This window comes from Drosophila persimilis, unplaced genomic scaffold (assembly GCF_003286085.1).
Source record: "Drosophila persimilis strain 14011-0111.01,24,50 unplaced genomic scaffold, DperRS2 tig00001145-arrow-arrow-pilon, whole genome shotgun sequence".
Taxonomy (NCBI): Eukaryota; Metazoa; Arthropoda; class Insecta; order Diptera; family Drosophilidae; genus Drosophila; species Drosophila persimilis.
This window is the reverse complement of record NW_020825426.1, coordinates 126,089-198,177: the sequence shown is the minus strand read 5'-3', so window position 1 is coordinate 198,177 and position 72,089 is coordinate 126,089. Positions and strand designations below refer to the sequence as shown.

General features: G+C 45.7%; 1 protein-coding gene and 2 long non-coding RNA genes across 4 annotated transcripts; 1 reads left to right on the top strand and 2 right to left on the bottom strand.

Moving 5' to 3' along the window:
• Positions 1-27,680: 27,680 nt before the first annotated feature.
• On the bottom strand, positions 27,681-31,222 carry LOC113566873. Its single transcript, XR_003409259.1, has 3 exons — positions 31,055-31,222; positions 28,092-28,401; positions 27,681-28,025 (listed from the first exon to the last, which is right to left on the bottom strand). It is a non-coding gene; the product is annotated as an uncharacterized LOC113566873 (long non-coding RNA).
• Positions 31,223-31,930: 708 nt separating this feature from the next.
• On the bottom strand, positions 31,931-33,269 carry LOC113566870. 2 transcript variants are annotated; one of them, XR_003409256.1, is made up of 4 exons: positions 33,255-33,269; positions 33,068-33,151; positions 32,378-32,978; positions 31,931-32,321 (listed from the first exon to the last, which is right to left on the bottom strand). It is a non-coding gene; the product is annotated as an uncharacterized LOC113566870 (long non-coding RNA). The 2 variants fall into 2 exon arrangements; XR_003409255.1 differs by lacking the exon at positions 33,255-33,269 and having other exon boundaries at positions 33,068-33,247.
• Positions 33,270-60,460: 27,191 nt separating this feature from the next.
• On the top strand, positions 60,461-70,984 carry LOC6601790 (frequenin-1). Its single transcript, XM_002026806.2, has 7 exons — positions 60,461-60,653; positions 69,269-69,293; positions 69,397-69,445; positions 69,806-69,895; positions 70,203-70,281; positions 70,384-70,472; positions 70,553-70,984. The coding sequence occupies exons 1-7, from the start codon at positions 60,590-60,592 to the stop codon at positions 70,718-70,720; spliced, it is 564 nt and encodes a 187-aa protein (XP_002026842.1). The 5' UTR covers positions 60,461-60,589; the 3' UTR covers positions 70,721-70,984.
• Positions 70,985-72,089: the final 1,105 nt, after the last annotated feature.

The window sequence follows — 72,089 nt, the reverse complement described above, 5'->3', positions numbered from 1 at the left end:
GGATGCTGACGATGTAGCCAACGACTGACATGGATGTGGACGCCGACTGCAGCGAGGGAGAGACGGTAGCCGAGGAACCTGTTCCCACAAGCAGGCCCTCCACTCCTCACTCCACCCCCCCGCCTGCCCCCACCACTGCACACGCACCCGATGCTGCTGCTACTGCTGACGCCAGAACTGTGCGGCCAGCCCCCATATTCATCCCCAACGTCCCATGAGATCGTTCCCCTGCTCCAATGCATTGACAATGCCATTGGCGCAGGCACATACGACACTAAGACTGCCAACAACGGATCACTCAAAGTCATGTGCCACACAATAGATGGCTATAGGACCCTAATACGGCTCCTATCTGAGGGTGAAGGTGTGGAGTACCACACATATCGACTGCGAAGCGAGAGGGGTATGCGTGTCGTCATACGTCACCTGCATCGGTCCACACCCACAGACTGGGTGCGCGAACAGCTCGACAAACTTGGCTACAAGGTGAGGCATATTGCCAATATACCGAAGCGATTCACGAAGGAGCCATTGGACCTGTTCGAAGTCGAGCTTGAGCCTCATGAGACAAACAATCGCATATATGAGCTAACGGCAATTTGCAGCCAACGTATCAAGGTTGAAAAGCCCATACGCGCGCCAGGCGTTCCCCAGTGCCACAAGTGCCAAATGTTTGGGCACTCGAAGAACTACTGCAGCCGTGCAGTTGTGTGTTTGAAGTGTGGGGAGAAGCATGACCCCAAGGACTGCCCCAAGAAGCGGGAGGACGTGCCGAAGTGTGCAAACTGCAACGGTCCCCATGTTGCCAGCTACCGTGGATGCATCAAGTACAAGGAGTACTGTAATACAGAAGGAGAAATGGGTAGAACAGACCAACAGGATGCTGAGCAAACTATCAATGCCTACCTTACCCGCCACTCAGGGTTTGCGTCGTCCCCGCCAGCCACCCGTCACCAACCAGCAGGGCTTTCCAGCACTGCAGCAGCCAGCGCCGCCGGCGATCGCGCTCAGGCGCAAGAGCTCCCTGCTCCTCCAGCTCAGACGAGCACCTATGCCGATGCACTCCGCACAAGGCAGCCAGCGAGTCATCCCCAGCCCCTTCAGGGAGGCAAGTATGGCAGACTACTCCAACCACAGCGACCGCAGCTGGACTCCAGCCCACGGTGAGCAACCAGAACGACCGTCCTAGCGATGAGCTCAGCCAGAAAGCTGGACTATCTCATCACCCTGCTGACTCAGGAGCGGATCCAGCATGCGGCCGCCGCTGCTGAAGCCACCCAGAAACTGGAAGAGAAAATGGATGTTCTAATTGCCCAAATGACCAGGCTGACAGATTGTCTATACGCTGGCATTCAGGCGAGTTCCCATGCCGGGAATGCATAGTGCTGGTACAGCTAGGCCGACGAAAGCGCACACAGACAGAAGCAAACAAGCAAAAGCTCTGGCTGCCCCGGACCAGTGGGCAGAGGAGAAACAAAACAAGACGAAAAAATGAACAAGAAGACAATAATTAGAATAAATAACATATATATATATAATCGCCCTTTCTGCCAATGTAAGGCAACCAAAATGTATCTCCTTATTTGATAGTCTACATTTAAATCTAATCTAAGTCAAGAGCATTATGCTTTAGCTCTACTCACTCCCCCCTCCCCCCTCTGGCAAACGGACTGTTTACCAAAGTGGAGAGAAGTTCCCAGAAGATGATTGCGCCGGAAGAACTGCCGGCAGAAGTGAATTCGTGCTGTAAAAAGCATTGTATTTGCTGCCTACGACTGCTCTCAGCAGTTCGTAGACAGCTATTTACATATATTTTTAAGCTACAGCCCCAACAAATTGTACTAAAAATGCTCCATAGTATAGGTACAATAAAGTCCCCATAGCGCAACGTAACTCTGGCTCCCCTAACCTGCTGGATCAGGCCAAGGCGTGAGCTGGGTTACGTTGCGTTATGTTAATTGCGTATTGCCGCCGTGCATACGACAAACAAAAAATGCCCTGAGCAAGTTTGAACATCAAAAAAAAAAAAAAACCAAAAAACGTTCCGCTAAAATTAATAATTAAAATATCAAAAATCGCCAAAAAATCCCCAGAATTTATTGCACATGTATAAATATACATTGTGCAATATTCTGCAAATACATTCCGGGCAACGCGAAGTGTTGTGCCGTGTAGAAATTGTTCAATACCGAACATAACCCAAGTGCCGATAGTGAAAAAACGTGGGGTAGGCTGCAGCCGCTGCTGTCCCCCCCCCCCCCCCCTCCAACGTTTTCACACGTGTATAAATTTGTGCTAATAAAGCCACAAAGTATAAACAATGGTGCGTAAGCCGTGTCCCAAGTCGAAAAAGAAGACCAATTCGGCCTCATGTGCTCCCTTTTCGGACAGCGAAGATGACCTCCATCCCTCCCCGCAACTATTGCGCCCCCTCTCCTGTCGTTCGACCTCATTGGCGGACCTGACAAGCGACATGCCATCAACTTCAGCTGCCGCTGCAGCCAAGATGATGCAGGCCCCGTCCTCTGCACTGTCAACCAAGCCATCGCTATCCCCCCTCGCTACCATGGTAACCAGAGCCTCTGCTGCAGCTGCCCGTGCTGCTATTCCTGCTGCTGCCAAAGCCACCGCCCCTACTCGCGTAGCTGCCGCCGCAGCCAATCGCCCTCCAGCTGCAACAGCTCCCACTACCGATAGCGCTGCTCGTGTAGCCGCCCACGCCGCTCAACGACCCCCAGTTTCTGCTGGTGCCCTTGCAGCACCTGTGCAGAGCCAGCCGACCCTGCACGAGATCCTCAAGGAGCAGCGGAAGAAACTGGAAATGGAGAGGAAAGCTACTGCCAAGCTGATGGCAGAGTTTGAGGCCCGGCATAAAAAGCGGACGACCACCTTGGGCTCGTCGATCATAAAGGCGACGGCCAAGAAGAGCAAGCGGACAGCAATCCCCAAGGAGAAGCCCGTCTCAAGCCAGAGGAGTATAACGAACTATTTCGAAATACTCTCGGATGCTGACGATGTAGCCAACGATGACATGGATGTGGACGCTGACTGCAGCGAGGGAGAGACGGTAGCCGAGGAACCTGTTCCCACAAGCAGGCCCTCCACTCCTCACTCCACCCCCCCGCCTGCCCCTACCACTGCACACGCACCCGATGCTGCTGCTACTGCTGACGCCAGAACTGTGCGGCCAGCCCCCATATTCATCCCCAACGTCCCAGAGATCGTTCCCCTGCTCCAATGCATTGACAATGCCATTGGCGCAGGCACATACGACACTAAGACTGCCAACAACGGATCACTCAAAGTCATGTGCCACACAATAGATGGCTATAGGACCCTAATACGGCTCCTATCTGAGGGTGAAGGTGTGGAGTACCACACATATCGACTGCGAAGCGAGAGGGGTATGCGTGTCGTCATACGTCACCTGCATCGGTCCACACCCACAGACTGGGTGCGCGAACAGCTCGACAAACTTGGCTACAAGGTGAGGCATATTGCCAATATACCGAAGCGATTCACGAAGGAGCCATTGGACCTGTTCGAAGTCGAGCTTGAGCCTCATGAGACAAACAATCGCATATATGAGCTAACGGCAATTTGCAGCCAACGTATCAAGGTTGAAAAGCCCATACGCGCGCCAGGCGTTCCCCAGTGCCACAAGTGCCAAATGTTTGGGCACTCGAAGAACTACTGCAGCCGTGCAGTTGTGTGTTTGAAGTGTGGGGAGAAGCATGACCCCAAGGACTGCCCCAAGAAGCGGGAGGACGTGCCGAAGTGTGCAAACTGCAACGGTCCCCATGTTGCCAGCTACCGTGGATGCATCAAGTACAAGGAGTACTGCAACAGAAGGAGAAATGGGTTAGAACAGACCAACAGGATGTTGAGCAAACTATCAATGCCTACCTTACCCGCCACTCAGGGTTTGCGTCGTCCCCGCCAGCCACCCGTCACCAACCAGCAGGGCTTTCCAGCACTGCAGCAGCCGCGCCGCCGGCGATCGCGCTCAGGCGCAAGAGCTCCTGCTCCTCCAGCTCAGACGAGCACCTATGCCGATGCACTCCGCACAAGGCAGCCAGCGAGTCATCCCCAGCCCCTTTCAGGGAGGCAAGTATGGCAGACTACTCCAACCACAGCGACCGCAGCTGGACTCCAGCCCACGGTGAGCAACCAGAACGACCGTCCTAGCGATGAGCTCAGCCAGAAACTGGACTATCTCATCACCCTGCTGACTCAGGAGCGGATCCAGCATGCGGCCGCCGCTGCTGAAGCCACCCAGAAACTGGAAGAGAAAGTTGATGTTCTAATTGCCCAAATGACCAGGTTGACAGATTGTCTGTACGCTGGCATACAGGCGAGTTCCCATGCCGGGAATGTGTAGTGCTGGTACAGCCAAGCCAACGAAAGCGCACACAAAAGGAAGCAAACAAGCAAAAGCTCTGGCTGCCCCGGACCAGTGGGCAGAGGAGAAACAAAACAAGACAAATGAAAGGAACAAGAAGACAATAATTAGAATAAATAACATATATATATAATCGCCCTTCCCGCCAACGTAAGGCAACCAATATGTTCCCCTTAATTATAGTCTAAATTTAAATCTAAACTAAGTCTAGAGTATTATGCTTTAGCTCTACCCACTCCCCCTCCCCCCCTCTGGCAAACGGACTGTTTACCAAGGCGGAGAGATATTCACACAAGATGATTGCGCCGGCAGCACTGCCGGCAGAAGAGATTTCGTGCTGTTCAAAGCATAGTATTTGCTGCCTACGACTGCTCTCAGCAGTTCGTAGACAGCTATTTACATATATTTTTAAGCTACAGCCCCAACAAATTGTACTAAAAATGCTCCATAGTATAGGTACAATAAAGTCCCCATAGCGCAACGTAACTCTGGCTCCCCTAACCTGCTGGATCAGGCCAAGGCGTGAGCTGGGTTACGTTGCGTTATGTTAATTGCGTATTGCCGCCGTGCATACGACAAACAAAAAAAAACCAAAAAACGTTCCGCTAAAATTAATAATTAAAATATCAAAAATCGCCAAAAAATCCCCAGAATTTATTGCACATGTATAAATATACATTGTGCAATATTCTGCAAATACATTCCGGGCAACGCGAAGTGTTGTGCCGTGTAGAAATTGTTCAATACCGAACATAACCCAAGTGCCGATAGTGAAAAAACGTGGGGTAGGCTGCAGCCGCTGCTGTCCCCCCCCCCCCCCCCTCCAACGTTTTCACACGTGTATAAATTTGTGCTAATAAAGCCACAAAGTATAAACAATGGTGCGTAAGCCGTGTCCCAAGTCGAAAAAGAAGACCAATTCGGCCTCATGTGCTCCCTTTTCGGACAGCGAAGATGACCTCCATCCCTCCCCGCAACTATTGCGCCCCCTCTCCTGTCGTTCGACCTCATTGGCGGACCTGACAAGCGACATGCCATCAACTTCAGCTGCCGCTGCAGCCAAGATGATGCAGGCCCCGTCCTCTGCACTGTCAACCAAGCCATCGCTATCCCCCCTCGCTACCATGGTAACCAGAGCCTCTGCTGCAGCTGCCCGTGCTGCTATTCCTGCTGCTGCCAAAGCCACCGCCCCTACTCGCGTAGCTGCCGCCGCAGCCAATCGCCCTCCAGCTGCAACAGCTCCCACTACCGATAGCGCTGCTCGTGTAGCCGCCCACGCCGCTCAACGACCCCCAGTTTCTGCTGGTGCCCTTGCAGCACCTGTGCAGAGCCAGCCGACCCTGCACGAGATCCTCAAGGAGCAGCGGAAGAAACTGGAAATGGAGAGGAAAGCTACTGCCAAGCTGATGGCAGAGTTTGAGGCCCGGCATAAAAAGCGGACGACCACCTTGGGCTCGTCGATCATAAAGGCGACGGCCAAGAAGAGCAAGCGGACAGCAATCCCCAAGGAGAAGCCCGTCTCAAGCCAGAGGAGTATAACGAACTATTTCGAAATACTCTCGGATGCTGACGATGTAGCCAACGATGACATGGATGTGGACGCTGACTGCAGCGAGGGAGAGACGGTAGCCGAGGAACCTGTTCCCACAAGCAGGCCCTCCACTCCTCACTCCACCCCCCCGCCTGCCCCTACCACTGCACACGCACCCGATGCTGCTGCTACTGCTGACGCCAGAACTGTGCGGCCAGCCCCCATATTCATCCCCAACGTCCCAGAGATCGTTCCCCTGCTCCAATGCATTGACAATGCCATTGGCGCAGGCACATACGACACTAAGACTGCCAACAACGGATCACTCAAAGTCATGTGCCACACAATAGATGGCTATAGGACCCTAATACGGCTCCTATCTGAGGGTGAAGGTGTGGAGTACCACACATATCGACTGCGAAGCGAGAGGGGTATGCGTGTCGTCATACGTCACCTGCATCGGTCCACACCCACAGACTGGGTGCGCGAACAGCTCGACAAACTTGGCTACAAGGTGAGGCATATTGCCAATATACCGAAGCGATTCACGAAGGAGCCATTGGACCTGTTCGAAGTCGAGCTTGAGCCTCATGAGACAAACAATCGCATATATGAGCTAACGGCAATTTGCAGCCAACGTATCAAGGTTGAAAAGCCCATACGCGCGCCAGGCGTTCCCCAGTGCCACAAGTGCCAAATGTTTGGGCACTCGAAGAACTACTGCAGCCGTGCAGTTGTGTGTTTGAAGTGTGGGGAGAAGCATGACCCCAAGGACTGCCCCAAGAAGCGGGAGGACGTGCCGAAGTGTGCAAACTGCAACGGTCCCCATGTTGCCAGCTACCGTGGATGCATCAAGTACAAGGAGTACTGCAACAGAAGGAGAAATGGGTTAGAACAGACCAACAGGATGTTGAGCAAACTATCAATGCCTACCTTACCCGCCACTCAGGGTTTGCGTCGTCCCCGCCAGCCACCCGTCACCAACCAGCAGGGCTTTCCAGCACTGCAGCAGCCGCGCCGCCGGCGATCGCGCTCAGGCGCAAGAGCTCCTGCTCCTCCAGCTCAGACGAGCACCTATGCCGATGCACTCCGCACAAGGCAGCCAGCGAGTCATCCCCAGCCCCTTTCAGGGAGGCAAGTATGGCAGACTACTCCAACCACAGCGACCGCAGCTGGACTCCAGCCCACGGTGAGCAACCAGAACGACCGTCCTAGCGATGAGCTCAGCCAGAAACTGGACTATCTCATCACCCTGCTGACTCAGGAGCGGATCCAGCATGCGGCCGCCGCTGCTGAAGCCACCCAGAAACTGGAAGAGAAAGTTGATGTTCTAATTGCCCAAATGACCAGGTTGACAGATTGTCTGTACGCTGGCATACAGGCGAGTTCCCATGCCGGGAATGTGTAGTGCTGGTACAGCCAAGCCAACGAAAGCGCACACAAAAGGAAGCAAACAAGCAAAAGCTCTGGCTGCCCCGGACCAGTGGGCAGAGGAGAAACAAAACAAGACAAATGAAAGGAACAAGAAGACAATAATTAGAATAAATAACATATATATATAATCGCCCTTCCCGCCAACGTAAGGCAACCAATATGTTCCCCTTAATTATAGTCTAAATTTAAATCTAAACTAAGTCTAGAGTATTATGCTTTAGCTCTACCCACTCCCCCTCCCCCCCTCTGGCAAACGGACTGTTTACCAAGGCGGAGAGATATTCACACAAGATGATTGCGCCGGCAGCACTGCCGGCAGAAGAGATTTCGTGCTGTTCAAAGCATAGTATTTGCTGCCTACGACTGCTCTCAGCAGTTCGTAGACAGCTATTTACATATATTTTTAAGCTACAGCCCCAACAAATTGTACTAAAAATGCTCCATAGTATAGGTACAATAAAGTCCCCATAGCGCAACGTAACTCTGGCTCCCCTAACCTGCTGGATCAGGCCAAGGCGTGAGCTGGGTTACGTTGCGTTATGTTAATTGCGTATTGCCGCCGTGCATACGACAAACAAAAAAAAATTGCGTCAGGTCACACTAAGTGCCCTGAGCAAGTTTGAACATCAAAAAAAAAAAAAAAAACCAAAAAACGTTCCGCTAAAATTAATAATTAAAATATCAAAAATCGCCAAAAAATCCCCAGAATTTATTGCACATGTATAAATATACATTGTGCAATATTCTGCAAATACATTCCGGGCAACGCGAAGTGTTGTGCCGTGTAGAAATTGTTCAATACCGAACATAACCCAAGTGCCGATAGTGAAAAAACGTGGGGTAGGCTGCAGCCGCTGCTGTCCCCCCCCCCCCCCCCCCTCCAACGTTTTCACACGTGTATAAATTTGTGCTAATAAAGCCACAAAGTATAAACAATGGTGCGTAAGCCGTGTCCCAAGTCGAAAAAGAAGACCAATTCGGCCTCATGTGCTCCCTTTTCGGACAGCGAAGATGACCTCCATCCCTCCCCGCAACTATTGCGCCCCCTCTCCTGTCGTTCGACCTCATTGGCGGACCTGACAAGCGACATGCCATCAACTTCAGCTGCCGCTGCAGCCAAGATGATGCAGGCCCCGTCCTCTGCACTGTCAACCAAGCCATCGCTATCCCCCCTCGCTACCATGGTAACCAGAGCCTCTGCTGCAGCTGCCCGTGCTGCTATTCCTGCTGCTGCCAAAGCCACCGCCCCTACTCGCGTAGCTGCCGCCGCAGCCAATCGCCCTCCAGCTGCAACAGCTCCCACTACCGATAGCGCTGCTCGTGTAGCCGCCCACGCCGCTCAACGACCCCCAGTTTCTGCTGGTGCCCTTGCAGCACCTGTGCAGAGCCAGCCGACCCTGCACGAGATCCTCAAGGAGCAGCGGAAGAAACTGGAAATGGAGAGGAAAGCTACTGCCAAGCTGATGGCAGAGTTTGAGGCCCGGCATAAAAAGCGGACGACCACCTTGGGCTCGTCGATCATAAAGGCGACGGCCAAGAAGAGCAAGCGGACAGCAATCCCCAAGGAGAAGCCCGTCTCAAGCCAGAGGAGTATAACGAACTATTTCGAAATACTCTCGGATGCTGACGATGTAGCCAACGATGACATGGATGTGGACGCTGACTGCAGCGAGGGAGAGACGGTAGCCGAGGAACCTGTTCCCACAAGCAGGCCCTCCACTCCTCACTCCACCCCCCCGCCTGCCCCTACCACTGCACACGCACCCGATGCTGCTGCTACTGCTGACGCCAGAACTGTGCGGCCAGCCCCCATATTCATCCCCAACGTCCCAGAGATCGTTCCCCTGCTCCAATGCATTGACAATGCCATTGGCGCAGGCACATACGACACTAAGACTGCCAACAACGGATCACTCAAAGTCATGTGCCACACAATAGATGGCTATAGGACCCTAATACGGCTCCTATCTGAGGGTGAAGGTGTGGAGTACCACACATATCGACTGCGAAGCGAGAGGGGTATGCGTGTCGTCATACGTCACCTGCATCGGTCCACACCCACAGACTGGGTGCGCGAACAGCTCGACAAACTTGGCTACAAGGTGAGGCATATTGCCAATATACCGAAGCGATTCACGAAGGAGCCATTGGACCTGTTCGAAGTCGAGCTTGAGCCTCATGAGACAAACAATCGCATATATGAGCTAACGGCAATTTGCAGCCAACGTATCAAGGTTGAAAAGCCCATACGCGCGCCAGGCGTTCCCCAGTGCCACAAGTGCCAAATGTTTGGGCACTCGAAGAACTACTGCAGCCGTGCAGTTGTGTGTTTGAAGTGTGGGGAGAAGCATGACCCCAAGGACTGCCCCAAGAAGCGGGAGGACGTGCCGAAGTGTGCAAACTGCAACGGTCCCCATGTTGCCAGCTACCGTGGATGCATCAAGTACAAGGAGTACTGCAACAGAAGGAGAAATGGGTTAGAACAGACCAACAGGATGTTGAGCAAACTATCAATGCCTACCTTACCCGCCACTCAGGGTTTGCGTCGTCCCCGCCAGCCACCCGTCACCAACCAGCAGGGCTTTCCAGCACTGCAGCAGCCGCGCCGCCGGCGATCGCGCTCAGGCGCAAGAGCTCCTGCTCCTCCAGCTCAGACGAGCACCTATGCCGATGCACTCCGCACAAGGCAGCCAGCGAGTCATCCCCAGCCCCTTTCAGGGAGGCAAGTATGGCAGACTACTCCAACCACAGCGACCGCAGCTGGACTCCAGCCCACGGTGAGCAACCAGAACGACCGTCCTAGCGATGAGCTCAGCCAGAAACTGGACTATCTCATCACCCTGCTGACTCAGGAGCGGATCCAGCATGCGGCCGCCGCTGCTGAAGCCACCCAGAAACTGGAAGAGAAAGTTGATGTTCTAATTGCCCAAATGACCAGGTTGACAGATTGTCTGTACGCTGGCATACAGGCGAGTTCCCATGCCGGGAATGTGTAGTGCTGGTACAGCCAAGCCAACGAAAGCGCACACAAAAGGAAGCAAACAAGCAAAAGCTCTGGCTGCCCCGGACCAGTGGGCAGAGGAGAAACAAAACAAGACAAATGAAAGGAACAAGAAGACAATAATTAGAATAAATAACATATATATATAATCGCCCTTCCCGCCAACGTAAGGCAACCAATATGTTCCCCTTAATTATAGTCTAAATTTAAATCTAAACTAAGTCTAGAGTATTATGCTTTAGCTCTACCCACTCCCCCTCCCCCCCTCTGGCAAACGGACTGTTTACCAAGGCGGAGAGATATTCACACAAGATGATTGCGCCGGCAGCACTGCCGGCAGAAGAGATTTCGTGCTGTTCAAAGCATAGTATTTGCTGCCTACGACTGCTCTCAGCAGTTCGTAGACAGCTATTTACATATATTTTTAAGCTACAGCCCCAACAAATTGTACTAAAAATGCTCCATAGTATAGGTACAATAAAGTCCCCATAGCGCAACGTAACTCTGGCTCCCCTAACCTGCTGGATCAGGCCAAGGCGTGAGCTGGGTTACGTTGCGTTATGTTAATTGCGTATTGCCGCCGTGCATACGACAAACAAAAAAAAAAAAAAAAAAATAAGTGCCCTGAGCAAGTTTGAACATCAAAAAAAAAAAAAAAAACCAAAAAACGTTCCGCTAAAATTAATAATTAAAATATCAAAAATCGCCAAAAAATCCCCAGAATTTATTGCACATGTATAAATATACATTGTGCAATATTCTGCAAATACATTCCGGGCAACGCGAAGTGTTGTGCCGTGTAGAAATTGTTCAATACCGAACATAACCCAAGTGCCGATAGTGAAAAAACGTGGGGTAGGCTGCAGCCGCTGCTGTCCCCCCCCCCCCCCCCCCCCCCTCCAACGTTTTCACACGTGTATAAATTTGTGCTAATAAAGCCACAAAGTATAAACAATGGTGCGTAAGCCGTGTCCCAAGTCGAAAAAGAAGACCAATTCGGCCTCATGTGCTCCCTTTTCGGACAGCGAAGATGACCTCCATCCCTCCCCGCAACTATTGCGCCCCCTCTCCTGTCGTTCGACCTCATTGGCGGACCTGACAAGCGACATGCCATCAACTTCAGCTGCCGCTGCAGCCAAGATGATGCAGGCCCCGTCCTCTGCACTGTCAACCAAGCCATCGCTATCCCCCCTCGCTACCATGGTAACCAGAGCCTCTGCTGCAGCTGCCCGTGCTGCTATTCCTGCTGCTGCCAAAGCCACCGCCCCTACTCGCGTAGCTGCCGCCGCAGCCAATCGCCCTCCAGCTGCAACAGCTCCCACTACCGATAGCGCTGCTCGTGTAGCCGCCCACGCCGCTCAACGACCCCCAGTTTCTGCTGGTGCCCTTGCAGCACCTGTGCAGAGCCAGCCGACCCTGCACGAGATCCTCAAGGAGCAGCGGAAGAAACTGGAAATGGAGAGGAAAGCTACTGCCAAGCTGATGGCAGAGTTTGAGGCCCGGCATAAAAAGCGGACGACCACCTTGGGCTCGTCGATCATAAAGGCGACGGCCAAGAAGAGCAAGCGGACAGCAATCCCCAAGGAGAAGCCCGTCTCAAGCCAGAGGAGTATAACGAACTATTTCGAAATACTCTCGGATGCTGACGATGTAGCCAACGATGACATGGATGTGGACGCTGACTGCAGCGAGGGAGAGACGGTAGCCGAGGAACCTGTTCCCACAAGCAGGCCCTCCACTCCTCACTCCACCCCCCCGCCTGCCCCTACCACTGCACACGCACCCGATGCTGCTGCTACTGCTGACGCCAGAACTGTGCGGCCAGCCCCCATATTCATCCCCAACGTCCCAGAGATCGTTCCCCTGCTCCAATGCATTGACAATGCCATTGGCGCAGGCACATACGACACTAAGACTGCCAACAACGGATCACTCAAAGTCATGTGCCACACAATAGATGGCTATAGGACCCTAATACGGCTCCTATCTGAGGGTGAAGGTGTGGAGTACCACACATATCGACTGCGAAGCGAGAGGGGTATGCGTGTCGTCATACGTCACCTGCATCGGTCCACACCCACAGACTGGGTGCGCGAACAGCTCGACAAACTTGGCTACAAGGTGAGGCATATTGCCAATATACCGAAGCGATTCACGAAGGAGCCATTGGACCTGTTCGAAGTCGAGCTTGAGCCTCATGAGACAAACAATCGCATATATGAGCTAACGGCAATTTGCAGCCAACGTATCAAGGTTGAAAAGCCCATACGCGCGCCAGGCGTTCCCCAGTGCCACAAGTGCCAAATGTTTGGGCACTCGAAGAACTACTGCAGCCGTGCAGTTGTGTGTTTGAAGTGTGGGGAGAAGCATGACCCCAAGGACTGCCCCAAGAAGCGGGAGGACGTGCCGAAGTGTGCAAACTGCAACGGTCCCCATGTTGCCAGCTACCGTGGATGCATCAAGTACAAGGAGTACTGCAACAGAAGGAGAAATGGGTTAGAACAGACCAACAGGATGTTGAGCAAACTATCAATGCCTACCTTACCCGCCACTCAGGGTTTGCGTCGTCCCCGCCAGCCACCCGTCACCAACCAGCAGGGCTTTCCAGCACTGCAGCAGCCGCGCCGCCGGCGATCGCGCTCAGGCGCAAGAGCTCCTGCTCCTCCAGCTCAGACGAGCACCTATGCCGATGCACTCCGCACAAGGCAGCCAGCGAGTCATCCCCAGCCCCTTTCAGGGAGGCAAGTATGGCAGACTACTCCAACCACAGCGACCGCAGCTGGACTCCAGCCCACGGTGAGCAACCAGAACGACCGTCCTAGCGATGAGCTCAGCCAGAAACTGGACTATCTCATCACCCTGCTGACTCAGGAGCGGATCCAGCATGCGGCCGCCGCTGCTGAAGCCACCCAGAAACTGGAAGAGAAAGTTGATGTTCTAATTGCCCAAATGACCAGGTTGACAGATTGTCTGTACGCTGGCATACAGGCGAGTTCCCATGCCGGGAATGTGTAGTGCTGGTACAGCCAAGCCAACGAAAGCGCACACAAAAGGAAGCAAACAAGCAAAAGCTCTGGCTGCCCCGGACCAGTGGGCAGAGGAGAAACAAAACAAGACAAATGAAAGGAACAAGAAGACAATAATTAGAATAAATAACATATATATATAATCGCCCTTCCCGCCAACGTAAGGCAACCAATATGTTCCCCTTAATTATAGTCTAAATTTAAATCTAAACTAAGTCTAGAGTATTATGCTTTAGCTCTACCCACTCCCCCTCCCCCCCTCTGGCAAACGGACTGTTTACCAAGGCGGAGAGATATTCACACAAGATGATTGCGCCGGCAGCACTGCCGGCAGAAGAGATTTCGTGCTGTTCAAAGCATAGTATTTGCTGCCTACGACTGCTCTCAGCAGTTCGTAGACAGCTATTTACATATATTTTTAAGCTACAGCCCCAACAAATTGTACTAAAAATGCTCCATAGTATAGGTACAATAAAGTCCCCATAGCGCAACGTAACTCTGGCTCCCCTAACCTGCTGGATCAGGCCAAGGCGTGAGCTGGGTTACGTTGCGTTATGTTAATTGCGTATTGCCGCCGTGCATACGACAAACAAAAAAAAAAAAAAAGAGGGCCTAAAAATACAGGCACTGGATAGGGCCTCCCGGGATGCAATAGTGGAGATCCTGGGAGATGAGGAGGAGGGCCTCTATACTCATCAGAGTAAGGACGATAGAGGGCTCCGAATCGTCGTCCGGGGTCTCCACTGCACTACCCCGACGGCCTGGCTGAACAAAGCTATGCTTGAGGCGGGATTCACTGTGACCTTCAGTAGAGTCCTGCCCAGCAGATACGAGAAACAGACGAATTATAATCTGTTTGGGGCGGAGATTGCCCCTCAAGCAGATCGAGGGGAGCTGGCTCTTAAGCGGCTGGACAGCCACCTGGTGTCGGTGGAGAGGCTGGCCAAGACGAAGGTCCCGGTCCAGTGCCACCGATGTCAGCCAATTCATGCCCCTGCACCTTCTCACACCCCTGCCACGCCCACTGTACCCATGGTTGGGAAGGCCAATCGGCTGGGTCTTGTGGATGAGGTTCTTCACGAACCTGAAGTCGTGGCGGACGGCTCTGGTGCGGCCACCCGGGATGCGTTGTCATTGGTAATGCCAACGGTATGTGTTGTTGGCCGAGCGGCTGCTGGTCCGGCCACCCAGGCGAGGATGTGGGATTGTTGGCGACCATAGCATGTTTATCACTGTTTCTCAGAATCTGCTGATAGGCTTCGTTGCCTTTCTTGTTTTTCTTTAGAGAGGTTTTGGGTTACTGCGTCCGACTTTTGTCTAGTGCGTTCCTCCTCTTGGAGACGCAGGAGTGTTGGGAGGGATTGGCTTTCCGTTTGTGTAGTTTGATATGGTTGCAGATTTGGTGTCTTCTTATGCGGGATTATGTGTTGTCTTTGCTGCTGGGTATATCTTACTCTCGTTAGCTGGATTTTGGTGCCGTGCATCGTTTGGTGGAATGCCCTACGAAAACGCCAGCGCGCACCGCCGACGCCATCAAACACCAACACAAACCACCGCAAATCCCCACAAAAAGGCGCCAAGCCCAAAAGGGAACGCCGAAACAACGCCACTCTCTCACGTCAAAACGGGTGAGGGAGAAGGCGGAGGAGAGCGATCAAGCCAACGCCCAGGGGCGGGATGCCATGGAAGCCGACACAAGTCAACCAACAGCCAGAAACAATCCCACACACACACACACACAAACGCGACTTCGTCTGTGTAAAGTGCGGTGGTTGGTCCACTGCACCCAGCTAAATGCGAAAGTTGCGGCGGTTTAACAATTTCTGTCAACGCGGCTTCGTCTGTTTAAAGTGCGGTGGTTGGTCCACTGCACCCAGCCAACTACAAGCCCTAAGCTGATGCTGATATGAGGATCAGATGGAGCCCGCTCCGAGGACAGGAACGGACTGAGGATCGCAAGCCATTGTAAATGTTAATGTTAAGTCTAGTGTTACCTTAACTTTCCTTACTCAAAATACTTGCATGAAAAAATACCGAATACCTACAACTAGTGTTGGCTTCCAATTGCTAAGCTAAAAACATTGCAACTACATGTAAAATATGTTATGTATTATTTGAATTTACTACATATACAAATAAGTAGATGGCGTATAGGAGCGGTGGCGCTAGAGTTGCTCATGCATCTGCCTGGCCTCTGGATGTTGCCGGCTTTCACACGTTTTTCCCCAGCAACACCAATACCACCCTCAACCACCCCCCCCCCCACATGCCCCTCCCTGTCTACAGCCAATGGTGCTGCCCCCCCAGCGTACTGCACACATACCACCAGTAGTGCTACCAGCGATTCCGGCGATCATGCCGGTCCTGGAGAAGCAGCAAAGGGATCCAAGGGTGGGAAGGTTCAGCACCAGGGTAGTAGGCAGGGAGGGCCTAAAAATACAGGCACTGGATAGGGCCTCCCGGGATGCAATAGTGGAGATCCTGGGAGATGAGGAGGAGGGCCTCTATACTCATCAGAGTAAGGACGATAGAGGGCTCCGAATCGTCGTCCGGGGTCTCCACTGCACTACCCCGACGGCCTGGCTGAACAAAGCTATGCTTGAGGCGGGATTCACTGTGACCTTCAGTAGAGTCCTGCCCAGCAGATACGAGAAACAGACGAATTATAATCTGTTTGGGGCGGAGATTGCCCCTCAAGCAGATCGAGGGGAGCTGGCTCTTAAGCGGCTGGACAGCCACCTGGTGTCGGTGGAGAGGCTGGCCAAGACGAAGGTCCCGGTCCAGTGCCACCGATGTCAGCCAATTCATGCCCCTGCACCTTCTCACACCCCTGCCACGCCCACTGTACCCATGGTTGGGAAGGCCAATCGGCTGGGTCTTGTGGATGAGGTTCTTCACGAACCTGAAGTCGTGGCGGACGGCTCTGGTGCGGCCACCCGGGATGCGTTGTCATTGGTAATGCCAACGGTATGTGTTGTTGGCCGAGCGGCTGCTGGTCCGGCCACCCAGGCGAGGATGTGGGATTGTTGGCGACCATAGCATGTTTATCACTGTTTCTCAGAATCTGCTGATAGGCTTCGTTGCCTTTCTTGTTTTTCTTTAGAGAGGTTTTGGGTTACTGCGTCCGACTTTTGTCTAGTGCGTTCCTCCTCTTGGAGACGCAGGAGTGTTGGGAGGGATTGGCTTTCCGTTTGTGTAGTTTGATATGGTTGCAGATTTGGTGTCTTCTTATGCGGGATTATGTGTTGTCTTTGCTGCTGGGTATATCTTACTCTCGTTAGCTGGATTTTGGTGCCGTGCATCGTTTGGTGGAATGCCCTACGAAAACGCCAGCGCGCACCGCCGACGCCATCAAACACCAACACAAACCACCGCAAATCCCCACAAAAAGGCGCCAAGCCCAAAAGGGAACGCCGAAACAACGCCACTCTCTCACGTCAAAACGGGTGAGGGAGAAGGCGGAGGAGAGCGATCAAGCCAACGCCCAGGGGCGGGATGCCATGGAAGCCGACACAAGTCAACCAACAGCCAGAAACAATCCCACACACACACACACACAAACGCGACTTCGTCTGTGTAAAGTGCGGTGGTTGGTCCACTGCACCCAGCTAAATGCGAAAGTTGCGGCGGTTTAACAATTTCTGTCAACGCGGCTTCGTCTGTTTAAAGTGCGGTGGTTGGTCCACTGCACCCAGCCAACTACAAGCCCTAAGCTGATGCTGATATGAGGATCAGATGGAGCCCGCTCCGAGGACAGGAACGGACTGAGGATCGCAAGCCATTGTAAATGTTAATGTTAAGTCTAGTGTTACCTTAACTTTCCTTACTCAAAATACTTGCATGAAAAAATACCGAATACCTACAACTAGTGTTGGCTTCCAATTGCTAAGCTAAAAACATTGCAACTACATGTAAAATATGTTATGTATTATTTGAATTTACTACATATACAAATAAGTAGATGGCGTATAGGAGCGGTGGCGCTAGAGTTGCTCATGCATCTGCCTGGCCTCTGGATGTTGCCGGCTTTCACACGTTTTTCCCCAGCAACACCAATACCACCCTCAACCACCCCCCCCCCCACATGCCCCTCCCTGTCTACAGCCAATGGTGCTGCCCCCCCAGCGTACTGCACACATACCACCAGTAGTGCTACCAGCGATTCCGGCGATCATGCCGGTCCTGGAGAAGCAGCAAAGGGATCCAAGGGTGGGAAGGTTCAGCACCAGGGTAGTAGGCAGGGAGGGCCTAAAAATACAGGCACTGGATAGGGCCTCCCGGGATGCAATAGTGGAGATCCTGGGAGATGAGGAGGAGGGCCTCTATACTCATCAGAGTAAGGACGATAGAGGGCTCCGAATCGTCGTCCGGGGTCTCCACTGCACTACCCCGACGGCCTGGCTGAACAAAGCTATGCTTGAGGCGGGATTCACTGTGACCTTCAGTAGAGTCCTGCCCAGCAGATACGAGAAACAGACGAATTATAATCTGTTTGGGGCGGAGATTGCCCCTCAAGCAGATCGAGGGGAGCTGGCTCTTAAGCGGCTGGACAGCCACCTGGTGTCGGTGGAGAGGCTGGCCAAGACGAAGGTCCCGGTCCAGTGCCACCGATGTCAGCCAATTCATGCCCCTGCACCTTCTCACACCCCTGCCACGCCCACTGTACCCATGGTTGGGAAGGCCAATCGGCTGGGTCTTGTGGATGAGGTTCTTCACGAACCTGAAGTCGTGGCGGACGGCTCTGGTGCGGCCACCCGGGATGCGTTGTCATTGGTAATGCCAACGGTATGTGTTGTTGGCCGAGCGGCTGCTGGTCCGGCCACCCAGGCGAGGATGTGGGATTGTTGGCGACCATAGCATGTTTATCACTGTTTCTCAGAATCTGCTGATAGGCTTCGTTGCCTTTCTTGTTTTTCTTTAGAGAGGTTTTGGGTTACTGCGTCCGACTTTTGTCTAGTGCGTTCCTCCTCTTGGAGACGCAGGAGTGTTGGGAGGGATTGGCTTTCCGTTTGTGTAGTTTGATATGGTTGCAGATTTGGTGTCTTCTTATGCGGGATTATGTGTTGTCTTTGCTGCTGGGTATATCTTACTCTCGTTAGCTGGATTTTGGTGCCGTGCATCGTTTGGTGGAATGCCCTACGAAAACGCCAGCGCGCACCGCCGACGCCATCAAACACCAACACAAACCACCGCAAATCCCCACAAAAAGGCGCCAAGCCCAAAAGGGAACGCCGAAACAACGCCACTCTCTCACGTCAAAACGGGTGAGGGAGAAGGCGGAGGAGAGCGATCAAGCCAACGCCCAGGGGCGGGATGCCATGGAAGCCGACACAAGTCAACCAACAGCCAGAAACAATCCCACACACACACACACACAAACGCGACTTCGTCTGTGTAAAGTGCGGTGGTTGGTCCACTGCACCCAGCTAAATGCGAAAGTTGCGGCGGTTTAACAATTTCTGTCAACGCGGCTTCGTCTGTTTAAAGTGCGGTGGTTGGTCCACTGCACCCAGCCAACTACAAGCCCTAAGCTGATGCTGATATGAGGATCAGATGGAGCCCGCTCCGAGGACAGGAACGGACTGAGGATCGCAAGCCATTGTAAATGTTAATGTTAAGTCTAGTGTTACCTTAACTTTCCTTACTCAAAATACTTGCATGAAAAAATACCGAATACCTACAACTAGTGTTGGCTTCCAATTGCTAAGCTAAAAACATTGCAACTACATGTAAAATATGTTATGTATTATTTGAATTTACTACATATACAAATAAGTAGATGGCGTATAGGAGCGGTGGCGCTAGAGTTGCTCATGCATCTGCCTGGCCTCTGGATGTTGCCGGCTTTCACACGTTTTTCCCCAGCAACACCAATACCACCCTCAACCACCCCCCCCCCCACATGCCCCTCCCTGTCTACAGCCAATGGTGCTGCCCCCCCAGCGTACTGCACACATACCACCAGTAGTGCTACCAGCGATTCCGGCGATCATGCCGGTCCTGGAGAAGCAGCAAAGGGATCCAAGGGTGGGAAGGTTCAGCACCAGGGTAGTAGGCAGGGAGGGCCTAAAAATACAGGCACTGGATAGGGCCTCCCGGGATGCAATAGTGGAGATCCTGGGAGATGAGGAGGAGGGCCTCTATACTCATCAGAGTAAGGACGATAGAGGGCTCCGAATCGTCGTCCGGGGTCTCCACTGCACTACCCCGACGGCCTGGCTGAACAAAGCTATGCTTGAGGCGGGATTCACTGTGACCTTCAGTAGAGTCCTGCCCAGCAGATACGAGAAACAGACGAATTATAATCTGTTTGGGGCGGAGATTGCCCCTCAAGCAGATCGAGGGGAGCTGGCTCTTAAGCGGCTGGACAGCCACCTGGTGTCGGTGGAGAGGCTGGCCAAGACGAAGGTCCCGGTCCAGTGCCACCGATGTCAGCCAATTCATGCCCCTGCACCTTCTCACACCCCTGCCACGCCCACTGTACCCATGGTTGGGAAGGCCAATCGGCTGGGTCTTGTGGATGAGGTTCTTCACGAACCTGAAGTCGTGGCGGACGGCTCTGGTGCGGCCACCCGGGATGCGTTGTCATTGGTAATGCCAACGGTATGTGTTGTTGGCCGAGCGGCTGCTGGTCCGGCCACCCAGGCGAGGATGTGGGATTGTTGGCGACCATAGCATGTTTATCACTGTTTCTCAGAATCTGCTGATAGGCTTCGTTGCCTTTCTTGTTTTTCTTTAGAGAGGTTTTGGGTTACTGCGTCCGACTTTTGTCTAGTGCGTTCCTCCTCTTGGAGACGCAGGAGTGTTGGGAGGGATTGGCTTTCCGTTTGTGTAGTTTGATATGGTTGCAGATTTGGTGTCTTCTTATGCGGGATTATGTGTTGTCTTTGCTGCTGGGTATATCTTACTCTCGTTAGCTGGATTTTGGTGCCGTGCATCGTTTGGTGGAATGCCCTACGAAAACGCCAGCGCGCACCGCCGACGCCATCAAACACCAACACAAACCACCGCAAATCCCCACAAAAAGGCGCCAAGCCCAAAAGGGAACGCCGAAACAACGCCACTCTCTCACGTCAAAACGGGTGAGGGAGAAGGCGGAGGAGAGCGATCAAGCCAACGCCCAGGGGCGGGATGCCATGGAAGCCGACACAAGTCAACCAACAGCCAGAAACAATCCCACACACACACACACACAAACGCGACTTCGTCTGTGTAAAGTGCGGTGGTTGGTCCACTGCACCCAGCTAAATGCGAAAGTTGCGGCGGTTTAACAATTTCTGTCAACGCGGCTTCGTCTGTTTAAAGTGCGGTGGTTGGTCCACTGCACCCAGCCAACTACAAGCCCTAAGCTGATGCTGATATGAGGATCAGATGGAGCCCGCTCCGAGGACAGGAACGGACTGAGGATCGCAAGCCATTGTAAATGTTAATGTTAAGTCTAGTGTTACCTTAACTTTCCTTACTCAAAATACTTGCATGAAAAAATACCGAATACCTACAACTAGTGTTGGCTTCCAATTGCTAAGCTAAAAACATTGCAACTACATGTAAAATATGTTATGTATTATTTGAATTTACTACATATACAAATAAGTAGATGGCGTATAGGAGCGGTGGCGCTAGAGTTGCTCATGCATCTGCCTGGCCTCTGGATGTTGCCGGCTTTCACACGTTTTTCCCCAGCAACACCAATACCACCCTCAACCACCCCCCCCCCCACATGCCCCTCCCTGTCTACAGCCAATGGTGCTGCCCCCCCAGCGTACTGCACACATACCACCAGTAGTGCTACCAGCGATTCCGGCGATCATGCCGGTCCTGGAGAAGCAGCAAAGGGATCCAAGGGTGGGAAGGTTCAGCACCAGGGTAGTAGGCAGGGAGGGCCTAAAAATACAGGCACTGGATAGGGCCTCCCGGGATGCAATAGTGGAGATCCTGGGAGATGAGGAGGAGGGCCTCTATACTCATCAGAGTAAGGACGATAGAGGGCTCCGAATCGTCGTCCGGGGTCTCCACTGCACTACCCCGACGGCCTGGCTGAACAAAGCTATGCTTGAGGCGGGATTCACTGTGACCTTCAGTAGAGTCCTGCCCAGCAGATACGAGAAACAGACGAATTATAATCTGTTTGGGGCGGAGATTGCCCCTCAAGCAGATCGAGGGGAGCTGGCTCTTAAGCGGCTGGACAGCCACCTGGTGTCGGTGGAGAGGCTGGCCAAGACGAAGGTCCCGGTCCAGTGCCACCGATGTCAGCCAATTCATGCCCCTGCACCTTCTCACACCCCTGCCACGCCCACTGTACCCATGGTTGGGAAGGCCAATCGGCTGGGTCTTGTGGATGAGGTTCTTCACGAACCTGAAGTCGTGGCGGACGGCTCTGGTGCGGCCACCCGGGATGCGTTGTCATTGGTAATGCCAACGGTATGTGTTGTTGGCCGAGCGGCTGCTGGTCCGGCCACCCAGGCGAGGATGTGGGATTGTTGGCGACCATAGCATGTTTATCACTGTTTCTCAGAATCTGCTGATAGGCTTCGTTGCCTTTCTTGTTTTTCTTTAGAGAGGTTTTGGGTTACTGCGTCCGACTTTTGTCTAGTGCGTTCCTCCTCTTGGAGACGCAGGAGTGTTGGGAGGGATTGGCTTTCCGTTTGTGTAGTTTGATATGGTTGCAGATTTGGTGTCTTCTTATGCGGGATTATGTGTTGTCTTTGCTGCTGGGTATATCTTACTCTCGTTAGCTGGATTTTGGTGCCGTGCATCGTTTGGTGGAATGCCCTACGAAAACGCCAGCGCGCACCGCCGACGCCATCAAACACCAACACAAACCACCGCAAATCCCCACAAAAAGGCGCCAAGCCCAAAAGGGAACGCCGAAACAACGCCACTCTCTCACGTCAAAACGGGTGAGGGAGAAGGCGGAGGAGAGCGATCAAGCCAACGCCCAGGGGCGGGATGCCATGGAAGCCGACACAAGTCAACCAACAGCCAGAAACAATCCCACACACACACACACACAAACGCGACTTCGTCTGTGTAAAGTGCGGTGGTTGGTCCACTGCACCCAGCTAAATGCGAAAGTTGCGGCGGTTTAACAATTTCTGTCAACGCGGCTTCGTCTGTTTAAAGTGCGGTGGTTGGTCCACTGCACCCAGCCAACTACAAGCCCTAAGCTGATGCTGATATGAGGATCAGATGGAGCCCGCTCCGAGGACAGGAACGGACTGAGGATCGCAAGCCATTGTAAATGTTAATGTTAAGTCTAGTGTTACCTTAACTTTCCTTACTCAAAATACTTGCATGAAAAAATACCGAATACCTACAACTAGTGTTGGCTTCCAATTGCTAAGCTAAAAACATTGCAACTACATGTAAAATATGTTATGTATTATTTGAATTTACTACATATACAAATAAGTAGATGGCGTATAGGAGCGGTGGCGCTAGAGTTGCTCATGCATCTGCCTGGCCTCTGGATGTTGCCGGCTTTCACACGTTTTTCCCCAGCAACACCAATACCACCCTCAACCACCCCCCCCCCACATGCCCCTCCCTGTCTACAGCCAATGGTGCTGCCCCCCCAGCGTACTGCACACATACCACCAGTAGTGCTACCAGCGATTCCGGCGATCATGCCGGTCCTGGAGAAGCAGCAAAGGGATCCAAGGGTGGGAAGGTTCAGCACCAGGGTAGTAGGCAGGGAGGGCCTAAAAATACAGGCACTGGATAGGGCCTCCCGGGATGCAATAGTGGAGATCCTGGGAGATGAGGAGGAGGGCCTCTATACTCATCAGAGTAAGGACGATAGAGGGCTCCGAATCGTCGTCCGGGGTCTCCACTGCACTACCCCGACGGCCTGGCTGAACAAAGCTATGCTTGAGGCGGGATTCACTGTGACCTTCAGTAGAGTCCTGCCCAGCAGATACGAGAAACAGACGAATTATAATCTGTTTGGGGCGGAGATTGCCCCTCAAGCAGATCGAGGGGAGCTGGCTCTTAAGCGGCTGGACAGCCACCTGGTGTCGGTGGAGAGGCTGGCCAAGACGAAGGTCCCGGTCCAGTGCCACCGATGTCAGCCAATTCATGCCCCTGCCCCTTCTCACACCCCTACCACGCCCACTGTACCCATGGTTGGGAAGGCCAATCGGCTGGGTCTTGTGGATGAGGTTCTTCACGAACCTGAAGTCGTGGCGGACGGCTCTGGTGCGGCCACCCGGGATGCGTTGTCATTGGTAATGCCAACGGTATGTGTTGTTGGCCGAGCGGCTGCTGGTCCGGCCACCCAGGCGAGGATGTGGGATTGTTGGCGACCATAGCATGTTTATCACTGTTTCTCAGAATCTGCTGATAGGCTTCGTTGCCTTTCTTGTTTTTCTTTAGAGAGGTTTTGGGTTACTGCGTCCGACTTTTGTCTAGTGCGTTCCTCCTCTTGGAGACGCAGGAGTGTTGGGAGGGATTGGCTTTCCGTTTGTGTAGTTTGATATGGTTGCAGATTTGGTGTCTTCTTATGCGGGATTATGTGTTGTCTTTGCTGCTGGGTATATCTTACTCTCGTTAGCTGGATTTTGGTGCCGTGCATCGTTTGGTGGAATGCCCTACGAAAACGCCAGCGCGCACCGCCGACGCCATCAAACACCAACACAAACCACCGCAAATCCCCACAAAAAGGCGCCAAGCCCAAAAGGGAACGCCGAAACAACGCCACTCTCTCACGTCAAAACGGGTGAGGGAGAAGGCGGAGGAGAGCGATCAAGCCAACGCCCAGGGGCGGGATGCCATGGAAGCCGACACAAGTCAACCAACAGCCAGAAACAATCCCACACACACACACACACAAACGCGACTTCGTCTGTGTAAAGTGCGGTGGTTGGTCCACTGCACCCAGCTAAATGCGAAAGTTGCGGCGGTTTAACAATTTCTGTCAACGCGGCTTCGTCTGTTTAAAGTGCGGTGGTTGGTCCACTGCACCCAGCCAACTACAAGCCCTAAGCTGATGCTGATATGAGGATCAGATGGAGCCCGCTCCGAGGACAGGAACGGACTGAGGATCGCAAGCCATTGTAAATGTTAATGTTAAGTCTAGTGTTACCTTAACTTTCTTCACTCAATATACTTGCATGAAAAAATACCGAATACCTACAACTAGTGTTACCTTCCCATTGCTCAGCTAAAAACATTGCAACTACATGTAAAATGTAAAATAAGGCATGTACTATTTGAATTTATTACATATACAAATAAGTAGATGGCGTATAGGAGCGGTGGCGCTCAAGTTCCATTTTAAAAGAAAACACATGTTAATGTTAAGTCTAGTGTTACCTTAACATTCTTCAGTCAAAACATACCGAATACATACCATTGCTGTAACTAGTGTTACCTTCCCATTGCTCAGCTAAAAACATTGAAACTACATGTCAAATGTAAAAAAGGCAGTTGGCGCCAAGAAATTTTGTAAAATATGCTAATTTAAGAGTATAAGCAAATAAAACGGTTCTCTCTTCCTGTCAGCCTCCCTGCCCCCTGCTAATGCATGTTGCGATGGGAATTGTTTCGACATGGAGAGATACTACCAATTTAGTTCGCAAGACGAAAACAACAGAAAAACTCACATCCTCCAGACCCATACGCATCCCGGGTGGCCGGACCAGCAGCCACTCGGTTGATCGAGCCAATCCACAGGCAACGCATCCTCGGTGGCCGGACCAGCAGCCACTTGGCCGAGCGGGCTAACCTGAGCTTAATCTTAAAATAAAATTAAAATAAAGCAAAAAAAAAAAAAAATGTTATTTAATTGTAATAAATACCACATTGTTATCGATATTTATGTAATCTTATGTTGCCAAAACTTGTAATGTTGTCAGATATAATGTTATATGTTGCTAGATAGTAATAAGAACATTAATAAAGATTGCGTCAGGTCACACTCTGAGCAAGTTTAAACATCAAAATAAAGTGCGGTGGTTTCGTCCGCCGCTCCCAGCTAAATGCGAAAGTTGCGGCGGTTTAACAACTTCTGTCAAAGCGGCTTCGTTTGTGTAAAGTGCGGTGGTTCGTCCACTGCACCCAGCTAAATGCGAAAGTTGCGGCGGTTCGCACCCAGCCAACTACAAACCCTACGCTGATGCTGATATGAGGATCAGATGGAGCCCGCTCCGAAGACAGGAACGGACTGAGAAGACGCAATTCATTGTAGAAGAACACACATGTTAATGTAAAGTCTAGTGTTACCTTAACTTTCCCTACTCAAAATACTTGCATGAAAAAATACCGAATACCTACAACTAGTGTTACCTTCCCATTGTTCAGCTAAAAACATTGCAACTACATGTAAAATGTAAAATATGGCATGTATTATTTGAATTTATAACATATACAAATAAGTAGATGGCGTATAGGAGCGGTGGCGCTGGAGTTCCGTTGTAAAAGAAAACGCATGTTAATGTTAAGTCTAGTGTTACCTTAACTTTCCCTACTCAAAATACTTGCATGAAAAAATACCGAATACCTACAACTAGTGTTACCTTCCCATTGTTCAGCTAAAAACATTGCAACTACATGTAAAATGTAAAATATGGCATGTATTATTTGAATTTATTACATATACAAATAAGTAGATGGCGTATAGGAGCGGTAGCGCTGGAGTTCCATTGTAAAAGAAAACACATGTTAATGTTAAGTCTAGTGTTACCTTAACTTTCTTCACTAAAAATACTTAAATGAAAAAAATACCGAATACCTACAACTAGTGTTACCTTCCCATTGCTCAGCTAAAAAAATTGTAGCTACATGTAAAATGTAAAAAAAGCAGTTGGCGCCAAGAAATTTTGTAAAATATGCAAATTTAAGAGTATATATAAAAATAAAACGGTTCTTTCTTCTTGACGGCCTCCCTCCCCCCTGCAAATGCATGGTGTGACGGTAACTGGTCTGCTTCAAGAAGTTAGTCTGCCAATATTGTTCCCACGACAAACACTCATCCAAAAAATAAATTACAACAAAGGAGATATAAAAAAAAATAAATATCCAGCCGGTTTCTGCACATTATTTTATATATCCTCTACAGAGGAAGGGCATTTGCATCGTCGCTCATATGAGGGCGACGCCATCCGGGTCCGGACAGTATAAGGACGAGACGATGCCACGTTCGCATTGCCGGTGCTGCCGCGCCAGAGCTCGGCTCCCACCGGATGTGCCACCTGTCCCCTGTATAGGAGCGGGACATGATGCATTGGGTGGTTTGCCCGACGAGTGTCAACTGCCCGGTCATGACTCTAATAATTGGTGTCCTCATGTGTGGTGAGCTGCATCTGCCGGGCGGTTGGATGTGGCCGGCTCCCAAAAACCTGTCCAAGCCAACATCTGGAGTTATCTGCCAGTTATCTGGAGCTGCCGTTGCTTGCCCATGTGCCGGTGCCAATCCACAAACAACGCATCCCGGGTGGCCGGACCAGCAGCCACTCGGTTGAGCGAGCCAATCCGAATTTAATTTGAAAGTTAAGTAAAGCAAAAAAAAAAGTGTTAAATTGTATACATAAATACCACATTAGAAATTGATAACTTTGTTAGATTTCAATGTTGCAAAAACTCGTCATATGTCAGTCCTAATGTTAAATGTTTCTAGTTTAAGGTAATAAGAACATTAATAAAGCATTTATTCAATGCAATTTATTCAAAATTATGAGCGCCAGCATTTCTGCTGCGCAACTTCTGTCTCCTCCTTCTCTTACAGATCTTGAATTACCCGCTAGTGAACTCCCTGTGAGAGTGAGAGAGAAGCCAACAACAACTGGAAGGTGGTGGATTTCTACCATTTCCACCGCTGAGACAAACGAAGCGGACTGTTGCTCACATACAAACACACATCCACTCAAACGCTCAACTCAATGCGAACTGCCCCGGACCAGGGGGCGGAGCAGTAATGAAATGAAGACAGAAACAAAACAAACAATAGCTCTGGCTGCCCCGGACCAGTGGGCAGAAGAGAAACGAAAACAAAACAAAAACAAATAAGAAGACAAGAAATAGAATAGAAAACATACTTATGTATATAATCTCCCTTTTCTGCCAATGTAAGGCAACCAAAAATGTTCCCCTTAGTTGATAATTATTTATAGTCAAGAGTATTTTATGCTTTAGCTCTACCCACTCCCTCTCCCCCCTCTGGCTAACGGACTGCAGCCAAAGTGGAGAGATTTCCCCAGAATGATGCTTGCGCCGGCAGCACTGCCGGCAGTGGAGAATTCGTGCTGTCCAAAAGCATCGTATTTTATATTTATATTATATTATATTATAGAATATTTATGATATACTACAGCCCTAATAATTTGTACTAAAAATGCTAGAATAGTATAGGTAGAATAAAGTCCCCATGGCGTAACGTAACACTGGCTCCCCTAACCTGCTGGAACAGGCCAAGGCTCGAGCTGGGTTACGTTGCGCTATGCTAATTACGTATTGCCGCCGTTGCATACGAAAAGACAAAAAGAACTACTGCAGCCGTGCAGTTATATGCCTGAAATGTGGGGAGAAGCATGACCCCAAGGACTGCCCCAAGAAGCGGGAGGATGTGCCGAAATGCGCCAATTGTAATGGTCCTTATGTTTCTAGCTACCGTGGTTGTATCAAATATAAAGATTACTGCAATAAAAGGAAAAATGGATTAGAACAGACCAACAGGATGTTGAGTAAACTTTCGATGCCTACCTTACCCGCCGCTCAGGGTTTGCGGCGAGCGCGCTCAGACGCAAGAGCTCCTGCTCCGCCAGCTGAGATGAGCAGTTATGCTGAGACACTTCGCACAAGGGAGCCAGCAAGCCTTTCCCAGCCGCTTCCAGGGAGGCAAGTATGGCAGTCAATGCTACCCACAGCGACCACAACCGGATTCCAGCGCACGGTGAGTAATCAGATCGTCCGTCCTAGCGATGAACTCAGCCAGAAACTGGACAACCTCATCACATTGCTGACACAGGAGCGGATCCAGCATGCGGCCGCCGCTGCTGAATCTACTTAGAAACTGGAAGGGAAAATAGATGTATTAATTGCACAAATGACAAAGCTAACAGATTGTTTATATGCTAGCATGCAGGCGAATTATTATACTCAGAGACCTTCAGCGTTAATGGATACTGCACCTACAGTGCTAATCACCCATCTGGGACTGGTCGTGGGGGATCCCTACTCCTAATCAGAGGTGTAATCCTTCATATTGCCCTGCCTAAGCAGCTGCAACATCCTGGCCACTGGATCTCCTACTTACTACCTCTACAATACTCGGCATACACCATTGGCAATTGACTTCGCGGTCTACAAGGGCATGAGGGACGAAGTGTTGCGTATCTCCCATCTAAATGACCTCTCTTCCGATCATCTCCCAATGGCGATTGAGCTGAGCATGTCTCCAGCGGAGACGGTGACTAAGAGACGCCTCTTGCCCCCAGGGGCTAGCGTTTCGAGGTTCCAATCATGGCTTGACTCGCACATCCATCTGAACACTGAGCTCAGGTCAGCAGAGGATGTTGATGATGCAGCTAATATACTCGAGAGGAACGTGATAGCGGCAGCCGAACATGCCACAAGCAGTCTGAGGAGGCCCGTCCGACCTAGAGTTCAGGCTGAGTACCAGGTCAGCAATCGCATACGGCTGATGATTGCCACCAAGAGGCGCCTGAGGAACCTGTTGAAACAGAACTATGACCCGGCAACGCGACAGCTGCACAACATGCTTGCCAATAGGATACACAAGGAGCTAGAAGCGGGCAAAGCCAGACGCGCTGACGACCGATCCTACCGATCGCTATAGCATGCAGAAGCTATGGAGACTGACTAATGGTTTGAAGCGGCAGCCAGCAGCCAATTTGCCTGTGAGGAAGTTCTGTACCGATGGAGAGGATAATGCTGACGATCCCTGGTGCAAGAGCACCAAAGAGAAGGCAGAGTCTATTGCTTTGCATCTCGAGCAGAGATTTAAGCCTGTTTTAACCAGCGCGGCAGCTGACAGACGAATTATCGAAGATTCCCTGGAAGAGTTTGGATCCCCTGAGCTGGCATCTTATCGACTCATTAAATTGTTTGAGCGACTCATTCTGACCAGGATGATGGAAGCTGATGGTTTTGTTGAGTCTATTCCAAACCATCAGTTTGGCTACAGACATGTGCACGCGGCTGAACACCAATTGGGGAGAGTTACAAAGTTCATCCTGTCCACCTATGAGAGTAACCTGTACTGCTCTGCCATCTATATGGACATTCAGGAGGCTTTCGATCGAGGCTGGCATGCGGGCCTGAAACATAAGATGAATCAGTTGTTACCGGCAGCGATATATAAAGTCATGTCCCACTACTTGGATGATCGGTCTTTCTACGTTGAATGCACAGGCGGCGTCAAATCTAGAAACAAAATGATTGCAGCAGGCGTTCCACAGGGCAGCGTACTTGAACCAGTACTATATAATCTGTACACGTATGACATGCCGCTTCCACGCGACAGTGGTATGCTCTTGGCCACTTATGCTGACGACACAGCAATCCTGGCCACTGGCATGAACCAAAAAGCTCAACCGATTCCTACTGAGCATCTCCAACTGGGCAAAGCAATGGGGCATTACCATCAATGCCTCAAAAACTGTACATATAGTGCATACATTGCGCTCGATCCAACAGCCAGTGGCTGATTTGCAGCCGCACATTGCTGACCAGCGGATTAGTAGCATCGCTGTGCATTCGTATTTGGGGGTCAAGCTGGACGCTAAGCTCCAGTTTCACCTACACATCACCAACGTCATCACAAAAGTCAGGGCAAGGGTCCAAAAACTGCACTGGCTCCTAAACTCAAACAGCAAACTGAATCTCGATACCAAGGTCATGTTGTACAAGCAAATGATTGCACCTATCTGGTAGTTCACATTGGCTGTATGGGGTCCATTAGCCAGCAGCGCGGAATTTGTACGGATTCAGGTTGAGCAAAACAAGACTCTTCGCCTGATCTGCAATGCACCATGGTATGTGAGGAACGACACCATTCACAGGAACCTGGAAGTGGACACTGTTGAGGCAGTCTATGAGAAGGCATGCAAAAGGTACACGGAACAAATGAGATCCCACCACAACATTGAGGCAGCCAAAGTGGTCAATGACCCCTACGTACCGCATAGAGTTGCAAGACCTCGGTATTCCGAGTTTCTTGGCAAGCACCTACCCAAGGCACTCGCGAAGCACGAATGGGAACGTATCGTGATGATCCCAAATCAGCGCCCGTACACGGAAGAGGACCAAATAAGCCACGATAGGAACCTTGATGACATGCGGAGGATGCTCATCAGGATGAACCGCCCAGTGTCGCCACTACCAGAGTATAATTACTACACAGAGGTCATACTCCCTAGAAGAAGGTTACTGGAGCCTGCTCCCATAGCCACGGTAGATTTGACGGTCAGCAGCAGAAGACTGCGATTAGAGCGATTGGGCCTGGCAGTTGGTGCAGCTTTGAACGACCTATCCACTGAACAGACGCCTGACACACATTCGCGGCAGAGCGAGAACGGCCAAGTCAATGGAAGCGCGCACATACACACTAGCACAAATGCCCATGGAAGCCAGCCACCGCCAGCAACAGGAACAAGAAGCACAGAAAATAACAACCAAAATGCTCAGCAGCAGTGAAGACTTACCGCCAACACATTCCCGTTCAGCCCCTAAGAGGGCAACAACCATGGCTGCCGCATTTGGACAAACAAAAACACAAACGCACGAAAGAAATCACACAAATATATGCGAGCGCGACGAATGCCACGGACAAAGCAGACACCGAAATGGCCGTTACGGAATGATCAATCTGATTAATATCTTCCTAAACCGATCAACTAACGAGATAGGAATGGACAACTGCAACTTATTAAAAAGAGTAGAAGACTCACGCGAACGACTGCTAAAAACGCGTCCGAACAAGGCGCTGCTGCACAAAATTATGAGCGTTAGCATTTCTGCTGCGCAATTTCTGTCTCCTCCTTCTCTTATAGATCTCGAATTGCCCGCTAGTGAACTCCCTGTGAGAGTAAGAGAGAAGCCAACAACAACTGGAAGGTGGTGGATTTCTACCATTTCCACTGCTGAGACAACGGACTGTTGCGCACATACAAACACACATCCACTCAAACGCTCAACTCAATGCTAGCTGCCCCGGACCAGGGGGCGGAACAGTAATGAAAGAAGAAATGAAGACAGAAACAAAACAACAATAGCTCTGGCTGCCCCGGACCAGTGGGCAGAAGAGAAACGAAAACAAACAAAAACAAATAGAAGACAAGATATAGAATAGATAACATACATATATAATCTCCCTTTTCTGCCAATGTAAGGCAACCATAATGTCGATAATTTAAATTTAAACTTAATTTATAGTCAAGAGTATTTTATGCTTTAGCTCTACCCACTCCCTCTCCCCCCTCTGGCAAACGGACTGTTGCCAAAGTGGAGAGATTTCCCCAAAATTGATGATTGCGCCGGCAGCACTGCCGGCAGAGGAGAATTCGTGCTGTAAAAAAGCATTGTATTTGCTGCCTACGGCTGCTAACAGCAGCTCGTAGACAGCTATTTACATATATTTATATAAGCTACAACCCCAATAATTTTTACCTAAAATGCTAGATTCTGTACAATAAAGTCCCCATAGCGTAACGTAACACTGGCTCCCCTAACCTGCTGGATCAGGCCAAGGCTCGAGCTGGGTTACGTTGCGTTATGCTAGTTACGTATCGCCGCCGTTGCATACGACAGACAATGTAATTCCTATGGCTGCCTGCAGCGAGCGGCCTCCCACGCCATCTTCTATAAGGGCCTCGTCTACTGCCGGGATTGACCTGCGTATCCGGAATGACTTTCTGGCAACTTCTCCGAATCCACTCCGCAGCCTGCAGCAGCCTATCGCTACTCCAAAACCTGAAAGAAGACGAAAAATCATCAATGCCAATCTGGATGGCAATAACTCTGCTTACTTCTATCTACAGGCAAACAGCACAGATACTGACGGCCTCCTGGTGAATCCACGGCGAAAGCGGAGGCGAGTAGTCCATCCGGTGGCCAGCTATCCTGCTGCGAATCCTCTGGCTGGGCGCAGCGAGCCGGCTGTAATGCTCCCTCCTGCACGGGCCTCGTCCATTGCCGATGCACATTTCCGCCCCTGGAATCGCCTTTTGACTGGCTCGCCAAATCCGCACCGCAGTATATCCAGCATCCAACGAAGGCCTGTCCGACAGTTACAACAGCCACTGGTGAATCTTCTTCTCATTGGCCTAATGCTGGATTCATGGCAGTTGCAGCAGTCTAATGACGTCACGTGGCATTTACTCAGACCGCTCCCAGGTCACCTTCTGAAATTTTACCGCCGTCCAGTGCGCCAATGGTGGAAAGGCGCACACCGAAAGACACGCCCTCTGGAAGCATATAGGCGAAGCAATTTGTAACAATCAAATACTTACTCACTTACGGTGCGGCTTTATACTTCCCCTGAGACTGCAGCAGCCTGATGAAGTCACCGCTTAAGCCAACTTCTACAGACTCAATTCCATCCAGTGAGCTGATGATAGAGGTTCATACCTATATATACGTCCGCAGTAATTAAATGGGCAAAGAAATTATAATTAATATAGCTTCAATTTGTTAAATTTATAATTTTTATTACTTACAATGCAGTTTCCAAATGTAAACAAGCGCACGTCGTTGCCAGAAAATGTTGATTTCTTGTAATGTAAAGTGCCTTATCCATTTCTCTGTAACATTATGTAAAATGTCCCAACCATGTTTAATTAGTGGTTCAGCTGTTAAAAATATTTGTAAATGCGTTCAAATGTAAAAACTTCGAAACAAATAAACTTAGCTGAGGGTCACTGTGGCCAATCAGTCTTTTTGTGCTCGCGCCGTCGACACACAACCCGAAATATCTCCCATTCCCCAATACCTGACAATTGGCAACGCCATTAATGACCCAAAAAATACCACACCAATTAGGAAAATACCCGAGCCGATAACACACAAAAGCCAATTCAAATTCAAATTGCATTTATCAATGCCAATGTGTTATTGGCCGCCAACTTCGGCAATTTATGCCCAGCCAATTTCACACCCACCCACTTCAAATGCCACTAAATGCCAAATGAGGCTGAGCAGGAATAAAATGAACACTGCCAACCTTCGCCACTCTGCCAAACGCCCCAATAAAGCCATTTCAACCGCCCACAAGATGCTATGGGGTCGACTCTTCGGAGCGTCTCGCGCCCGGATCGTAAGATCCGGAAGTATAAAGTATCCGGGCGGTTATACGGGAGCAGGCAAACTTTCCCTTTCCCATCCCATCCCCCGACAACAGAGCAGCCAATACACACGGAACAGAGAACATGAGACATCAGCCATTGACAAGCAACAACACACAAAGCCACTAAAACAAACAGCCAATGCAATTTTTTATTGCCTACTTGTCGGTGCTGCTGCCCTCGGACCACTTTCATCTCACTCAATATTGGGGTGAGTGAAAGTGGAACCGGGGGTGAGAGCACCGGTAAATGACGATCGGCGATCGGGTCTCTCGAGTGGAGAGTGTGGGAGTTGGCGGACATGTGAGAGTTCCACCATGAACCTCGTCCAGGCCACTCTCATCTCGTCCGCCCGCTCGAGAGGTTGCGATTGTCGGACGTTTTTGTAATAACCGTGTCGTGTCGTTCTCGTGTCGCCATTTCCGTTTTTGCTGTTGTGCAACAATTAACAATAATTTTTAAACACAAACCTACGAGAGTCCCTCAAGTAGAGCCATCTCAATCTGCAATGGATCTTTCAACTGATGATGAACTGTGCGGAGTTCCAACACGAGTGCGAGTGCCAACAGCGATCATACCAAATGGTGCCGGCCCCTCACGTGTTACTCCCACAGCACAAGCTGCTATCACTGTATCACCTGCTATTGAATCGCGACCCGCCAAACCACCGCCAATAGTCCTTCCTAAAGTAAGCAACATTGCTGCCACTTTAAAGGAAATTTCTCAGCTAATTCCCGTGGAGAAATTTTACACGAAGACAACTCCTGCAGGCGGACTCCGCATCATGTGCATTGAACCACTTCAGGAACGGTGAATGCACCACCACATCCTATACGTATCAACTCCAAACGGAAAGAGGATATAGAATCATAATCAGAGATCTCCACCATACCACGGATAAAGATTACATCATTGAAATGCTGGCTAGCTATGGACATGAGGCCACATTCGTTCGCTGCATGACTCGTCGCGGAACCCAAGAACCCTTCAACATGTTCAATGTGCAATTGAAGCCTAACAACGCTGAAGTACTCGCCATAACGATCTTGGGTGGGCAAAGAGTTAAAATTGAAGTCCAACAAAGCTCTGGCCCTGTTGTCCAATGTCATCGGTGCAAAAAAATTGGCCACACACACAACTATTGCCGAAGTGACTTCGTCTGCGTAAAATGTGCTGGACAGCCTCAACAACATGCCAAAAAATCTTGCAGCAGCCGGCTAAATGTGCAAACTGCAGCGGCCCTCACCCAGCCAGCTATAGAGGCTGCATCTCCTTTAAAAATGCAGATATGCACAAAAAGCCGAGTGAATTGGCCCAAGCCAATATGCTGCTGCAGAATCTTGGTATGCCGGCCATTCCCATGCCTAAGAATCGAAGCCAAGGCCGACGTCGCCAATCAAGCAAACCTCGCAATCCACGACTGAACGCTCTAAGCTCCAGTATGCACCAAGAAGCACCCTCCACTTCAAACCAGGCCCTGAGCTACGCTGCAGTCGCCAAAGTGAACCCTTTAGCCCAAAAACAACAACAACCACTACAGCAAGAACGAAGATCAAGATCGAAGACGAAGCCAAAGCCTAACGCACGCTTGCAGAATCAACTCATTAAGCATCTCAGCCGAATTCGATCCAAGAGCTCAAATCAATCTTTAAACACAAATCACCCACAAATCAGCAATAACAACAACAACAATTTCATTGATCTCAACAGCCTTAATGTGAAGTTAGACAAGCTTATATCTCTCTTACTAGTGCAGTCAGAACGGAACAACCAGACAACAATTAACAAGACTCAGCCCATTCAGAGCCTTGAAAATAGGATGTCTTTACTTGAGAAGACTCTTGACCGAATCTTATTTCGACTCTCTCCACTTGCAAAAGACAATGAATCCTCAAATGCCTAATAATTCCATGATAACCAAAATCGCCTTCTGGAACGCTGCTGGGCTCTAAAACAAACTACCTGAACTCAATGCTTATTTGACAGACAACAATATAGACATCCTACTATTTCCTGAATCCCAACTAAAAGACGACTCTGATCTCGTCATAGATGGTTATCATGTTTACATGGCAAACCACCCGTCTAACCGGAGCAGAGGAGGAGCGGCGATTATCATAAAATGCAACATCCCACACATTTCCCTCCCACCAACAAGAGAAGACTCCATCCAGATGTGCACCGTAGCTGCAACAATGAAAAACCACCTAATAATTAGAATCGATACACATTGATTGATACACAATTCAAACAGGTTTGAATTGTAATTTAAAACAATGTAAATAATCTACATAAAACACAAATTAATATTAAGTTTAGTATTACCTTAACTATATAAAACACTGTTAAATTCTAAACAGCCATTATTGTAACCAATGTTACCATGTCATTTTTCAGCCATGTCTGTTACTACACATATGTAGTTAAACAGTAGGCGCCACAATTTTTGTAAGAGGTATTATTTTAAAAGTACAAGCACACTAAAGCAACTTTCTCAGTTTTGTTCGATCATTCGAGCACATCACAAAAAAATTTCCCAACCATGTTAAGTAGTGGTTCCGCTGTTAAAAGAACAGCTTTTAAAAATATTTGTAAAGGCGTTTAAATGTAAAATTGCGAAAACAAATAAACTTAGCTGAGGGTCACTTGCGGTGGCCAATCAGTCCTATTGTGCTCGCGCCGTCGACACACAACCCGAAGCTTTAGCTCTACCCACTCCCTCTCCCCCCTCTGGCTAACGGACTGCTGCCAAAGTGGAGAGATTTCCCCTGATTGACGATTGCGCCGGCAGCACAGCCGGCAGTGGAGAATTCGTGCTGTCCAAAAGCATTGTATTTGTTGCCTACGGCTGCTAACAGCAGCTCGTAGACAGCTATTTACAGAATATTTATGACAAACTACAGCCCTAATAATTTGTATTTAAAATGCTAGAATAGTATCTGTACAATAAAGTCCCCATGGCATACCGTAACACTGGCTCCCCTAACCTGCTGGAACAGGCGAAGGCTCGAGCTGGGTTACGTTGCGCTATGCTAATTACGTATTGCCGCCGTTGCATACGAAAGTCTCAAACCCAAATAAAGCAAAAAAAAAAGTAATAAATAACACAAATACCAAATAAGATATCGATAACTTTGTCAGTCCTAATGTTAAATGTTACTAGATTAAAACAATAAGAACTTTAAATAAAGAACGCGACAGGGTCACTCTAAAGTGCCCTGAGCCAGTCAAACATTAAAAAAATGCGGGATTATGTGTTGTCTTTGTTGCTGGGTATATCTTACTCGCGTTAGCTGGATTGGTGGCTGGGTGCTGGATTTTGTTGCCGTGCATCGTGTGGTGGAATGCCCTACGAAAACGCCAGCGCGCACCGCTGACGCCGAGCTACACAAACACCAACACAAACCACCGCGACTTCGTCTGCGTAAAGTGCGGTGGTTTCGTCAACCGCTCCCAGCGAAATGCGAAAATTGCGGCGGTTTAACAACTTCTGTCAACGAGGCTTTGTCCACCGCACCCAGCTAAATGCTAAAGTTGCGGCGGTTCGCACCCAGCCAACTACAAACCCTACGCTGATGCTGACATGATGATCAGATGGAGCCCGCTCCGAGGACGGGAGCGGACTGAAAAGGCGCAATCCATTGTAGAAGAACACACATGTTAATGTTAAGTCTAGTGTTACCTTAACTTTCTTCACTCAAAATACTTGCATGAAAAAATACCGAATACCTACCATTGCTGTAACTAGTGTTACCTTCCCATTGTTCAGCCAAAAACACTGCAACTACATGAAAAATGTAAAATATGGCATGTATTATTTAAATTTATTACATATACAAATAAGTCAATTCCTGTTTTTAAATAAAGCTTCAGCAACATATTTTTGTCCAGTATTTTTGTATATTAATGTTACCTTAACTTCCATGAAATGTAAAATGTATAATGTAAAAACTGTTAAAGATAAAACTATGATCTGTACGGCAACACATGTTCAGCTAAAAACATTACAACTACATCTAAGATGTAAAATAGGCAGGTGGCGCCAATAAATTTTGTTAAATATGATAATTTAAGAGTAAAATGCAAATAAAACGATTCTTTCTTCTTGACGGCCTCTCTCCCCCCCTTTTGTATAATGTACTATTTAAAAGTACAAACACAATAAAAGCAACTTTCTCAGTTTTGTTCGAACAGTCGGACACATTACAAAAAGCGACACCTAAGGGGGAAATGTGTACGCTTCAAAAATGTTTGCCCGTTCTTTTCATATAAGCCGCATAGAAGCGCCAGTGTGAAAAACCTCCGATATCCGTTTCTACACGATTTCTACATTGGTGAATTCGACAAGAGGGTGAGTCCATAACGCGTCCTAAAGAATACTGGAAAATACTAGAAAATATAAAAAAAAATTAAAATACAAAGTGTGTGAGCTAGACATGGTGGCCAGAAAATCAGTGTAACAGCGGATTTATTTATAAGATATACGGTCTGACGCCTAGAAATATACCAAAATACGGAATAATATCGATTTCGCGCGAGTGCCATTACATTTATATTGCCTGAATATCAATCGTTATACTAAGTTGTTTCGCGACAATGATTATACCCGATACTCAAAATGAGTATTGGGGTATATTAGATTTGTGGTAAAAGTGGATGTGTGTAACGTCCAGAAGGAATCGTTTCCGACCCCATAAAGTATATATATTCTTGATCAGCATCAATAGCCGAGTCGATTGAGCCCTGTCTGTCTGTCCGTCCGTCTGTCCGTCCCCTTCAGCGCCTAGTGCTCAAAGACTATAAGAGCTAGAGCAACGATGTTTCGGATCCAGACTTCTGTGATATGTCACTGCTACAAAAATATTTCAGAACTTCGCACCACCCACTTCCGCCCCCACAAAGGACGAAAATCTGTGGCATCCACGTTTTTAAAGATACGATAAAACTAAAAACGCAGAATCGTAGAGGATACCTATATGTTCTAGAGTGTAAAATCTCAACCAGATCGTATAATTATTATAGCCAGAATCAAGAAAACAATTTCATTCTTTCTCGCTCTGTCTCTCTCTAACACACAGGTTTCATGGTCGGTTTTGCCAATTGCAAAATATGAGTTCAAGGATCTCAGAACCTATAAGAGCCAGAGCAACCAAATTTGGTATCCACACTTCTGTGATATCGGACCTTGACCGTTTCGTGTCCAAATTTCACCACACCCCCTTCCGCCCCCGCAAAGGACGAGACTGATTTTCTGTCTCTCTTGCACGCACTCTTTGTCGTGTCGTTCAATATTAGCGGCGTCTGCCGGAGGAGAGCCATACTGACTTAGTATCGGGTATAACTGTAGAGTTGCGGTGTCCGCAGCAACTCACAACGTTTCCCCTCGTTTTTGTTTTGGTATGCGTCTTGGACGCAGAAAGAATACTACAGCTGCAGTTTGATATGTTCCGGTCGACATCAATGGAATATTTTCGGGCTCCCCGCAAATCCGAAATGCTTTTATGGCGTTTATAGCACGATAACATTTCGACATGCGTGTATATGCGTGTTTTTTATATGGCTCCAAAAAAGGAAATTTATAAAAATAAAAAAAAACCAATACATGCTTACATATATTTATTGAACTTAGATCCATGACAGAGGAGACCTGCCTACAAATAAGGGATCTCGACGAGCTGGTCACCAAAGAGGAAATAGGCGCAGCGATTCCGGCCCAGACTGAGGTAGTCGGAAAAAGGGAAACGGCGATGGGCGATTCAAAGAATTTTACTTGGACTACAATTTACTTACAACCTTCCACACTCTTCTTTTCGTTTACGTATTTAATAAATAAAACATTGCAAACCACTCTTCCTCGTCGAAATCATTTGTTTTCTTTTTATACCTGATACTTAAAATGAATATTGGGGTATATTAGATTTGTGGTAAAAGTGGATGTGTGTAACGTCCAGAAGGAATCGTTTCCGACCCGACAGCATCAATGGCCGAGTCGATTGAGCCCTGTCTGTCTGTCCGTCCGTCCGTCTGTCCGTCCCCTTCAGCGCCTAGTGCTCAAAGACTATAAGAACTAGAGCAACGATGTTTTGGATCCAGACTTCTGTGATATGTCACTGCTACAAAAATATTTCAAAACTTTGCCCTGCCCACTTCCGCCCCCACAAAGGACGAAAATCTGTGGCATCCACATTTTTAAAGATACGATAAAACCAAAAACGCAGAATCGTAGAGAATGACCATATCTTTTAGACTGCAGAATCTGAATTGGATCGTATTATTATTATAGCCAGCATCAAAAAAACAATTTCATTTTTTCTCGCCCTGTCTCTCTCTAAAACACACGTAGCATAGCCGGCTTTGCTTAGAGTAAAACATTAGTGCCTAGATCTCAGAGACCATAAAAGCTAGAGCAACCAAATTTGGTATCCACACTCCTAATATATCGGACCGAGACGAGTTTGTTTCAAAATTTCCCCACACCCCCTTCCGCCCCCGCAAAGGATGCAAATCTGGGGATATTCACAAATCTCAGAGACTATTAAGGCTAGAGTAACCAAATTTGGTATCCGCACTCCTGTCAGATCTCACTATAAAACGTATATCTCAAAATTTCGCCCCACCCCCTTTCGCCCACACAAAGGACGAAAATCTGTTGCATCCACAATATTGCAGATTCGATTCCAAAAGGAAGAAATCAATTTGCAGTGGCTACGCAGCGCCCGATGTCACGCTCAGACTGATTTTCTGTCTCTCTCGCACGCATTCTTTGTTGTGTCGTTTAATATTCGCGGCGTCTGCCGGAGGAGAGCCATACTGACTTAGTATCGGGTATAACTGTAGAGTTGCGGTGTCCGCAGCAACTCACAACGTTCCCCCTCGTTTTTTCTGTCGAACGCCACCAGCAATATTCTTTGTCGTTGAACATCAGTAAATAACAATTGCTACCATATCCATATTTGTTTAAAATTCACAATTATTCGAAGCACAAATTTTTTGTTTAGTATTGCCGTCAGATGTTGATGTATGGTGGTGGATGGGTGGCCTTTTGGGAGTCGCGGTTTCACATCTGTCAAAAAATCCCACCGCTCCCCGAAGATATGCTGTGTGGGAAAAGGATACAAGCAGTTTAATTTTCAGTATGCATGCTGTTATTCAAAGTTCGTTAGACATGTTAAATGCACAGGTGTTGCATCTAAGATGTTTTGATCTTCTTCAATCGCTCTTTTTTACTGTAATTTAAAACAAGCAATTACAAAAGTTATCATCTTTGGCATGATGTATATTTACGAAGCAACCAGGTCAGCTGTTTTTGCCAGAATAAAAAAACATATCGATGAGAAAAAGCAAAAAGGAAACGTTTTGGCTGAAAGCGCATAATGCAAAAAGAAGTGAAAACCAGAGCCAGCCTGAATATACCACAAATGGCCTACGTGAAAATGAAATGATGCTCTGTGCATAGTCATTCCATAATTACAATTAAAATAATAAAAACACAATTCATTGTATAACACATTTGAAACAGGTGGCATTTGAAACAACAGTCTAGTCTTCATGGGTCTTCAGACGGGCAGTCTGCAACAGATGATACCGTATCACACGATACAATATATAATAAACACATGCAAAATGTATACATACTCGTATATGTATGTATTTTCTACAAAAGTTTATAAGTAGGGCCGATTCAGCTTGCGCCGGCCTTGGTTTCAACAGATATCATCATTGCTGCAGCCTATTTGCCCCCATCGATTCCCTGGTCTAGCACTGATTGCGACAATCTTCTGGCCCAACTGCGTAACAAATCTACATTATCGACAATTCCACAGATAAACCCAGCTATAACGAGGCCGTTGAAATCCAACTCAAATATTCCCATGTTCAAGGAAATTCTGGGTAGCTTTCTAGACTTACACCCATATTTAAGGACCGCTCAGGATGTAAATGCTGCAGTCGACACTCTTGTGACGCTTCTGCAGCTGCTACCACCTGCGGCCTTCAAGGCATTCGAACTTCACAGACTGGAAACCACAGCGGCACTTCAAGTGAGATCGATCATCACTTCTTCTGCTCAAGAAACGACCCTAGAAACGTGGAAAGATTGAGATTTTTATGGCAAACGATCAGGAATTCAGGATCAGGATCAAATCAAATGCAGTGACGTTGTTGTTGCCAGTCGTTCACACACACAAATATTTGTTTGTAATAAAGTGACTTTTTCATGGCTCCACTTGAAATTACACAGCACTAAATGAACTCGCGTTAGTAGATTTGTTTGTAAAACCGCGCGCTTTATTTGAAATTTGAAAGGCACAGGCCAAGAACGTCGACGACTGACACCATATATCTCTAAAGCATTTGGCTCGAACAATATTTTTCTTAGTAATGCACGCACCTACTAATGGGATCCGAGGGAGAGCAGTAGCAGTGAGAGAATCTTAATACGTTTTTACGCACGTATTGATTTCGGTGCTCTGTTTGGTTCTCCACTCACAACGAATTTGTTACTTCATATGTATCAAGACAAAATGCCTAATGGGATACATTTGATCAACGTTCAATTGATCTGCTCCAAGTCAATCATCGTCGTTTTCCTCCGGTGTATTTGCTTAGATGCTCTTCGCTCTCGACTTACTGCATTCTGTTTTTCTCCATGGCCTGCTCTCGCATATATATTAATAAATCACCTGTCGCCCATTAATCAGCCTGTTTGCATATTCAGTCAGCCGCAACACCTCCTTCCTACTCTTTACGAAACATTAAAACGACAAATTTACCCTCATTGCTTTCACTCTCTTCAGGGAACGGCCAATCTTTGTCTGCTCTTTTTGGCGTCGCTTTATGCTTCTTCCTTATGCTTACACGCATTTTTTTTTTTTATTTATTGACGTCTCTACTATTAAACCATTATATGTATAACTATAGGCCACTAAAAATGCCCGCGACTAGACAGTTTGGACGCCCCAGATTTTCGTCGTTTGCGGGGGCGGAAGGGGGTGTGGCCAAATTTTGTAACAAACTCGTCAAGGTCCGATATCACAGGAGTGTGGATGGAAAACTTGGTTGCGCTAGCTTTTATAGTGTCTAAGATCTAGGCGCTAATGTTTTGCGCTGAGCAAATCCGGTTACGCTACGTGTGTGTAAGAGAGAGACAGGGCGAGAAGAAATGAAATTCTTTTCTTGATTCTGGCTATAATAATGATACGATCCAATTCAGATTCTGCAGTCTAGAAGATTTGCTTATTCTATACGATTCTGCGCTTTTGGTTTTTCCATATCTTTGAAATTGTGGATGCCATAGATTTTCGCCCTTTATGGGGGCGGAAGTGGGCGAAGCAAAGTTTTGAAATATACTTGTAACAGTGACATATCCAAGAAATGTGAGTCCGGATATAAAATGTCGTTGCTCTAGCTCTTATAGCCTTTGAGCAATAGGCGCTAATAGGGACGGACAGAGAGACAGGGCTCAATCGACTGGGCTATTGATGCTGATCAAGAATATATATACTTTATGGGGTCGGAAACGATTCCTTCTGGACGTTACACACATCCATTTTCACCACAAATCTTATATACCCCAATACTCATTTTGATTATCGGGTATGAAAATGCATTTTGAAAGGCAGAGAATTGAGCTAAATAATTAGCAAAAGGCAATAGCTAGGCAGAGAGCGAGGTAGATAAAGAGTATACAATCACACAGAATGTGAAAATATATGATGAAATAATAATAATAATAAGGGAACATTAGGGGTGTTATGTTTGGAATGGGATGGAATGTAACAAACAGTGGAGGGGAGGATCTGCGCACACATTAAAGATGCTGCTGTAACACGTTAACTTTTACACCGTTTGCCTTTTGTGTTTTTTTGTGTACCCGATACTCAAAAAGAGTATATGGAGGTACATTAGAGTTGTGGTGAAACCTACGGCTTAGATCAGAACGTTATTATAGCCAAAAGGAACAGTTTTTCGCCCTGGCTCTTTTAGAGTTCGCCCCCAGACTTTCCATAATAGACAAATATGCCCATTCCTTATTTAAAACCAACTTCGCCTTTCAAGCAATCAACAAAAACATGAAATGTTTGCTGCAACATTGCCAAGGCACTAATATAGGGAAAAAAGCCGAAAAATTTACTTATTTCCCAGACCGCATGTAACGGCAGAGGCAGACACACGAAGAAAAGACACTCGACAAAACCGTAGTACAAACGAGAGGAAAAACCGCGAGCCGTGGTTAGCGCCGCGGCTGTACATTTATGACCGATACTCTGTCAGTATGCCTTAACTCCGCCAGAGAGCGCACACATTCACGACGAAGAGTGTATGAGAGAGAGACAGATAATAAGTAAGCGTGTGGACGGCGCTGCATAGCCATTTGCTGTTCCTTGATTGATTTGTTCCTTCTGGTTGTATTAAAATTCCGATCTGATCCAAATTCGTCAATCCGATAGATATGTTCTTTCTCTATAATGCTGTCAATAATTTAAATTTTCAAAATTGTGAATGCTACCAGATTTTCGTCCTTTGTTGGGGCGGTCTTATGAGGTCGGAAACGCTCCCTTCTGGGTGAAATCTACTTTCACTAAAAATCTAATATACACCATACTCTTTAAGTGCCCGGTAAAAAAACATCTAAAACATGAAATCTATTTTGAAACTCTTACACAACTTGGTCAGCTTATAATAACAGGGTTATGACAGGGGGAAGGGAGTTCACTATGTCGACGGCTATGGTTTGGCGATGGCGATGAGACTGCCAAAAAGTGTTCACAAAGTGCGAGCCTGGCAAAAGTCAAGGACACCCAAAAAGAATCCAAGCTCCACCAAACTGAAACAAATACAACTGAACTCAGCCGACCTGAAACCAATAAAAAATAGTGAGATGGCCCCTCCGAAAACGAGAATAAAACCAATCAATAAATCCGAATGACTGAAAATATTTCAGGGAAAATGGAGCAGCAAAAGTGAATGCCTCGCTATTAACAAGGACGTGCGCGGACCTACGGGTAGGTCCGTAATCCTGCAAATGCGGCGAATCAAGCGTAGAAGTATAGAAGTATGCTTAGACCAAAGATAGACGATAATTTAATTCTTTGCTCAAAATCGTTGTCCATAAGTTAGTAAATCTTTATGTACTCAAAATGTTCCGATTTCATCACTTTTATTCAAAACTGAACTAAAAACTAAACAGATAGCTAGAGCTTATCAGAACTTCGACTAGGTAGAAAGTTATATTGAAAAATAGCTCATTTAGTGAGTATTTTTTGTTTATTACAGGCTGTCACTTTATTGGAATCCAAAGTGCACATAACCATGGAAATTAACGGAAACGGGACAGACTCAGACGTAGAAACTGACTACAAAGAATTGAGAGATAACATTCCGTCTAGCAAAATTATTTTCCGCGTTCATTTCGGGTCCAGTCCGGCATCTCTTTTGTCTGCCCTTAATTTTTCATCATCTAGCCTAGTCTCAGTTCTTGGGAAACTTCTGAAGCAATATGCAGTTTTTTTCGGGGACAAATGAAACCTTAGACAATGGCCCATAAAAAGGCGAGGATGTATGGCAAAGGGGAGATACATATGTATGTACACTTGCAGAGGGGTACGGAGGGGATTGGTGTAATAGATATCCAGCCAGCTGTTTTTTCATTCTCAGAATGCTTTGCCATCATGTGCAACATTCTCTAGTGGATAACAAGTTTCAATTTTAATGTGCAACAGGGCTCGTTTTACCAGTCACTTTCTGTCGTTTTTTCCCACCATCAGTCCAGGCCTTATCTGCACTGTCCAATCCACCTCACAAATTGCAGCTTTGATGGATAGTCTCAGAACCTCCTGAACAATGGGGAAGGATGCATGGCTGCTGGAATCCTGACCGAGCCGCAAAACTTTCGGCACAGTCAATTGCGGCAAAAGGTCACTCAATTTAAACTTGCGACTAACTGACTTTGCCTCAGACTGCCTTTGCCTACCTGCCACCTGACTTCTGGATGCTCTCCCCAAACTGCTTAGAGCGTTGAGCGGGCTCGGACTGCTTTCCTGGCAGACACTTGGAAGTTTTATTTGCTGAAACTTTTTGTTGGAACCCATTGAAATGTTCTCTCTCTTTCTCTGTCCCTATCTCTCTTTCCTATTCAGCTGGTCCTCGAAATGAAAATTAACCAGAATAGAGCGTCGACAGCTTTCGGACTCGAAATTGAAACTAAAATCAAGCGGAAAATTCATTGAAAATGTTCGCACCCATGGCTGCGCTCCACCTCTACCATACTCTCACCGTCCAAAAAACAATTGAAAATTTGACAAAAAATGGGAGAACGAGGGATGTTCATCAATGATTTTGTGCTTCGATACAGGCCTGAAGTCAATTAACAAAGGGAATTCATAGCAAGTTCATATATCATTGGATTGGATAGTTCTGATTGAATGAAATCCGATTTCGATTGCAAAGTAAAGATTGTACTAGAGAACCATTTTGCAAAAAATCTATATATTTTTAGTAAACATACCAAAGTTAATAATGTTGAATGTTCCCTGTATGAGAGTAAAAGAAGGAGATTTCAAATTAATAGATTTTGCCCTGTCAGGAAGATATCCCCTCAACAGATCCGATTTAATTTCCGAGGCGAACATCAGCCCCTCTTTCCTCAGAGGCTCCTGCAGCCCTGGCTGCCAGTTTTAACCTTCAGTTGCTCTGGCTAAACGCGCTATTACGGACTTATGGGCGATAGGTGTTGGCGTCGCTGCGGTCTTGTGTATAATTCTTGGCGCGGTTGATTTGATTGAAAGAAGTGTGGCAAGTGTCAGAATGGAAGGGAAGGAAGTACCGCACTCGGATAGGGGAGGCAGTACGTCGAGGTCTGCGGCCGAGTCTATAGTATGGAGGAGAACAAGGCGTGCCGCTGAGCTTGACATATGATTGTGTAATTGATTTGATCAATAAAAAAGCGTAGGGCAGGGCACAGGAATTGGAATGACAATGAGGTTGGGGTTGGGAAGAGAAAACTTGCTACCCTAGCGATTCGCTGGGCGAAGAAAACCTAATTTTTATGGCATGGAAGGGATAGATAGAGGCGACAGCGGAAATGGCAGGGAGAACCCATGCACGTAGAGTTAGGTCTTAATACACGGTCCGTTCCGATGAGCGCCTATATCTCAAAGACCATAAAAGCTAACGCAAGCACACTTTGAAACCATACTTCTGTGATATCACAAAAAGCGATCTTTGGCATCCACAGCTTTGAAGAAAAAACGAGAAAGAAAAAAACGTTGTGAGTTGATGCTGCGACCTCTACATTTATACCCGATACTTATTCAGTATCGCTCTCCTCCGGCAGGCGGCACTAGCATTGAACGACAAAGAATGCGTGCGAGAGAGATAGAAAATCAGTCAGAAATTGTCGTCGGGCGCTGCGTAGCCACTGCAAATTGATTTTTATACCCGATACTCAAAATGAGTTCGATATCACAGGAGTGTGGATACCAAATTTGGTTGCTCTAGCTATAGTCTCTGAGATCTAGGCGGTAATTTTTAGCGATAGGCAAAGCCGACCATGAAACTTGTGTGTTAGAGCGAGTGAGAATGAAATTGTTCTCTTCATTCTGGCTATAATAATGATACGATCTGGTTCAGATTTGGCGTTTTTGGTTTTCTCATATCTTTAAAATTGTAGATGCCACAGATTTTCGTCTTTTTGTGGGTACGGAAGGAGGCGGGGCGAATACAAATACACTTGTAACAGTAACATATCACAGAAGTCAGGATACAAAGTGTCGTTGCTCTAGCTCTTATAGTAGTACTAGGCGCTCATAGGGAGTGCCTGACGAAATGACAGACAGACAGACAGACATGGCTCAATCGACTCGGCTATTCATGCTGATTAATATATGTACATGTATTATATTGCATTATAATGCATTATATACATGTAATATGTACTTTATGGGGTCGGAAACGCTTCCAGTTTCCCCACAAATCTAATATACCCTTATGCTCTTTTTAAGATGATTGGATCATTTCTGTAGGCAGACGGAACAAATGAATTTTCTGTGTCTACGTAGCGTGGCCACGCCGCTTACTCATTTTCTGTCTCTATCTCATACACTTTCTCGTGCCTTATATGCGCCCTTTGTCGGAGGTGATATATTTAGGGTCGCGGCCGTAGCACCGACTTAAAACGTTCCGACATGGAAAAAATACTATCTTCTCAGATTCTTCATTTGAGTTTTGGAGGCCCAAGCTGTTTCTTGAAGATTCATTTTCTAAATTTTTGTATTTCTAATTTAAGAAGAAGGGGACCATGGAACTGGTTCGGTGTCACGAACATATGACCATTTTACCGATAGAGCATTTGACCCGGACGCAGACCCAGGGCCACTGCAGCAGCGACCTTTCGCTACGTATTTTGTTTAAAATATGACCCCGTCACAAAAAAGAGGTAGGGTCAGGGTACAGAAAAGAGTGTTTCTTTCGAAAATAGTATTCTTATGTCTCTGTCTCCTTCTTCGTCTGAGCGCTGGCTAAGACTCCGATTGAGATTCTCATTTTTATACCTCATTTCCAGGGCCATCGATTTTCGCTTGTTACTATGAGAAGCAGGCGAGGCGGGCTTGTGGAGGGATGGGAAAATCCGCATTGAAAATGGACCGTGCATCTATTTCCATATAAATTGGCTCCCGCTCAACCAGAAACATCCAATGCTTGCTTCCGCTCCTGTGCGGGCTCCTCCTCTTTCTCCTTTGGCTCTAGATCCTTCCTATCTCTACTCTCTTCTACCAAAACTTTTTGGGGCACCGGGTCCGGGTAACCTTGCCAATAATATAAAGCCATTAGTGCTGCTACATAAAGTGTGGCATTAAAGAGATGACTGCACGGAGGTGTATATTGAACCTGCTCATAGTTTGCGCCAAGAACAGGAATTCACTAAAATACAGAGGAAGAGAGAATTGATCTGTGCAAAGGAAAACTCGATGTACAAATTTCTTCCCAAAGTCTGCTGACTTTTTCAAAGAAAAAGAACCTTCCAAAATCCACTGCCTATTTATTCCTCGTAAAAGATGGTGTCATCTCAAAAGGAATAACAATTCCAAAGACATTAGGGAATATTCTCCAAAAATAGCTTTTTTTCTTCTCCAAAAGAGTGGTAATTCCAATCATCTGAGATCTTATCGGGTTGATAGAAAATGGGATTTGTTATCGGTGAAAATACAGCGAAGGCTCATACGACTTAATGCCCCGCGCTATCAAGATCTTTCGCTAATCAAAGATTGAAAACAAGTTGGGGCAGTGGAGCTTCTGTTGGTTGGAAAAGAAAACCACGAGAACAAAAATAACGAGGGGGAACGTTGCGAGTCGCTGATACGGCCGCGGCTCTACATTTATACCCGATACTCAGTCATTATGGCTCACCAGAGGACGCACATAATGCACGACAAAAAGTTTTTGAGAGAGAGAGACAGAAAATTATGAATTCAGGTAGAGAGAGAGGCTGAATTTCGTAACATTCTTTCATGGGCATTGATGAATAGTCGTCGTCGCCTTCGTCGTGTGCTGTGTTTTGACGAAAGTTTTTATGGCTGTCCACCCCCTGACATATACATATATGCCTCAGCACTTGTGTTGTATGCCTTGTAAAGGAGATGGGGACATTACCTTTAGTGCCGCTACTAGGTAGTGTTGGAATTCCAATCTGATAAAGTATTTAGGCTTTCAATCCATCCCAAGCCAACAAACATCTATAGCGACATCCCTCTAGCCCTTTCTGCTCTCTCATCATTGCCAGAAACCATTCCCCCAGAATACCTTTCTACTCGCATGATGAAATGGACTATGTCCTTCAAAGAGTATGTGCGAGAGAGATAGAAAATCAGTCATAACGTGTAGTGGCTGCGTAGCCACTGCAAATTGATTTGCTCATTTTAGTTATAATTATGACCGAGTGTGATTGTGCGTTTTCCATTTTCTCGTATTTTAATAATTGTGGATGTCACAGATTTTCGTTTTTTTTTTTGGCAAAATTTTGAAATAAACTTCTGCAGGTACGATATCACAGGAGTGTAGATACCAAAATTGGGTACTCCAGCTCTTATAGTCTTTGAGATCTGGGCGCTTATTTTAAGCGACAGGCAAAGTCGACCAGGAAACGTTTGTGTAAGAGAGAGCCAGAGCGAGGGAGATTAGAATTTTTTTCTTCATTCTGAGTAAAATAATAATATGATCTGGTGCAGATTCTGCAACCAGACAGAGCGGGACAAATTTTTTTCTTCATTATGGCTAAAATAATAATTCGATCTGGTTCCGATTCTGCAGTCCAGATGATATAGTTATTCTCTATAATTCTGTGTTTTCGATTTTCTCCGGACATAAAAAATGTGGATTCCACAGATTATCCTTTTTATGTGGGTGCGGAAGGTGGTCAGGCGATGTTTTGATGATGAAATGGACTATGTCCTTCAAAGAGTATGTGCGAGAGAGATAGAAAATCAGTCATAACGTGTAGTGGCTGCGTAGCCACTGCAAATTGATTTGCTCATTTTAGTTATAATTATGACCGAGTGTGATTGTGCGTTTTCCATTTTCTCGTATTTTAATAATTGTGGATGTCACAGATTTTCGTTTTTTTTTTGGGCAAAATTTTGAAATAAACTTCTGCAGGTACGATATCACAGGAGTGTAGATACCAAAATTGGGTACTCCAGCTCTTATAGTCTTTGAGATCTGGGCGCTTATTTTAAGCGACAGGCAAAGTCGACCAGGAAACGTTTGTGTAAGAGAGAGCCAGAGCAAGGGAGATTAGAATTTTTTTCTTCATTCTGAGTAAAATAATAATATGATCTGGTGCAGATTCTGCAGCCAGACAGAGCGGGACAGATTTTTTTCTTCATTATGGCTAAAATAATAATTCGATCTGGTTCAGATTCTGCAGTCCAGATGATATAGTTATTCTCTATAATTCTGTGTTTTCGATTTTCTCCGGACATAAAAAATGTGGATTCCACAGATTATCCTTTTTATGTGGGTGCGGAAGGTGGTCAGGCGATGTTTTGAAAAGCACTTGTAGCAGTGACATAACACATCACAGAAGAATGGATACAAAATGTTGGTGCTCTACCTCTGTCTCTGAGCACTAGGCGCTCATAGGGACGGACAGACAGACATGGCTCAATCGAATCGACTATTGAGCTGATCACGAATAGACACACATCCAATTTCACCAAAAATCTAATATACCCCTATACTCCTTTTGAAAATCGGGTATAAAAACTCTTAATCATAGGGATGATCATATCTACCAGATTGTCGAATCTGGATCAGATCGAATTATTATTATAACCAAAAGGAACAAATCAATTTGCAGTGGCTACGTTCATTATTAGCGCCGTCTGGTGAGAGAGCCATAATGATTATGTTTCGGGTATAAATATAAAGTTGCGGTCGCAGCAGCAGCTCACAACGTTCCCCCTCGTTGTTTTGTCCCTGTTCCGCTAAGTTCCTCCATCTTCGAGCTTGTTCTCCACGACAGTAATTTAGCTACCGCAGGAGAAGTGTGTGGTGAGGAGAGATGGAAAAAAGAACAAAATGAGGAGAATGTACCTCGTAAAGGTAAAACACTAGGCGAAAAATTGTGCATAGACCCTATGGGACCTCGAACCTCCTATCGTTCTACCAAGAAGGGATTCGGCAGATCCAGGGCTAACACTCTCTGTAGGTTCATTAAGGAACAGCGTTGATAGCGATTAGCGTCCCTATTGAGAGAGGGTTTACACTCTCTATAAGAGAAAACAATGGCCTGTGGCCCTTAAGCAATAGCTCACGGGTTATACTCTCTATCAAGGCAGGCTTATCGATAAATCTTTTTGAAGAAGAGAGGAAAAATCAAGGAACATGTCTCTTTTTTTAGCCGATAACAAAGTGAAGAGAGGTATGTTGGTGCTTAGGGAAGAGCAAAGATGTTAGAGAAGGGATAGAATAGAAGAGGGACAGTCATCGGGCAGGCAACATTACCGAGGCCCCTCCCCAAATAAGCTAATTATTTAAAATGCTCGCCGACATTAAAAAGCACTTTCGCCACCAATGATAATCAAAAAATGTTGTCTCTATCTCTCTCTCTCTCTCTCTCTCTAACTCGCTCCGTCACTCTTATGGTACCTTTCTGTGGTGCTTCTGTGGCTTTTTTGATAATGACGCTGATTAGTCAGCGCTTACGACAGCACAGCAATGTGTGTGTCTTCTTTTCGTTTGCTGTTTTTCCTGCTTGTCCTGTTTTTCCAGCTTTTCCGTGTTTTCATTTTTGTGGAAATTTTCAAGGCCTGTTTAGGGGCTGTTAGGGGAATAGGTGAAAAGAACGGATGGCTGTCCAAAAAAAGTCAAAAGAAGCTACAAACTTTAAAACAGACTTTCACTTCCTGAAGGCTTTGTCTGACTCACTCTGTTGACATCGGAGCTTGGAGGGACGCCATCTAGCAAAACTGCAAATTGTTTCAAGAAAAAGTAAAATTTGATTGATGGGAAATAGTCTTTTCCTTTCTATTGCTGTTAGTGTCACAAAAGCACTGCACTGCACTGCACTGGACATATATACCGGGCAGGAGTACAATTTCCATTTTAAATTTAAAACGAGGCCGCGACTCTACATTTATACACGACACTCAGTCAGTATGGGTTCTATCCGCCACAGTGCGAACACATTCGCAACATAGAGTGTGTGAAAGAGAGACAGAAAGTAAAAATGCGCTCGGACGGCGTTGCCTAGCCATTGCAAATTAAATTGTTTCTATTGGCTATTATAATAATCCGATCTGATCCAAATTCGGCAATCTACTAGATTCTCTATGATTCTGCGCATTTTGGTTTTCTCGTATCTTGAAAAATGTGGGTGCCACAGTTTTATGTCCTTTGTGGAGGCAAAAGGGGGCATGGCATAATGTTGAAACAAACTTTATTCTTGTGATATCACAGTTTCGATGCTTTAGCTCCTATAGTCTCTGAGAGCCAGACGTCACACAAGATGGAAAGACATCGATGCCGATGCGGCCAATTAACGCATTAAACGAGCATAGCACCACACTGGCTCCTACAAGGGTATCGATATTATGTGTGTGTTAAGAGATTTTACAGTGCGTTATGGCGGTGTAAGATTGGTGAAAGGTGGGCGATTGGTTTCATTGGGGAAAAAAGAGACTGTGATATGATGGAGTATCATTGAATCACCCAGTGTCAGGTATTAACGGTGTACATATATTGCGCAATATGATTTTAGAGTTGAATAAATATATGAACATATGTACAAACAGTGATTGAAAATTCGATTGAATGGAGAAATGATCGATGAGTATCGACCATAGCTCTAGGCATCAACGGCCTTATAGAACGCACTGCACTGTACCCGATAAATAAATGTACATTTTCAGCCAGAAGCTGAAACCGCTTGCGCTGACGTCTACGCAGTACGAAGTGGTTTCAGTAGCCCCTGCTTCTGTAGTCCTCTTTCTTACCCGCCACCCCGTTCCAAAGTTGTTTCTCCCACTCTCTCCTTATGTGTGTGTGTATGTCTAGCAGGGGGTTACGTCATTGGTAGGGACACGCAATACCAAATGTTTGTATTTTTATTATTATCGCGTTATGCTCTATGTATTTGTTTTGTTGTTTTCTTTGTGGGATTGCTGGATTATTTCCCAGCTACGTCATGGCAAGCACGCAGGCATCATTGAAATGGAGACATTGGGGGAGGAATCGTGAGGAGTCCGTCCGAGGTGCGTCCTGGTCTAAGGCGTCGCGTCGGGCGTATCCTTTTCGGGCTATAAAGTTTTGGGTAATGGGGGGGATTTATCGCTAACTGCTGGCCATGCCAATTGCCCTTTTTTTGTTTCCATCGGTTAGCTCTTATCTTGTGTAGTTTTTAACGTTTTTGTGGTAATTTGTTGATATTTTTGTTAGGTTGGGGGCTTGCAATGGGATTGCGTCCCTTTCCTTCTCGTGTTAAACTTTTGTCCATTCTTTTTTTTAAGTTTAAATTTCTCTGTGCTCCAACAACGTCCTTCTCTTCGAATACTTACGTATTTCTGTTCTCCTACTCCTGTCCTCATCTTCTTTGTTTTCCTACTCCCTCTTTTGGTTTTCGCTTCTTGGTGTTCTCTTTTTTCGGTTTTTTGACTTTTCGTGCTCTGATATTTTCGTTGTAAGTTCTTGCAGCTTTTAACACGCATGCCGGTGCGCTTCTAACACGCACACCACCATACCAGCGCCAAGGTATTTGTGTGTGGTGAAAAGCTCTCTTAGTGTGTGTTGGGTTTTGTCGTTTTGGGACGGTCTCTGCCTGCATTTGTGTGCGTTATATAAGTCGGTTATGACTCGCTGTTTCGTCTCACTCCCAGGCTGCCGTCCTCCGCCACTTTTTCACTCTTCCACTCTGTATTTCCCTTTCAACAGTGACCAAGAAACCCACCTCGGGGCCCCCATTGAGGAGAATATCAGCAGAAAAGTTCTCCATTTGTTGATGGCCTGCGAGACCGAGACCCAAACACACACAAAGGCCCGGGGGGACTCCGTCCGTTGTCCGTGTGCGCCGTATAGTTCCGTGCACCGTGGAGCGTGCAGAACGTTTTCAGTCGATGATTTGACCGCCAAACATACGGAACGTGGAACGGACATTAGCGGACAGTGAATCCAATAATTCAATCCAAAAACGCGTTCGGTCCACAAGCAGGAACAGCAAAAAAAAAAAACTAAAACAATAATCCACCAAAAGCAACAAAATTAATAATACTTCAATGATATAAAACAATTTTTTTGGTAATTTTTTGAATTTTTTTTGGTTACAAAACAAAAACAAAACAAAAAACGTATCGAAAAGTGAGAAATTCCCAAACCAATAATTTTAATAAAAACATTTTGGACACAAATAACAAAAAAAAGAGAAAAACTAATGATAAAAATATATACACCAAAAAAAAGAGGAATGAAGAGAGAAACAGAAAGAGAAATTAAGTGTTTTCTTATATTTGTGTAGAATACTTTTGTGCGACAGTCAAAAGATTAAATTATACAAAAAGGAGAAAGCAAACAAACACGGGGATAAGAGAATGAAATACAAAACCACACCAAATAACATTGAGAGACACCCATAAAGTTGCATACATATGGGATAGCTCTGGTCTCTGGGTCTGGTTCTATCTGGGTTTTTTGGGTTTTCTGGGTTTTGGGTTATGGTTTGGCGTTTGGTTTCCGTAATGCTTGCAAAAACTTGACCCAAATTTACGTATTGCGGTCCAGCAGCTGGCGCTAAAAGAAGCTCGACAGGGACAGAGCTACCGTTAGAGATGGATGGATGGGGGTGGGCGGGACAGCCAGACAGACAGCGAGACAACGTAGGAGGATTATATAAACAACAAGAAGGAAAAGGTAGATTCGGGGGCCCTACATTTTGATGCCCTTGCATATTCATCGAACGTTTGCCATGAGAATCTTTAAACAGGGAAAAGGGTTTCTAATAAAGACATGATTTTTGATATAGTGATATCTATGTACAGTGATATATCAAAACGAATATTATATTGTGTTATACATATGTTTACAAAAATCTAGTCAATACCATAACACCCCAAGTGGTATTGAGTGTATACATATATGTTCATATGTCGTATCTCAGCCTCGCTGGACGAGGATTCCCTTCTATGCCTACACCTAGTCATAACCCTCTTGAGCCATCAATGGTCGCAATCATCTACTCTCAAGTCTTTAGTATATATAAATACCATCAGCCCTAAGCCAGGCTACAGCCTTGTGTGCTATTTCGCCATTTTACTCAACGGGCTTTCCTCCAAAGCAGATGTTCCATTAACCTTATTCGAGTGACAACTAAACATGGCGACAAAATGCATTTTAATTTACATCAATTATTAGTTAATTGGCACTGGTCATCAGGCAAAAAGGCAAGCCAACAACAGCAAAAAATACCATCATTAGCACAGACGTAGACATAGACGCAGAAATACAGACATACGGACGCCAAAACACGGATACGTTTCACGGACGAAGGAACGGGCACGTACACAGACCAATTGCCGCCGAGTGGCCATCTATAGATAGAATCTCTAATTTGCAATCAAATTGAACGATTTGTGATGGCTAGTGACTAACAATTATCGGTAGCTCCTGCATCAACAAAATGGTTATCATTGATGGAGCAGAAAGTGGGATTTTCGACTTAAGAGAAATTACGAATTTAAGTTTAAATGAATGGAAATGTAAAAAAAAAACCATTATATTAAAGTTAAAAATATATAAATGAAAAATAGTTGGAGCATTTCAACGATAAATTTGATTCCCACAACGATAAAATACAAGTTTTATTGTCTTTTTCGATAGGGTTTTCCCCATTCGTCCGCTCTGATGCTGGCCTTATCAAATCGCCTCGCGGTAGAGATTGACATTCAGACAATCCTTCGCGAAGTTGATTGCAATCTCCCCCGGTTTCCTCGGTACCCACCCGCTCCGCATATTCTTATCCTCCTCTTTAGTCTTAGCTTTCAAAGACTTGAAGTCGTCATTCTTTTTTGCATCGAGTCTTTCATTTCATATTCGAACCATTTTCCATTTATTGCATTGGGTGATTTTCTTTTCGTTCCGTCCGTTTCCCCTCTACTCTCAGTTTTTCCGCTGCGATTCTCGTGACAGTGGAAATAACAAGGGGGAACGTTGTGAGCCGCTGCTACGGCCGCGACTCTACATTTGTACCCGATACTCAGGCAGTATGGCTCTCTTCCGCTGGAGCAAAATTTTGATAAGCATTCTCTACAACTCTGCGTTTTCGTTTTTTACATATCTTCAAAATTGTGGATGACACAGGTTGTCGTCCTTTGCGGGGGTGGGAGGGAGCCGGGCCAAATTTTGAAACAAGCTTGATTCAATGTGATATTATTACTTCCTTCCGTGCGCTACACACATCTATTTTGTGCAGAAACCGAATATACCCCTATAATTTCTTTGGAGTATCGGGAGTAATTAATATGCCACCTACGATTCTTGAGCTCCTAGATATTAAGATGCAATGGGTATCTTCCTCATCCTCGTCTATCCTCATCTAATATAAGTCGCAGGCCCACTCGCAGAACCGTTATAGCCCGCTCCCTCATTCTAGGAATCTGGGAATCGTTTACAATCCATTTCATTCGAATAAATTCTGCGCCCTGCTCCAAATCCGTTCTGTGCGGAAAGCGTTCATTACACAGAAGGTAAGGCCGGCTCCTAAACTAAAACTGCCTGCACATATGTATACCTTACGGTTGGAATTCAGAAATTTGTTTGCGAGTGTGTTTCATGTGTTCGAGGCAAGTGTTGCATGCTCATGGGCTAAGCGCGGCAAGGACTTGAAGATGAGGGAGAGAGAGACTGCAGCATAAAAATAAAGCACACTGCGGGGTACGACGAGAGGAGAAGGAAAAGAGGGTGGAAGAAACATTCAGACAGATAAAAAGAGTCGAGTTATAGCGAGAAGCTGGGCCAAGAGTGAGGCTGGGAGAGGGCTCTAAGAAGGTAAGTGGGTAAGAAAGAAGTGGGCCGTCCCTGTATCCACATCTTCCCTTTCTTTCTTTGGCACTGCATTAGCAGCCAGCTATGAACGAAATAAACATAAAAATATTTTTAGTGTGAACAAATTTCCGCGCGTGGCTCATTGTAAAAAGCGAAACAAGATAGCGCAGAACTGAACCTGAAACAGACTACGAAAAAACACATACGCATACACAGAAGAGCGCACCTGACATGATAAAATACACAAAAAAACACATAGATACAGACAAACACACACACGCAAAGCCAAACAGTGTTTAGTTAGTAAATGCCAATGGCTCATGTTTTGAAAAAAAGGAAGCGCAGGCAGAGGAACAGAGAGAGCGAGAGACACAAGGAAAAATAGGGGGTGGTGGAGGTGGTAGGAGCAATGTAGGTGGTAGGTTTAACGTGTGTGTCTGACACTTTTGTAGACAAACAATGCCACAACCATCAGAAATGTTCACCCTTACAAAATCGGAGAAGGTCGCTCCTTAGGCCCTTTTAGTACTTTTATAAAGGGATACATACATACATATGTACATACATACTTTCATAAGGGATTTAACGTTTTCTTTATTTCTAGGAATCATTAAGGTGAAAATATTTTTGTAGAAATCTCTTCGAAACTTTCAGTTCCTGACAGGATTCTCAACCGATATCAAGTAAATTAAATAACTTAAAAGATTAGTTAGAATTGGGACTGATAAAAAGACTTATTCGTTCCTTGGGGCCCTCTTTTCAGAGCTATGTGATATAACAATCTCACACTGCCCTTAGGAGCGTACGTTACGTATTATTATACCCGATGCACAACATGAGTATAGGGGTATATTAGATTTAAGCGGAAAATGGATGTATGTAACGTCCAGAAGTAAGCTTTTCCGACCCCATAAAGTATATATTATTAATCAGCATCAATAGCCGAGTTGATAGAGCCATGTCTGTCTGTCCATTTGCTCGTCCCTATGAGCGCGTATTGCTCAGAGACCATTAGAGCTAGAGCAACGACATTTTGTATCCAGACTTCTGTAATATGTCACTGTTCGATGTGTATTTCAAAATGCCGGCCCGCCCCCTTCCGGCCCTGTCTCTCTTTAACACACAAGTTTCATGGTCGGCGATAGGCAATTGCTAAAAATTACCGCCTAGATCTCAGAGACTATAAAAACTAGAACAACCAAATTTGGTATCCACACTCCTGTGATATCGAACCCGCACAAGTGTATTCTAAAACTTCGCCCCACTTCCTTCTGCTCTGCAAAGGACTGTGGAAATCTGTGGCATCCACAGATCTCAGAGACTATTAAAGCTAGAGCAACCAAATTTGGTATTTGGTATCTTCTTAGATCTCTCTGTTACAAGTTTATTTCAATATTTCGCCACAGCCCCTTCCGCCCCACAAAAAACGAAAATCTGTAGCATCCACAATTTTGAAGATACGAGAAAATTAAAAACGCACAATTATAGAGAATGACTAGATTGCCGAATCTGGATCAGATCGGATCATTATTATAGATGAAAAAATCAATTTGCAGTGGCTACGCAGCGCACGACGATACGTTCTGACTGATTTTCTATGTCTCTCTTGCTATCTCTTTGTCGTTCAATGTTAGCGCCGTCTGTCGGAGGAGAGCCATACTGACTAATCATCGGGCATAAATATAGAGGTGCGATCGCAGCAGCAACTCACAACGTTCCCCCTCGTTTTTTGCTGATTTTGTATCTGCGTTTACTACACTTGATACAAACGTTATTTTGCATGTGACATCTTTGCGGGTCTGCATCTGAAATTAACAGAAATTAATTCGTTTCATGCTCCTCGGCCTCTGTAACTCATCACATTCCGGCATTTCCGCACCGTACCCCTGGAGGGGCAGGATGCCAGTGCAGAAAAACAATGGCAGCTTATTTTTATGCCATTCGCGTCAACCGCAGAAGGCAGTGTGGCCTCCTTTGCCTCTTTGCCCACTAGTGAACGTCCACGTGGGTGCCCTTCTTTATGACTCATTCTCCTAACAAGATGGGTTACGTTTTTTTGCGCTTTTATACCCGATACTCAAAATGAGTATTGGGGTATATTAGATTTGTGGTGAAAATGGATGTGTGTAACGTCCAGAAGGAATCGTTTCCGACCCCATAAAGTATATATATTCTTGATCAGCATCAATAGCCGAGTCGATTGAGCCCTGTCTGTCTGTCCGTCTGTCCGTCCCCTTCAGCGCCTAATGCTCAAAGACTATAAGAGCTATAGCAACGATGTTTTGGATCCAGACTTCTGTGATATGTCACTGCTACAAAAATATTTCAAAACTTTGCCCGCCCACTTCCGCCCCCATAAAGGGCGAAAATCTGTGGCATCCACAATACGAGAAAACTAAAGAAAACTAGAGTGCAAAATCTGAACCAGATCGTATAATTGTTATAGCCAGAATCAAGAAAACAATTTCACTATTTCTCGCTCTGTCTCTCTCTAACACACAGGTTTCATGGTCGGTTTTGCCAATTGCAAAATATGAGTTCAGGGATCTCAGAACCCATAAGAGCTAGAGCAACCAAATTTAATATCCCCTTTTAATATCGCCCTTTGTGCGGGCGGAAGTGGGCGGGGCAAAGTTTTGAAATATTCTTATAGCAGTGACATATCACAGAAGTCTGGATCCAAAACATCGTTGCTCTAGCTCTTATATTCTTTGAGCACTAGGCGCTGAAGGGGACGGACAGACGGACGGAAAGACGGACGGATGGAAAGACGGACAGACAGACAGGGCTCAATCGACTCGGCTATTGATGCTGATCAAGAATATATATACTTTATGGGGTCGGAAACGATTGCTTCTGGACGTTACACACATCCACTTTTACCACAAATCTAATATACCCCAATACTCATTTTGAGTATCGGGTATAATCATGAAAAGGACCCTCGAGTCTCAAAGTTGGATCGGAATGAACACTTCTTTAAAATCACTTCATAACTTTTCTCTTCACAGGACTTTCGAGCTAGAAAAACGGAGCGAAACTTTTCTTGAATCTCAAAACTATCTCTGACAGACTGTATCGATACAGATTATGCTCCTGCATTTCACTATAGTTTTATTAACATCAAATGTGCCATGAACTTTTCTCTGAGTCTCTAATTTTTTCATGCCTGTGTATATTTTATTTGTATAGAAGAATTCAATATTAAAATACTTATGAAAAACTTTTCAATTTAAAAAAGAGAAAATAATAAATATACAACGAAAGTAAGAAAAGCTTGTATAACAGAAACTTTTAGTTTTCCAATAAAAAGCAATAGCAGCCAAGTGAAACAGCAACAACAAAAGCAAAGAGTGCTGAAAAAAATACAACATGGGAAAAAAGAGCTCCAAGTTGAAACAGGATACCATCGATCGCTTAACAACGGACACATATTGTAAGTACTTGAAGGGGAAATCATCAGCCCACGATTTGATTAGTTCATACAGAGTGTTTTGTACCTATAAGATAGATTTGATGAATGCAGTTATATCTTAACATACAAATATATATACATATATGCTTTTTCCATTATATTTATGTATATACCTTAATTGCAAGCTCTCCACGCTTTTGCGTCATATTTAAAAAAAGTTTGCTTTGCCTTCTCGATTCGATTTGCTTTATAACGCACTGTACTTCTACCTCAGAGCTAGCTTAATCACTTGATATCAAACCCACATCCATCCCATCTGCGCTGTGTTTTGTCTTGCAATAATTCCGATTTCATACTTATTTATTTTTAAGAAATTCTCCGTCCCCATTCCGATTTCCTCATTTTCGCATTTCCCCGACTGGCTGTCCTCATTATACCCGATACTCAAAATGAGTATTGGGGTATATTAGATTTGTGGTAAAAGTGGATGTGTGTAACGTCCAGAAGGAATCGTTTCCGACCCCATAAACTATATATATTCTTGATCAGCATCAATAGCCGAGTCGATTGAGCCCTGTCTGTCTGTCCGTCCGTTCGTCTGTCCGTCCCCTTCAGCGTCTAGTGCTCAAAGACTATAAGAGCTAGAGCAACGATGTTTTGGATCCAGACTTCTGTGATATGTCACTGCTACAAAAATATTTCAAAACTTTGTCCTGCCCACTTCCGCCCCCACAAAGGACGAAAATCTGTGGCATCCACATTTTTAAAGATACGATAAAACCAAAAACGCAGAATCGTAGAGAATGACCATATCTTTTAGACTGCAGAATCTGAATTGGATCGTATTATTATTATAGCCAGCATCAAAAAAACAATTTCATTTTTTCTCGCCCTGTCTCTCTCTAACACACACGTAGCATAGCCGGCTTTGCTTAGAGTAAAACATTAGCGCCTAGATCTCAGAGACTATAAAAGCTAGAGCAACCAAATTTGGTATCCACACTCCTAATATATCGGACCGAGACGAGTTTGTTTCAAAATTTCGCCACACCCTCTTCCGCCCCCGCAAAGGATGCAAATCTGGGGATATTCACAAATCTCAGAGACTATTAAGGCTAGAGTAACCAAATTTGGTATCCGCACTCCTGTCAGATCTCACTATAAAACGTATATCTCAAAATTTCGCCCCACCCCCTTTCGCCCACACAAAGGACGAAAATCTGTTGCATCCACAATATTGCAGATTCGATTCCAAAAGGAAGAAATCAATTTGCAGTGGCTACGCAGCGCCCGATGTCACGCTCAGACTGATTTTCTGTCTCTCTCGCACGCATTCTTTGTTGTGTCGTTTAATATTCGCGGCGTCTGCCGGAGGAGAGCCATACTGACTTAGTATCGGGTATAACTGTAGAGTTGTTCCCCCTCGTTTTGATTTGTTATTGTTTTCGTATTCACCGGAAATCGAGTCCACTGGTCCGCGTTTGGATATCAATCAAACAACCGAGAGGGGCAGAAAATTATCTTTGTATACGGCAGATACAGGCATAATTCAAAAGTTTTTTTCCTTTAAGTAGTTCATCAAAGAGGGTTTGGACCTCTGCCTTCCTGCTTAAACTCACTCATCAGTCACAGTGAAACGGCAATTGGCAATGAGCGACACACAATCGATAAACTATGAAATAGTGCATGTATGCACTTCGGTTCCGCTCTCATTCGTTACTATGTACTTCTAACTGCGTGAGTTCAACTTCAACAACTGCTATATGCAGGAAAAGGAGTTGAATATATTCGTAATGCAGAAACATACATGTACAATGTACATTGTACATACATATGTAAGTTCTTCAGTTCGCGCTGGTTTCAGTAGTTTCACCAGCCATTGTCATCAGCTTTGTTTTACTGAGCCACTAAAACGATGAGTTCCTTGGTGCTTGTTGTTTTGTTCCTCTTGAATCTTAAAAGTACTGTCTTCTAGGGATGTTGAGTCAATATTGATTTTTCAAATATTAGTTATATACTTTTTTTTAAGAATACATACATACATGCACACATATTTGTAGGTGATATTTTTTTTTGTTTTGCGAAATACAGAAAAATTTAAAATGATTAATAATTCCTTCATGAGATACTTATCCTTTCCAAAAAGTCAAATTTACGTCTGAAAGAGTCGGCTCCTGAATATGGAATTATCTTCACTCTATGGCCTACTTCAAATGGAAATGTGACAGATTTGAGAGAGCGCACCGAGTTAGAGTTAGAGTAAAGTATCATTTAATATCGATATTTTGGCGGGATAAATATCAAACGAAAACGAGAGGGAACGTTGTGAGTTGCTGCGGACATCACAACTCTACATGTATACCCGATACTTAGCAGACGCCGCTAATATTAAACGATACGACGAAGAGTGCGTGCGAGAGAGACAGAAAATCAGTCTAAGCGTGACGTCGGACGCTGCGTAGCGACTGAAAATTGATTTCTTACTTTTGGCTATAATCTTATCTGATCATTGTCTATGATTCTGCGCTTTTAGTTTTCCCGAATCTGCAATATTGTGGATGCAACAGATTTTCGTCCTTCGTGGGGGCGGAAGGGGGTGGGGCGAAATTTTGAGATATACGTTTTATAGTGAGATCTAACAGAAGTGCGGATACCAAATTTGGTTACTCTAGCCTTAATAGTCTCTGAGATTTGTGGATGCCCCAGATTTTTGTCCTTTGCGGGGGCGGAGGCGGGTGTGGCGAAATTTTGACACAAAACGGCCAAGGTCCGATATCACAGGAGTGTGGATACCAAATTTGGTTGCTCTGGCTCTGATAGGTTCTGAGATCCTTGAACTCATATTACCACGAAACCTGTGTGTTAGAGAGAGACAGAGCGAGAAGGAATTTAATTGTTTTCTTGATTCTGGCTATAATAATTATACGATCTGGTTCAGATTTTACACTCAACTTACACGCAAAACTTCGCGCCGCCCACGTCCGCCCCCACAAAGGACCAAAATCTGTGGCATCCATAATTTTAAAGATACGAGAAAACCAAGAGGGCAGAATCGTAAAAAATGACCATATCTTTTAGACTGCAGAATCTGAATTGGATCATATCATTATTATAGCTAGAATCAAGAAAACAATTTCATTTGTTCTCGCCCTGTCTCTCTCTCTCTAACACTCGCGTATCATAGCCGACTTTGCTTAGCGTTAAACATTAGCGCCTAGATCTCAGAGACCCACCCCCTTCCGATCCTACAAAGGACGAAAATCTGTGGCATCCACATCAACATCCATGATCCACAATCATAGAGAATGACCGTATCTATGAGATTGCTGAATATGCATCAGATCGGATCGTTTTTATAGCCAAAAGGAACATTTTAATTTGCAGTGGCTACGAAGCGCCCGGCGGTATGTTCAGACACGTTTTCTGTCTCTCCCGCAAGTACACATTGTCGCTCAATGTAGCCATACTGACTATGTATCGGTTATAAGTGTAGAGTTCCGGTCGTCGCTGCAACTCACAACGTTCCCCCTCGTTTTACTTTTGTTGTCTTTATAAATAATTTTGGGTTAAAACCAACCTCAAATTTGCCTCGGAAAAAATTGGCCAGGGCAACAACAACAACACCTTACAACGAAAACGAAACGTTGTGTCTGAAAACGTAATCCGCAAAATATAACTTTCAAATAATATACAAGAATAAAGAATAATCAAGTTAAGGATGTACATACATAACACTGAGAGAGCAGGAGAGAACACAGTGAACAAAATCTGCTAGTCAGTTCATACAGCCAATTAACCAAAATACTCTGAGAATAATATCAAAGATTATGCAATACCAAAGACTATGCAATACCAAGATGTTGCATGAGGAACAAATTCTTTTTCAATTTTCGTTTGATGCTTCAAGGTACGGGCGCGCGGGGCTATTACTTCAATTCTCTTTTACGCTACCTTCGCCTCCGAAATGCTACTCGGCTTCGTCAATGCCTCGGTCAGCGTCGAGTCAATACAAAAACAAAATATGAATCGTCTGCGTGCCGAAAACGTAGGGCAGCGTGGTCGCTGATGTCTTTGGCGCGGCACTGTGGGGACTCAGCCGAAATAGTAAATAAATTGTATGAGTGCTTTAGATAAATTTAATATACGCATCTAATAGAGAATTTTCCAATCGAATTTTCAAGATAGTTTTAGTTTAGGAGATATATGTAAGCACTCAAAGTTTAACATTTTTTCAGTGTGCAAATATTTATTGAACTCATATTCACTAACTAATTTAGCAAGCTGAGACGGCCATAGGTCCCACTGTGCCGCTCCAAAGACATCGGCGGTCCGCGACCACCGCTTCGACGGTGCTGAGGCTCGAGAGTCTAGAATTGCCGAACAGACGAAACCGATGGGCAGCGGGGTCGCGGTAGAGACGAAATACAGGCGAAAAGGGAATTGAAACCCGGAGCGCTCCCTCGTGCCTTTTGGGTTCTAATGTTAGGACCCGCCATAGAACAGCTTTTTGGTCGCTCATGCAAAATCTTGGTATTGTATAGTCTTTGATAATATTCAAACCTCGAAAGTACATGTACATACATATGTCGGGTCCTAATATAATTCTCAGTGTATTTGGTCTGTTTGCTGTAAAAGAATTCACTACGAGATTTTTCTCAGTGTTATCTTCCGTTTCCTTCTTTAAGATTTACCGTTTGTTATTTTCCACTGTCTGTTCAATTGCATTGCTGTGCATGCTTATTCTCGTTTACCGTCTGTCCCATTGTTGTGTAGGTGTTAGCAAGAGAGTGCGTATGGTGAAAGACGACTCGATCAGAGAGGATCAAAAGGTGTATTAGGCAAAAAGGGGTGGACTTAACCTTGCATGTGTTTCATTTTCTGGGCCGTTTTGCCTGTTTTCTATACCTCATCCTGTTTTCCTAGCTTGAATGTATTCGCATCGTTTTGACATTCCAAAATTTTTCAATCTCACTCGGCACACAAACACATTTTTGTGTTTTCACTCGCTTTTCATTCGCTTCACTCTTGAGCTCAATCTGCTTCCCGATTGTCCAGCGGAAAAAGCCTTTCTTTTATCATGGTTAGGCAATGCTCTGAGAGAATACGATTTTGCATTACTTCTTTAACTAGTTGACCTTGTTGCTGCTTATTTAGCGAAATATTACTGGTAATATTACTGGAAATATAAATGGAAAAACTTATTAGTTATTTATTTTACTAACTTACAAATCACTTCCTCTATGACTTCCATTTGATCTTTATCTTCATTTGCTAATTTTTTGTAAGCAGAAAATGTACGGTTACTTTTTAACAGTTCTGCTTTTTGGTTAGAGATCCCTGCTCTATTTTGACCATTTTTTTCTCCATAAAAATGCAAGTCATAAACTTTTAGAGGCCCGAAAGTTTGTGACTAATTGCTTTCGTTTTTCCCCATTTCCATTCTTCTGTCATTTGCGGGCACCTGGCCAAAAAGAGAACGGGGAAGACTTTCTGGTGCTGTGGAAAAGTGTTGACAGATTTCTGCCAAAGTGCAGGAATACAGAACGGTCTAATGGCTAAGTTGGAATAGAATTTATTGTGCTTCCTGCTTAAATATAAAACCCAATAATTGTAATCCTCTTTGCTCCCACAAATCCAAAATGCTGTAATCCGCTGCAGCTTAACTTTCCTTCATCTCTCCCATCCGTTTCGACTCGTAAGTTGGGGTTTTCAGTACCCAGTACTCAGTAATCGTGGAGAAAAGGCTGGAGAAAACAAGTTTCCCCTTCGAAAATTCCCCTTCATATACTCGCATAATTATATATTATCCAGCCATGTGCTAAACATCGCCTTGATTGGATAAAGATTAAATTCAACAAACACCCTCTCTTTCAGAGGGCATATCTCCGTTTCATTCCCTGTTGACTTATCTGGGAGATCTATGAGAGTACCGAGTATAGAGCTCCAACTTGTTTTGAATGCTGCGTGTGTGTGCCTTGGCTGATAGCAGCAACAGCTGCCGGTTGACCAGCTTTTGTTTGGCTAGACAAAACAAATGAATCAGCAAAGGACTCAATTTATAACCGTGCTCAAGGAGGAAGACTTTTGTCCGTTCTCCGTTCGCTGCAGACTTTGGTCAATATTTGTCCTTTCCATTGACATGCCAATCAATTGGACATTAAACTAACCTCTCTCTGTACTGCCAATGGAATAAATAAGCCAGAAATTTGATTAGTTCGGGTGAAATGACAGATAAAACCAGGTCAAATAGCAAATGCAAGTCCCCGAGTCAACTTTGAACAGGTGTTTGACCAGAGGTTTTGTATGCTTGCTCTGAACTCTGTGATCAGCAAATCAGGAATTAGCAGAATTAGGAATTATATTCTATAAGAAATGTTTTGGCCAAAAAAAGCGCATCGGATCGGTCAGTCTTCAATTATATCCATTCATTCCGATTACGATTTGCATCGATTCGGCTGAGATTGGCCAGACAGAATGCACTTAAACGGGCGCTGTAAACATGGCATTATGTGAAATCAAAGACTATACAATATAGTATATTGTATAGTCTTTGGTGAAATGCAGCTATTGAGTAAGTTTTTCACATGACCCTGTTCCTGTCCAGATTAATTATGAATACAAGGGAGCCCAGGAGCCAAACCAGGCCAGGAATAGTTAGGCGAACCACGGAATGAATATGAATACGTTTTATGTACATGGCCAAGGCTTGAGGGGTGTGGGTTGCGTCTGGGCACTTACACAGCAGTGGGGCGTAACCTGCTATGCCATCCTGACTATCCCCTGTGTTTTTCAGGACTCCAAGGCTATCAATTTCATTTTCGTGATTTAGAGAGCCTTCAGTCAAACTGCGTATTAATTCTTAAGCCAGCTTCCGCCTCGTGTGGAACGAGACAGAATGTCTCTGGGTATAGGGATGGCTTCTTTTGCGTAGGGTGCAACAAAGTGGCAGCCTGAAACCACGAGCCGATGCGCTCCTCTTTCGTGTTGTGTTGTCTGACAGTGATGGCAACAAGTCGTATGTGCAAAATGCGCTTTATTAACAGTCAATGCTAAAGATGGTAAGGAACGCCCACACAATGGGTTGTAGGTCCGTTATATACCTCTATATTTTTACATGCCACACATCAGTCGTTTGAAAAGGGAGAGTCTATCTGTTTGTCTGTTACACAGGCTATCGATTACCAATCAATTCTGGTTAATTTGGCCTTGGCAATTGTTGACTTCATTGAATCGACAGTCCCTTAGGGAAGGGAAAGGCGAGAGTGAAATATGGAGCAGCGATAGGGTAGTATGAGCGGAATATGTGGATAGAACACAGTGGGCAAAGCTTATTAAAATACAAAAGCGCTGCGATTTCTTCAAGCGTTTTGGCAGGGATTCATCAAAATGAAAAATAATAGGTAAACATCTAACAGTAAGAAGGTAAAATGAATGAGAGAGAGAAAAATAAAAAAAGGAGACTAGAGGGCTCAAAAGATATATGAATAATATTTTTAATAATGCGAGAGTCCGTTGCAAAAAATCTGTAGGCATTGAGTCAATAGCCAAGTTCCAGTTTCATCTCATGCTCTATTTCCTTTTTCAGAGCAATATCCATCTACAACTCCAGATCCCTTGGGGTATCCTTTAATACCAAACCAGAGAGTTCTGGCCATTGACCAGTGCTCGTGACGCCCCCATATGGATGCTCTCCTCTCCATAAAAGCAATTCCAATGTGTGTAATTTTGCGTGAATTTATGTTTTTGTGTGTTTTGTTTTGTTCTCTGTATGTTGAGGATGTAGGTGGTATTCCCACCTTCTTCTGGTGTCCGGCCACAACATGTGTGCCATTCCCAGGGCCATTGAAGTATCCTGGGGGAGAAGCGTTTAAGCGTTTTGTAAGCTGCCATTAGGTCTGGCCTGGCCTGGCCAGAGTAGTAATGGGTGGCAATGGCAATGGCCGTCGGCGGGGGCCAAACAAAATGAAGAAGAATAATACCAACAGCAAGAAAACAAAACAATTTGTATGCATAAATGGAGCTGAAGAAGTAAAGGAAATGGTGAGGATACAGGAATCTGGAGGGATATATAGGTTATTGAGCTTGGCCAAAAGATAATGAAGGATAATCTAATACTCCAACCTAAATGAAATCAACATTTGCATACGGCCGAAGGTAAGACCGATAAAGTGGTCACAACGTATCATTTCCTCGACATATTGAACAAAAGATCCATAAAGAATGGCCAATATACTATCGATAATGTCATTGATTTTTGAATTGAGAGCAAATTAAATAGACAGCAATGGGAAAACAGTGCGTCTCGGTTGTGCTATGTCAGTTGCAATCGTCTGATGTTAATGAATTTTTATTATTGGGAATCACTGGCTAACAGGATGGTTTCTACTGAAAATAGAATACGATATTCAATTGTTTCCAGGTATCGTAGTGATCAAAACCTGATGTAGCTATCGTATGTAGCTGTTAATTCAACTGATTTTCCATTCAACTACGTTTTGCGTATTACTCATTGCATAAATATACGCCCTCCGTGCCCGCACCCGAAAATCCATCCTCATCCATATATTGCAATTATATCAAATGCTCTATAAAATTTTAATTCATTTCGATTTTTCTGACTGTTTTTTTTTTTGCAGTCACAGAAAAAGAAATACGTCAATGGTGAGTGCGGAAAATTTGCATGGGGGGAAATATAGTTCGAATATGCCAATTTATGATAATTTCCAAATCCCATTTCCATTTTTTGGCATTCTTACGGTACCAGGCACAAAGGATTTCTAAAAGACTGTCCCAATGGACTTTTAACGGAGCAGGTAAGTAACTTAGGATGCCTGGGGCGTATCCTTTATACGTAAAAAATGTCATGTGGTGTACTCTATAAATTATCTACATATATCTGCCATGTTTCTGCTACACCCTCAGGTGGAGTGGAAATGGAGTGTCACCTCCGCCAATTCATTCAAGCCTAATCGGAGCGTTTTCGAAAAGAGCTTTTGTCGCGACGTTGTTTACTGTTTTTGATAATGAAATTTATTAATGCTAGCATTACTAAATCCAAAACAAACACATATGTTCAAATGCCATGTCTCTAATTGATTTATGTAAATATTTACATATGTGCTTAAATTTCTCTCTCCCGGCTTCTCTTTTTCCCCCACTTTTTCCATTTTCAGGGCTTTATAAAAATCTACAAACAGTTTTTCCCACAAGGCGATCCGAGTAAATTTGCCTCGCTCGTCTTTCGGGTCTTCGATGAAAACAATGTGAGTATGTCATGCCATATAGAGGGGTCTCTCGGCCCTCGTTTCGTCTCTGGCCCTCTGGCCACGCCCAGTTCAAGCAACTCTACAAACCCTACAAGCCACTTTTTTGTTTCTTTTTATTAGCTTACTTGGCCAAAAAACTGAGACAGCCACACTGATTTTTTTCTTTGCTTCGCTGTTTTGTTTGTGCGAATCTCTCTCTCTCTCTCCCTCTCTTCTCTATTTCTTTTTTTATTTTTAATATATGTATATATACATTTTTTAATATTATATTTTAATTTTGTTGTTGTTAATCTATATACTTCAGGATGGCTCCATTGAGTTTGAGGAGTTTATACGCGCCCTTTCCGTCACATCGAAGGGAAATCTGGACGAAAAACTGCAGTGTAAGTTGAATCAAGACAACTTAATCACTGTATGATCCCTAAACCGGCCTTTCCTCCGATAAATGCCTAAATATTTTGGTGCATCTTCTGCTTTTTAAATAGGGGCCTTCCGTCTTTACGACGTGGACAACGATGGGTATATAACGCGAGAAGAGATGTACAACATTGTGGATGCAATCTACCAGATGGTGGTAAGTGGAGACGGCTTGAACAAATAAGTCAGGGGACAGACCATCTATATATGTACATATGTATATCCATCTATCCACAGGGCCAGCAGCCGCAGTCGGAGGATGAGAACACGCCGCAGAAGCGTGTTGACAAGATCTTCGATCAGATGGATAAGAATCATGATGGAAAATTAACATTAGAAGAATTTCGTGAGGGTAGTAAAGCTGATCCACGTATAGTTCAGGCGTTAAGTTTAGGTGGTGGCTAAGCCAATAACCGTGACCCACAAAAACAACCGATTTCAACCAAACAACTAACAAAAAAAACGCATTCAACCAACGTTAAGACCAAAACCAGAAAGCTATAGCCGGAGGAGACTCGACTCTTCCTTTATCTGAAATTGCTTCTCCACAATGTTTTTTCTACGCTTTTCTCGATTGCCGATTCACGATTACCGACTACTGATTCCTGTTTCCCGATTCTCGATACCGCGCGTCAATCGAGACATTGAAGATGATAATAATTTTTGTATAAATGCATACCGAAAAAGGGATGTCTGAAAAACATAAAAACCAGAAGCAAGAAGCAAAAAAGTGAAAAAAATAATGAAACTTCATTTTTAAATATACACCGGAATGCAAAACTATAGGAAATCGTGGCGTAGTCAAAGCGCAGTTCATAGCCTACAGTAAAAAATAAAATATTTTTAACTTTGAATGCGGGAGAAGCGCAAATCTTTTTTCAAAGAATACATACCAATTACGAGTAATTAAACTACGAATACGAATAAATCAGCATTAATATACTATCTATAATTGTATCCGAGCTACGCCTACGAATCAATTGCGAGTATTTTAGCGAGTGCAGCCTTCGAGATAAATACACAAAAGATACTATCTTAACTAAAACTAAATTAACTCAACTAATGCAGACAGTAAGTGGAACAGCCGTCAAGTATCTTAAACCTAAGCAGCAGCGACTGTATACGCTCCAATAATACATATACATGTATGAGAGGACAGTTTGAACAGAGACAGATAGACAGATGGGGGGAGGAAAAAACATAATAGAATCAAATCAAATCGAATCATTAAAAGGCGTATTAAATAAGGACATACAGAAAAAAAATAGATACAGATAAAGATAGGTGAACAGTACGACAAGCTGCTACTCTACAACCTCACTCCCTCTTACTCTCAACCTATCGACTCGTCTCTCTTTTTGACAAAGGCTTCCTTCAGAGAGATGCAATGCTTTTCATGCTTAAAGCAAGTAAACTTCGGGCCAGTGTTAGGGGTCCTAGTTACTCCATGCCCAATTTTGAGGTTCGGGAAGTGCAAGAAGTGTTGCATACCCAAAGGCGCAGAAAAATAATTGCTTTTATTTGCTCACTCTCTCTATTTCTCTATCTCTCTCTCTCTCTCTCTCTCTCTCTATCTGTCACTCTCTATATTACCTGCTTTGCCTTGATTTCCGTGAACAACAATAACAACCACAGCCACAACAGTTACAAAAAAAAACACAAAACCACATTGACAATAGAGCCATCGGCCGATGAAAACATCTGAGAAATGCGGCTATCAATAAATGATAATTAAAGCAAACAACGCACAGTCTCAGCTAGCAACAACAAAAGC

Excerpts from the sequence above, each read along its gene's own strand:
- LOC6601790 (XM_002026806.2), top strand. The coding sequence starts at position 60,590 with ATGGGAAAAAAGAGCTCCAAGTTGAAACAGGATACCATCGATCGCTTA. Across the intron at positions 69,896-70,202 it reads GGGTCTTCGATGAAAACAAT|GATGGCTCCATTGAGTTTGA; the intron begins GTGAGTATGTCA and ends TATATACTTCAG. Across the intron at positions 70,282-70,383 it reads TCTGGACGAAAAACTGCAGT|GGGCCTTCCGTCTTTACGAC; the intron begins GTAAGTTGAATC and ends CTTTTTAAATAG.